General features: G+C 39.6%; 1 protein-coding gene and 1 pseudogene across 1 annotated transcript; one reads left to right on the forward strand and one right to left on the reverse strand.

Moving 5' to 3' along the window:
* Positions 1-3,665: 3,665 nt before the first annotated feature.
* RGD1559536 (similar to vitellogenin-like 1 precursor) lies at positions 3,666-7,038 on the reverse strand. The gene is made up of 5 exons (NM_001195484.1): positions 6,975-7,038; positions 6,457-6,539; positions 5,560-5,597; positions 4,549-4,661; positions 3,666-3,720 (listed from the first exon to the last, which is right to left on the reverse strand). The coding sequence occupies exons 2-5, from the start codon at positions 6,515-6,517 to the stop codon at positions 3,675-3,677; spliced, it is 258 nt and encodes an 85-aa protein (NP_001182413.1). The 5' UTR covers positions 6,518-6,539; positions 6,975-7,038; the 3' UTR covers positions 3,666-3,674.
* A 25,716-nt stretch (positions 7,039-32,754) lies between these two features.
* LOC134483087 (glyceraldehyde-3-phosphate dehydrogenase-like) lies at positions 32,755-34,336 on the forward strand (annotated as a pseudogene).
* The last annotated feature ends 34,629 nt before the right edge of the window (positions 34,337-68,965 follow it).

Consider the following 68,965-nt stretch of genomic DNA (forward strand, 5'->3'; position numbering starts at 1 on the left):
CCTAAGGCCCATACCAAGAAAGGGATCCCATTCCTGACACTGTGTAGATGGCAAGGTTCCAGAAGCTGAATGTCCCAGAGACCTAGGATAGAACCAAGTAGGCTGGCCAAAAGAAAAAAAAAAAGTCAATGAAATGATTCGGTCTTTTTTTCTTCATCTTTATTAATATTTCAACTGTTACTACCTTTCCCAGTTTCCAGGTCAATATCCCCCTAACCCCTCCCCCTCCCCTTCTATATGGGTGTTCTCCTCCCCATTATCCCCCCACTACCGCCGTCCCCCCACCTATAGTCTTAGATTGGCGCCTACCCCAATCATCATCAGGGAGGCTCCATCAGCAGCTGATGGGAGTAGATACAGAGACCCATAACCAAACATTATGTGAAGCTTTGGGAACTCAGCAGAAATTAGAGAGGAAAGATTGTAGAAATCATAGGGTCAAGGACACCATAAGAATGGGGCCCACAGAATCCACTAAGCAGGGCTCATTAGAGGCTCAAAGAGACTGAAGCTGCAATCATGGGTCTGCAGGTATCTGCACCAGGCCCTCTGTATCTGTGATTCTTTAGCTTGGGGTTTTTGTTGGACAATGGGAGTGAAAGGTATCACTCTTTTGCCTGAACGTGGGACCTTTTTCCTCCTACTGGGTTGCCTCATCCAAACTTGATATGAGGGTATGTCTAGTCTTATTGTATCTTGTTATGCTGAGTTTGGTTGATATCCCTGAGAGACCTGCTATTTTCTGAAGGGAAAAAGAGGAGCAGTAGATCTGGCGGAGAAGAAGGGCTGTGAGGAGAGGGTAAGGGCTACAGTTGGGATGAATGTATGATATATAAAATAAAAATTTTAAAAGGGACATGCTTGAATGATGCAAATGGCCTACAAACAGTTGTGCTAACAACTATACTATATACTTATGTTTATTTACTAAGAGCAAATCATTGAATCATATCTTTTAACCAATTCTATAGTATGTAAATATTACAAAGACATTTGCAGTTTTTTAAATGAAATAGCATTCTTTAGAAAATTATTTTATTTATTTACATCAAACACTGCCCCCTCGAGGTGACCTCCTTCTCTTCTGACAGGGTTAGGCCTCCCTGGCTATCCTCCTACCCTGGTGCATCAAGTCTGTTAGGAATATCTTCTCTTACTCAGGCCAGTCAAGGAAGCCCTGTTAGGGAATGGATACCACAGTCAGGCTACAGCTTTAGGGATAGCCTCTGCTCCAGTTGTTGGGAGCCCACATAGAAACTGATCTGCACATCTGCAACATATGTTCTGGGAGCCTTGTTCAAGCCCATGTGTATACTTTGGTTGGTGGTTCAGTCTCTGAGAACTCCCAGAGATCCTGGCTAGTTCACTCTTTTGTTTCTCCTATGGGGTTCCCATACCATCTAGGGTCCTCAATCCTTCCTCCAACTCTTCCATAAGAATCCCAAACTTATGTCCAATGTTTGGCTGTGCGTATCTGTTTCTGTTTCAGTCAGCTGCTGTGTTGAGCCCCTCATAGGATAGTTATGCTAGACTCCTGTCTACGAGCATAACAGAGTATCATTAATAATATCAGGAATGAGTGTTAGACTGCAGGAAGAGATTCAAGTTGGGCAGGTTATTGGTTGGCCAACCTCTTGGTCTCTGCTCCATCTTTGTCCTGCATTTCTTTTAGATAGTGGAAAGTTCTGTGGTGGTTAATGTGTTATCCCTCCACTGGTGGTCCTGCCTGACTGGCTCCAAGAGGTGTCCTCTTCAGGTTCCATGTCCCCATTGTTATCCATCTTGGCTAAGATCACTCACATTGACTCCAGGGAGTCTCCACTATCTCAACTCTCTGGAGCTTCCTAAAGATTCCCCCTCAACCCTTGCACCCATGGCAACTGCAGACTTCCATTCATTCTCCTGGCACCCTGGATCTCTCTCCTGTCTCTCTGCACACTTGATCCCCCCTTTCCATTTCTTTTCTCCATTCTCCCACCCACTTTTCTCCCTCCTGCTCCAATCACTATTTTGTTCTCCCTCCTAGGAGATTCAAGCATCCTCACTTGGGCCTTGCTTCCTATTTAACTTCATTGGTATTTTGTGCTTTATTGCTAATATCACTTTAGTAGAGCATGCTATACTGCTCTTGTACATATACCCAAAAGATGCTTCACCGTTCACAAAGACACATGCTCCACTATGTTCATAGCAGCTTTATTCATAATAGCCAGAAACTGGAAACAACCTAGATGTCCCTCAACTGAAGAATGAATACAGAAAATGTGGTTCACTTATACTATGGAATTGTATATTCAGCTACTAAAAGCAAGGACATCATGAACTTTGTAGGCAAATGCATGAAACTAGAAAATGTCATCCAGGTGACCCCAGACCCAAAAGGACATAAAATTCTTTATTAAAATTGTGTTTTCCTTGGTATGTGGTAGATGCTTATAGGCAGGATTTTAAATGTTTTATTTATTCCTTATGATTCACTTTCATGATATCTAAACTATAGTTTAATTTCTTAAAAAAAAACGTAGACTCTCAGTTAAAGCTTACTGATTTGCATATCCAAATTCCTCCTTGCCAGAGACTTTTCTAGGCTGAATCTCTAAGTTCAGGAGAAAGGGGCCCTTCCTCCCGTGGAGCACCAAGCTTGGTTGTGCTACATTAAAACATGGGCTCATCCTCTTTGTGTAATCTCTATAAAGAGCAAACCAAATTTGACTTTTCTACTTCTGTATCTGCCATCTGTCCTCAGCAAAGGCCAATAGTCCCTATTTATTGAACAATACATAAAACATGGTGTAAGAAAGGAGTGGGGACTCTTGCCTTTCATTTTTGTTTACTTGAGTTTTTGACTTTGCCTTTTTTCAGTGCCTACTGTATTGAATAAACAAACACTCACAAGGCCTTTTAATTTCATTGGAAGCAATTTTCTGGATATTCTGCCTCTTCTTGGTGATCTCAGCTGAGGAAAACATGAGTTGATTTATTTCAATCTCTATTACTAGTATTAGCACTCTTTCTGGGTCTGGGACATGGAAGGGTCCCAAGTTGGAGAGATGAAATAGGGCTTAAGATTAAATTGTCTCAATGAATATGGTTAACTTGGTTGCAAAGTCAAGCCAAAAATGTTCTTAAATGAATTTTTGTATTTAGGTGTGTGTACACGCGAGTGCGTGCGCACACACACAATGCTCACATGCACATATCTGTACAAGTATACACAGAGACCAGAAAATGATATGGGATTCCCCTGGTGCTGGAGCTCATAAACCACCTGACATGGATTCTGGTAACTAAATTAGCTCTCTCCAAGATCAACAAGCTTCACTAGCTATTTGACCATCTTTCCATTCCCCCAAAAGATTACCTTGATAAGAGTGTAATTTAAGACTTTATTAAAGCAGTGATTGCTTTAAGTTGTCAATTTAATGAATGTAAATTTAGTGCTGGATTTTAAGGTGCCATTAAGTAATTAATCATAGAAATTAAAACCTAGAAATTCCAGGGTCTTAGAAGTGAAAAGAGCAGCAACAGTCCATTCTTTTATTGTGTTTACAGAGGTTCACTCAATCTTCTTGGGTTATGAAGATCTGATGATAAAATCTCCAATTCACTGTAGACTTTGGTGCAAAACCATGATTGTGGTAAGGCAGACAGAAATATGTAGCTCCATCCAAATCTTAGCATCTGCCATAATGTGACATAGTAAATGAACCACCGCTTTCTCTGTAGAGAAAAAATTACAGAACATAAAAACAATTTAAAGAGTTTATTGGAAAAATACATCAAACTCTTTGGCAAGTATTTTCACTGGGGAAAGTCTGAATTGAGGACATTAATTTTTTCTTCTGCACCTGCACCTACACCTTCACCTGAACCTGCACCTACACTTGTACCTGCACCTGGGCACCTGCACCTGGGCACCTGCACCTGCACCTGCACCTGCACACTTCCAGCTGAGGCTGTAGAAACCCATTCTATTGCCTTGGCTTTGCCTTCCTCAGACTTGAAGATTTTTCCAGATTCCAGGAGAAAATAATCAGGGATTGTTAGTAGGTCTTGAGAAACACAGCTATCCAATCAAGAGTCCTTTGGAGAAGAAAGGATAGGGTATTTAATGGAGGTATCTTAGAACGTCTTGTGTTCTACAATCTTTCATGGAATCCAGAGACAATCCTACCACAGGGCCTCTTTCTAGCATGATAGATTGCAGGCTGTAGCAGAGATTCTACTGAGCATCAAGGCTTTGTGATTATGTCATGTTGTGTACGTCTACAAGTCATAGTTTCTAATAGGTAAAATTAAGGTAGTTGATCTGTATGTTTGTACACATTCAGCACAATTATAGTTTTAGGTTCCAAATGCAAAAGTCACTTTCAGAAATCACAATATTAAAGGGAAGTACACATTTATTTGTTTTTTACATTACATTGATTTGGTAGGGACACCTTTTCTGTCTATTATAAGCATGAATTATCAATAACGCAAATCTAAGATTTTGTTACTAAATCTTCATTACTTAGGAAGAATGTGCATTTAGTATTGTATTCTTACCTATATGCAAGACAGAAAGTGCATTTGTTGAAATAAGTACGGCCATTGGTTGCACAGACTGGAAAATACTCTCTGGTACAAAATCCTTTTGAGTAATACACTATACACTCTACCTGAAAAAATAAACAAAGATAACATAGATGAATGAGACAATGGGTTATTGAATGAAATTTTCTTCATTCTTATTATATACTGCCATACAATGGTTACATATAATCTACAAATAAATGTAAAGTACATAGAACACAATAAACCATGTGAAAACAATTGTCATGTTTTTAGTTTGTATGGTCTCTACTAATAAAAATATCATGCAGCTGGCATAACATGATCTTAAAAAGCAGCTAGGTCACATTATAACATCATTGAACTTCCCCACCAGACAACATTCCCTTCATTTCCCCATCACTAATTTGAAATTTTTATTTATTTTTCTAAAATTCTTCTTTAATCATTCAGCAATTCAATGTACATATTCATTGTGTGTGCATGGCAATATATCTCATTTATGTGCATGTTCATAAGCACACTTTCAACTTTAGATGCTTTTGTAATTTACACAAAACCAGTGATACCATATATGTTATACACATGTGGCTCACTTTTTACATATCTTTGTAACATGTATATTTTGCAGATATATACATATATTGATATTTAGAGGAACAATTCATTTGTTTTCACATTCATGTAGTGTCTACTGTGTGAGTATATGAAAGCCATCATTTTTAATGGTAAATTAACCATTGAGTTGTCCCTACTGGGCAGTACATATATTGAATTACACATCTGATTGCCAATGGCTGGAATTTGGAAGTAAAATATTGTCATCTTCTATCAATAAAAAGCTGTCCTGTATTTAGGATTGATGTTTTGGACTTGTTGCAATAAAATATACTATTTATAACATTTGAGGAGTTTGGTTTTTGGTAAAGTTTACATTAAATTGCTCATTTTATAAAAAAGAAAACTTTACTTTTTCAATTTCCGTATAAAATAATAGTAACTTACTGGACGCCTGAACATTATTGCTCTTAGAAAGTGACTTTCTGAAAACAAAGCAAAGATTAACAGATAAAATATATAAAAACAATTTTTACCACATTGTTTTGGTGAGAAGTACCTACATCTAAATGTAGCAGCTATTGATGTAAAATACCTGCTTCTGTAAGTAATAAATGATAATTGTGTGGCAGTAGTAAAGAAATGAAATAAAAATACATACAAATCTAGACAATTCTAATTTCCAAAACTACATAACTCTGTAAAAATAGTATAATATATTACTCTCCTATAAGTATTATCATACTGCATTTGTTAATAGATCTTGGATATATTAACTTTATATAAAAATTTTAACTCTGGCCTCAGAGTTCAAAATATCTTTCGTGTATTCACTTAAGTTGGAAAAACTCATCAGCTACAATTTCAAGGTTCCAGGTAATGTTTCATAAAGGCCTCATTTTGAAATGCACAACGAATCTTGAACATGAAGGAAGATAAATTATTTCTTAAAGTAGCCCTTGACTTACAGGGCATGTTTAAAGACATTATTTCTTCCTCAGCTTTGCACTAACAAGAATAGAATTTAATTAGCAATCTAGAGTTAGAGATGAGCAAAGACTGAAAGTCTACACAACCCATTCTAATTCACCGCTCTCTTTAAATTTCTCCAATGTGTACTAGTTAGAAAAAGCAAAAAGGGAGAAATAAACTTATTACTCAGTTGCTCAAAAAAAGCAAAAGTCAAAATAATTCACTGTTGAAATTTTTTAAAGGCATTTGTAACATTTAAGGATCACAGTCCCAATAGGACAAACTCATTCACTCGTTTTTGATTTTCCAGACCTTTTTCCTCCCTGAATATTGTAGAATATGTTATCATTTGGAATAAAAAAGTATACTCACCAGAATAATGAATAAATAATAAGGTAAAGTATATAACTTGAACTCTTGAGAAGATGAACATTTTATGAAAGATAAAACAGCACCTGGGACAGCAAATAGAAACAGCCAGGGCTCAGTCAGACAGTCTTTTGATTCTGAGAAACATTTCTATTCACCCAGGATCCTACATATGGTTCAATAAGGTCATAAAATGTAATCACAGGAGACTACCCAGAGATAGATAGATAGATAGATAGACAGACAGACAGACAGACAGACAGATGTAACAAATAAATAAAATTGGAAAATACTAGCAAAGAGAAAATGTTGATGTGTGGGAAACAAAAAGAGAGTGTGAGGAAGGGACAGATGGAGGAGAGAGAGAGAGAGAGAGAGAGAGAGAGAGACAGAGAGAGAGAGACAGAGAGACAGAGGGAGAGAGAGAGAGAGAGCACTGTTATTATTTTAAGAAGGATCCTCTTATCCTGGAGAAGTCCTCACACAAGCATACCTCCTCACTGGGTGCTCTCTTGACCTACCTCACACAAAGAGATAGTTGGTTTAAGGACAGCAGTTCAGAGACTGTGGCTACTTGGTTCACTTTTCTTTCCTCAACCACAGCCTTCCAGCTAAGTCTCCAATTTATCTGTTAGTGATGAGCTATGTAGGCTAAAAATATTACACAAGGAAGATAAGACAGGATGGCATCATGAGTTCTTTCCAAAGGTTGTAAATTGGTCATGAAGGAAGTGAAGCCTACCAAATACTTCTTGGTAGATTGTTTCTTGGCAGGTGTACTTCTTGGTAGATTGTTTCTTGGCAGGTGACATGGGGACATTTTGGTCTCATGAACTTGTAAGTACTAGAGGAATGAAAGTCCTCATTTCTTGTAACAAAGGGAAGATATATAAAAAGTTCTCCACATGAACGACTTGTAAGAGGACAAGAGAACCAATGAGAAAAAATGAGTTTGACAATGATGTTTGGAAATGGGCATAGGTTATTAGAATTTTAAAATGAATATATGCAAGAATCATGGAAAATTTCTAACAATGGTAAAGATGTTGTTCTGCTGTTAAGTGAATTGATAGTTAAGAGCAAAGGTCTGAATGTTGCATGGACAAAAGCTCCAAGGTGACTCATCAATAGCCTGATTTATGGAAGCTCTGGCAAAAGAGAATTCAAAGGTGCAGAGCTGAAGTGGAAAGTTGCCCCTTTAAGGATTATCAATTATTTCTCTCCAATTTTTCTGCTTTTATAGACGGTAGGGATGGATTCTCACTGGGCCTCTCCTACTGCTGTGCTTTGGGTCAATTTCTTTCTTTTTTCTTTAGGATATCAGAACATATGTCAAAATAATAAACATTTACCAATAGTCTATATTTCACTAAATCTAGAACATTAAAATGTATTCATTGCTTTAAACGAATATAAAAGTATAAGACATTTTTAAATGGAAAGTAAAATTTTAACACAACATATTCTGGTTATGATTTTTGCTCTTCTGAGACCCTCCCCAACTTCTCCACCTACTTGAGTCCACATCCTCTCTCTCTCTCTCTCTCTCTCTCTCTCTCTCTCTCTCTCTCTCTCTCTCTCTCTCATTAAATCATTAAATTACAAACAGGCATCTAAAATGTTAATAAAATAAAATCAGAAAAAAAAACAAACCAACCAGTATAAGACAAAAGCAAAGAAAAGAAACAGAAGAAGAGACAAAGAAAAACCTCAAGAAACATACATAGACACAGATACACACAGAGAGAAATCTCATGCAAAAATGCAAAACCAGAAACCATATATATATGGTTAAAAAGCAAAAAAACAACAACAACAACAACAACAAAAACAATAACAACAAAATCCCAAAGTCCTGACAAAGCATTTTGAAACAATCCTGATTTTTGAAGAAGGTATATTTAAAATATAGAAGGTGGGCATGTGTCCATAATCTATTTCATGTGTGTTTGGTGATGACGTATGGAAAATTACTGAGTGTTATAAGTTGATATGTTGCTGAAACGGTTGTTTCTAGAAAATTTCTGGTGGAATTCTAGGGATTTCTTACATATAATATTACATTATCTGCAAGCATGGATAACTTGACTTCTGTTATACTGACTACAATCCAGGACAGGACCCACACTGAAGAAGTTGATCCAACTCAGTTTATGAGTTAAGGAAGGAAAGAAGGACAGAAGGAAGGAAGGAAGGAAGGAAGGAAGGAAGGAAGGAAGGAAGGAAGGGAGGAAAGAAGGGAGGGAGGGAGGGAGGAAGGAAGGGAGGGAGGAAGGAAGGAAGGACAGAAGGTAGGAAAGAAGGAAGGACAGAAGGTAGGAAAGAAGGAAGGACAGAAGGAAGGAAGGAAAGAAGGAAGAAAGGAAAGAAGGAAGGAAGGAAGGAAAGAAGGAAGGAAGGATGAACAGAAGGACAGGAGCATAACAAAAACTGAGTAGATAGAGACGTAGGGGAGTCTGGGAAAAGTAGTGGTGAAATATATTCTCAAAACATTGCATGAAATTCGTAAAAAATTAAAAACATTTTACATTTTAAAAAGAATATCTCATCACTCCTGCAGCTGCTTTTTTCAGTGTCCAAATTAACTTGCTTAAATTAAGGAGCCAGTCAGAGTTCTCTTCTGCCCTGAGAGCTATGAACTTCCTCTATCATCCAATTAGACATCCTGCTGCAAGAGCTACCAAAGCAATCAGTGCATAGCTGTCGACTGTAGGCAGCTCCTAGCAGAAAATCTTTAATAACTGTTCCATAAGGAATTTTATAGCGGGACTTCCTAGAGACTTCATCCAGGACAGCATCAACACCCCAAAGGCGAAAGACAACACTGCCTGAGCTAAGCACAAACTCTAAACTGTGGTTTGGGCACCACACAAACCCATTCTTGACAACCCTGTGGGAATGTAGAAATTGCATCAGGAGAGTTTCTTTGGCTGTCCACAGCTTACAGAGCAGAGTCAAGAAAACTCTATATACAGGAGAAGCTGGGCATCTTTAAGAGAAAAATAGGGCTAGTAAAACAGAGTAGGATCAAGGAGACTAAGCAATAGACCAAGAGACAAAATAACATTCAAATGATCACATTTTCTTATACTTACACTTCTCTTTATTCACTGCAGATATTAGTTACCTGGAAGTGATTTCATTATGTTACACCTTAACCCTGCTCTTTTCCTCATGAAAACAGGTATATATTGTCTATATACTGCAGGAAGTCAATGTAGCAGATCAAGACTGCCCCCTATTGCTCATACCTTAACTATTTTGCTCTTGCTTCTTTTTCCCTGCTGTTTTCCTTTCTGTCTTTTTCTATATCAACTCTTCTTACTGTTAACACCTCGCAAAGACCAGAGGCTAACCTTGCTTATAATATCTGGGAATCTTTACCTTCTCTTTTAAGTTTACCACTAACCAAACTCCCACAAATTCCATCCCTCATTTTTCCTTTCCTCAGTAATTCTCACATCTCTACTTCCCACCCAGCAACTAGTAGTAATTAATAGTCTCAATGAGATTGCTCCTTTTCTTTTTCTGCCCACTCATGCACCCAATAACTAATTGTGTACAATACTATCAGGGTCCTCTTACTTACTCCCTAAGCTTGTTGTTCCAGAAAGTGTTCATGGACCCCAAAAGACCACCAAGGAGCCATTTCCAATGTAATTATATTAGGATCTCTTTATTGTAATTTTGGGCTTGGACTCTCCTCCAACCCATCTTAGACAAAGGAAAATGGGAAGTGGAGCAGTCTTGAACCATCAGCAGGACAAGGTTTTATAGGAAACAGGAGCAAGTAAAGGAGTATCCAGCCTGGCAAACCTCTAATAGAATAACTATTGTAAGCTGACAGCTGGGTGTTCTGGAGCAAGACTGTGAAAAACCACAAAGTGCATCTGAAACCATCAGACTAATCTTTGATTAACTGTTGCTAGGAGGTAGCTAGGAAAAAATTCTGGGTTATGGCCAAGGACAAGTCATGGGGTCCTTCCTGGAACTTGGGTGCAGCTTGGGTTCAGCTACAGGTGAAGTTTTCAGGCTTTTTTCTTTTAGGATGGAGGCTGGTCCCAAGATAGGGTAGGTTTGGCCTCTCAAGCTAATAAGTACTTAACAAGTTTATAGTTTATAGCCATGTGTTATTCAGTTATTAGAGTGGGTTGACTGCTGAATAGGGGCTATTGCAACAAACATTAGTCAGTCACAAGGTCACAAGAATAGACTGGACTTAGAGACTGGAGCCTTGCATACCAGTTTAAAAGATGAAAGCATGACCACAAATGTACTACAGTCTAGTCTTTCTCCTGAACACTGCAAACACGCTGCTGCAGAGAAGAGAAGAGAAGAGAAGAGGATAGAAGAGGAGAGGAGAGGAGAGGAGACAGAGAGAGAGAGAGAGAGAGAGAGAGAGAGAGAGAGAGAGAGAGAGAGAGAGAGAATGAATCAGAACTTAAAAAACAAGAAAAGCAACAGAAATTTAATCAACAATTGAAACCCTGATGGACATATCCCAATGCAGTAACACAATACAATGGAAAAAACAAGGTTGTTTTCCTCTCAAAATTGCAGATACCATAGCAAGACCTCTAGAGGAAATGCCTTACATGAAATTCGTGGTGCAAAATTCAAAAGGTTTATGATTTGGTAAAATGACTGACTCAAAGCAGGTGCAACCTTTTTCTAAGAGAACACAGTTTAATGAAATGGGGGTGTTAATATGTGACCTAAAAATAGAATTCAATATAACTTTTCTCAGAAAGTTCTCACAGAACTTTCTCCAAAATTGACCATATACTTAGTCACAGAGCAAGCCTCAACAGATACAAGAAATTTGAAATAAGGCCATGCACCCTAAAATACAATCACGAATTAAGGCTAGATTTCAATAACAGAAACAACAGAAAGTCTACAAACTTAAGAAAACAGAATAACTTTCTACTGAATAAAAATTGGGTCAAGACAGAAATAAAGAAATGAAAGACTTTTTAGAATTCAATAAAAATTAATAGACAACATACCCAAATTCATAGGATACAGTGAAACTGGTATTAAGAGGAAAGTTCATAGCACTAAGTATCTTCAATAGTAAATTGGACACATAAACTAGCAACTTACACATCTGACATATTAGAACAAAAAGAAGCAGAGACAGGGGCATAGCAGTCCCGAGACTATGACCCTCCCTTCCTTCCCAGGTATCAATGGCCTCTATCAGTCCTTGAGAGCAAAGGCAGCTGATACTACACTGGACTGGGGTATGGGGTTTGGAAGCCTTGTAAGTAGGTACAGTCAATGAGGACACTAGGACCAGTTTTGGGGAGGCAGATCAACTTTACTTGGGGTAAATCAAGGCTTATATAATTTAGGAGATGGGGGTCAGAATATTCAGGATGAGCAAAGGTCATTGACTTAGGCTTATGATATGAAATGCCTCATTAGCATAGGAAAACATTTCAGGAATCTTAGGTGCTAGTTAAACAGGTTCTTATTGGGAGAAAGGAAGTTGAATCTGTCTTCTAACTAAGGCTAGTTGACCTTCTGCAGATAGAGGTGTGTGAGGGTTTTTGAAGTCCCCAGACAAGGTTAGAAAAGGGGGGGCCTGCTAATGAAGGCAATCCTCTATTATGTGCCTAGCTCAGAGTGCTTTGGGAACAATGGTAGACTTCCACCTTAATTAGCAGAGTAAAAAAAAGATGACTCCAGAAACCAGAGACCCTGGGTGTCACTAAGATGAGCAAGTAGGCAGTAGAGAGATTGAAGAGAATGAGAAGCAGAACAATTTGCGCACAATGAAGAGGGTCAGACTTAGAGACTGGATGGTAGTGACAGACAACCTGACACAAGGAGGAGCTGGCAATGCCACCTGAGGCCATGATGAGTCTTGGCCCTGCAGCAGTGTGTGTGTGTGTGTGTGTGTGTGTGTGTGTGTGTGTGTGTGTGTGTGTTTTAGGGAAAGTTCTGTTACCACCAAAAGCCATGCAGATAGCTCTGTCTGAGCTGCTGCCTGGTGCCATGTGGATGGCTAAGAACTGTTCAGAGCTGGTCTCATCCCTCTGGGATTTCAGCCCTCCAAGATTTGGCCTCATCCCTAACCTGGGCTTCCTGGGAGAGCTGGCCTGAGAGCATTAGAGTGGGAAAGCTAAACCCACTCCTTACACACTGCAGGACTCCACAGCAGCAAGAGCAGCTCACCTTTCATAGGAAGTACAGTAGGGCTGGCCCTGATTTCAAGGGTTTCAGAATGAGCCCCCAAGAAATGGCTCCACCTTGCCAGGGGTTTTTGGGTGGTTTCCTCATTAGGTGGTTTCCTCATTTCAGAGAGCAGAGTATGAAAGTCTTTACTGATAGGGTACCCCACACTGGCAATAAGGAGGCAGGGATGAAGGGAGGGAGAGAGCCAGGCACAATGGTCAGAGGAATATCACAGTAGACTGGCTAGGAGTATGCACTTCTTTATTTGTACAGATTTCACAGAACAAAGATAGACTAATGATCATCCAAGCGGTACAGAATATGTATTTGACTTTTCATTACATGTCCAAGGTTACAATTTCAGCTGCAATTAGGAAATGCAAATAGAATAGATATAATTATCATTGTCATCATCATCATCACCATCACCACCACCACCATCATTATCATTTTGAGTATTATAACTATTATAATAAATATAAATTTATTATGATTATTATTATGATTATAGCCCTATAACTTCATTTAAAGAATCTAAAGAATGCCTCCTCCAAAAAAAAATAGCTTTTAATGTATGGCAGCCTGCTTTTAGGCTGGCAATGTTTGCTGTTTGGAAACACTCCAGACAAACAGAAAATAGCTGAACTTGTCTTTTTATGAGTAGCAAATAATAATACCTAACTTCTTTTGATATATATTTCATCATCTGTGGTACGAAGTAGAAAAAGTAAATCTGTCTTATTGAATGGAGTTTTAATTCTCCAAGTGTGTATACCGTATGACCTCCTATCTCTAAACTATATTTTTAGAGAACTCTAAGCCTAAAATCAAAGAAACCTTGAATCTGTAACCTGTTCTTCTGACCAATCAGGGTTTATCAATTGTCTCTCTTTACCCTGTACTAACTATACTGTTAGAATTAACTCTAAAGCAGGTATCACAAAATTTCTGGAGCAATGGCCACATCTAGCTATGTGCTAAAGAAGCTCCAGAGCATAAGGAAAACTTCCAAATAATGACCAGACAAAGTCAGTTTTAGGAATTTCAAAAAAAAAAAAAAAAAAAACCTCAGACATAAATTGAATCATAATGCAGAAGGCCCCCAATAATAAAACACGCAGAGATCAAAACCCAAAAGTTAGGAGTAGAAAAGCAGCAATTGTAGTAATCTGCTCAACTTTGCTGTAACTGGTTCAGGCAGCTGTGCTGGCTTCATAGCTCTCCCCATCTCTGCCTTTTTAACTAAAAGGTTTGTAGAGCTCATTGTGTATCATGTAGGACTTTTGTTGTTTCTGTTTGTTTTGATTTGTTTTTTGGAAGATGACTGAAAAAATGGAACAATTCCCAAATTATTCCTGAATTAATAATGAAAGGACAAAAGTATTGTCCTAAGACAAAGGATATCAGAGGCTATAAAAATTTATTTGGAACATCTGAAGCTAAAATAGGTCTCAATTGATCTGAGCTTATATCTGCAATTTATTGATGCAAATGATATATATTTATTGAAAAATCAGGATTATTCCATAGGACATGGAGAACAGCTCTAACTTGTTCTTTTTTTTTTATTGTTTTTTTTCATTCTTTTTTTTTTATTAACTTGAATATTTCTTATATACATTTCGAGTGTTATTCCCTTTCCCGGTTTCCGGGCAAACATCCCCCTCCCCCCTCCCTTTCCTTATGGGTGTTCCCCTCCCAACCCTCCCCCCATTGCCGCCCTCCCCCCATAGTCTAGTTCACTGGGGGTTCAGTCTTAGCAGGACCCAGGGCTTCCCCTTCCACTGGTGCTCTTACTAGGATATTCATTGCTACCTATGGGGTCAGAGTCTAGGGTCAGTCCATGTATAGTCTTTAGTCTAACTTGTTCTTGACTTAATTAGATGGGATGAATTATATGGAAGTGGGGTGACAGATAGGGTGACATTTAAACTGTGCATGACAACAAACAGTTGATCAATCCTTAATAGTTTGAATATGATTGCCTATAACCAAAACTCCTTCTTCAAATGCATTTATCCTGCTTCTAAAATTTATCAACATTCTCCTGTGAAATAAATGCCAAGAAAACATTCTTAGAAAGCTGATCAATATGTTCTACAGTATGCATTTGTTGAGACAATGTAGTAGCAGAGGTCGTTACCGATGCTAGAAACCAAATTAATGCAGTAATTCCTAATATGAAAGAAACAACAAATCTCTTAGGTCTTGAAAGCACATTAGTAATAATATCTAAGGCATGGATCCCTGAGTCATCATACCAAGACTGGTTCAGAATTACAGGTAATAGAAGATAAGAAGGTTGATTTATTATAGCAAAAGTTCTGTCGTGATTTAAGAAAATAATACAATTAGAAATAGTACAAAATGAGCGGTCTGTAGTGAAATAGAATTAGACCTAGAAATAGAACCGTTTTTGTATTTTCAATTAATATAGCAAAAGGAACAGCAACATGGGCTTGTATTCCTATTATTCCAGGATCTTTGACATTAGATCCTTTTAACTTGATCCTTAGGTCCTTCAAACCTGAAGCAGTCAATAAATTAAAAAATTCATTCTGGAGCTGTAGTTTTATCTGTATAAGGGCCCAGAAATAGAAGTGATGGCAATCCAGGAGAGTACCATTTATTAATAGCAATTACCATTGGAATAAATGAATCATCCCATGTGAAAGCTATATTAGATCTACAGAAAACTCTACAATAATTTTCAGGGAAAGATACAGACCATTCTAAACTTGTAAATGTGTATCAGGAACAAGAGTAGTAAATACTTTAGTAGGAAAGGTACAAGCAAACCAAGGAGGATATCCTCTAATTCTACTAACATTTCCCAAAGTCCATTCATGTTCTTATGGTCCTTATAAGGAAGAAAATTAGAGGGTGGTAACTTTTTGACTTTGAATAGGTTTAGAATAAGAGGAGCCAGTAGAATTAAATTTAAGGTAGCATTGGTCTAGCCCAGAAGTCATTTTAGGAGAATCAGTAATTAAATATTTAAATGTAATATGCATACAACCCTGAGGTTAGCTTTCAGAAAAACACATTGAAAAACAATCACTGTCTCCAGAGAAAGAAGCAGTAACACTAGTTTTGTGTAAAATATCAGAATTTTTCTTCTCCCCTTCCCCAATTAGGGCAGTATTATCAGTTATTACTTTGATATTTGGTGCATCCCAGCAAGTACATAAAAAAATGGAGGATCTTTGACATATGTTCAAAAGTTACCACCATTTTCAGGAAAGACATAAGGAAGCAGTAGTACAAATGATAGTGACCATAACAACAAATAGATTTCCAGGAGAAAAAAAATGCCCTTTTTCCGGAACCAAGATTTATGCCTGTTGTGAAAGGCTTTTGACCTGATCCCAGGTTGGAACTGTGCTATTGTGGGGAAGACAGTGCAAATCTGTGATCTCCAGGCTTTCTCTTAGAGGAAGCCCTTCATACTGTGGCGGTGGAGTCAGTATTAGAGGTTGGCTTAACTGCTGAGGCAGCTGAGGGGGAAAGGGCTGCCATAAGGTCATATCAGGAAGTTAAGTATCCAAATCTGATAATCAGCATCCCACTTAAAGACAGAAACATATCATCAGACTGCTGTTAAGAGTAAATTGGGGTCTTTCCAATAACATGTTAAAACATCTTTCCATTTTACTAAAGGTTTTTTGTTTGTCTGTTTTTCCATTGATGCATTTATTCACTTTACACCCTGATCACTGCTCCCCCTTCTTCCATTTTTCCTCATACATTACTCCCCCCTACCCATCTCCTTCTTTTCAGAAATGGTGGAAACTCCCCCCAAGTATCCTCCAACCTGGGTACATCAAGTCTCTACAGAGTTAGGCACATCCTCTCCCACTGAGGCCAGACAAGGCAACCCAGTTAGGGAAATGGAATCCAATCAGGCAACAGATTTAGGGACAGCCCTGCCCCAGTTGTTGGAAGTCCCTCATGAAGATTGAGCTGCATATCTGTTACATATGTGCATGGTGGTGGGGCTAGGTCCAGACCATGTATGCTCTTTCATTAATGGTTCAGTCTGTGGGAGTCCCCAAATGTCCACATTAGTTGACTCTGTTGATCTTCCTATAGAATTTCTATCCCCTCTGGGTCTTTCAATCCTTTCCCCTTTACTAAACGTTTTTTACTTTCCTTTTCTTCTCACCAATGTCAAAGCATAAATGTGAGAGAGAAAAAAAACATGTTGGTGACCATGATGTGGAAAGCTATATTTAAATTCTCCTTGTAATTTAATAATATATCCCTGCAAAGTTTGATGAGCTTTTCCACAGTAGGATGTTTTTTGGGCTATATGGAATATCTGTAGAGTGACTTATTTCCAATTTAGCATAAAATGTTTTGAAACATTGTGGTGGTTTGACTATGCTTGGCCCTGAGAATGGCACTATTTGGAGGTGTGGCCTTGTTGGAGTAGGTGTGGCCTTGTTGGAGGAAGTATGTCACTGTGGGTGTGAGCTTTGAGACCCTCATCCTAGCTGAAAAGACAGTCTTATCCTTTTTACCTTCAGAACAAGATGTTGTGTTCTCCCCTTCTCTAGCACCGTGCCTGTCAGGCTGCTGCCATGATTCCCACTATGATGACAACTGACTGAACCTCAGAACCTGTAAGCCCGCCCTAATTAAATGTTGTCCTTTATAAGAGTTGCCATGTTCATGGTGTCTCTTCACAGCAATAAAACCCTGACTACGCCAAACACTTAGAGGTATTTACAGGATCATTATCTGTCTTTAAGAACTTAAGTTGTCCTAGCATGGCAAAGAGGGAGAAATTATGTTGAACAACATCCTTAGAGGACTACCCAGATGGGGCAGAGGCCATACTGACATGTGATTATTTATGCAAACATGGACATAAGAAAGCTTCCCAAAAGAAGGCATGTGAGTGACTCATCTGCCATATGTCACCAGGTCTGAGTCCTTGAGGATTTACCCCCATAGACAGACTATGAGTGAGTGTAGGAAAAATGGACAATCCCTCATGATGCTTATAGCTGCTTCTTAGGAGAGAAGAAATTGATACCTGAGAGAAGCATTTTAATGATGTAACGAGTGGCCATGAGTTGCCAGTCAATAGCAGAAAGCGTAATTGTTCCCATAGAAAGGTCTGACAGTCTATTTCCCTCATGAGCAGGGCTAGAAAAGGAGATACAAACCTAATCAAACCCAATAAAAAGTGTAAAGTTCTTTTGTGGATAAAATTTTGTAATTTTTATAATAGCAAAAATATTGTTTTTTCCAGAAGGCAAAGTAACTACTTCAATTTGAGAATACAATCTAATAATAAATTGTAAAACAGAATATAGATTGAAAGATTTATCAGCTAAATCAGAAAAGACTGAGTTTATAATAATTAATTCAACTCTATGAGTTGCAATTTCTTGAGTTTCCATGAATGAACCTCTTTATTACTTTGACAGCTAACTGTTCCATTACAAGAGCCATTCATAAACTCTAAAGCAGTTACTGTGGCAAGGGTTCCTAAGACACCCTTGAGGGGAAAACATTTGGATGCAATACTGGCAACTGTAAAATAGGACTTGATGGGTGATGATATAGTATTTATCCTGTAAAATTAATTAAGCATACATGTCATGACTTGTCATGCATAGAAAGGTGATTTACCTGTTCTGTGTTATGAGTGATAACAACATTAGAAACAGTTCAACTAAACACTTGTTTACTTCTAGTTCTCCCTTTAAGGATCAAAGAGGAATCTAAGGAGGGATATGAAGCAATAGAAGTGTCACAGGTAGATGAATCAATTCAAGTAACCTATTTTGCCAATAGTTTCCAGTGGGAGTATGAGGAGTGGGTATAATAACCAAATTACAAGTTATGTGTAATCATTTTACTCTAACTGTTGGTTTGAAATTTCCTTTCAAATACTTGTAAAGCTTACATCATTTCCTCAGCTAGTGACCTAAGAGAATGAGGATCAGAGTTCCCCTCCAGTATGTCAGAGGTTTAAGCTCAGCAGTTGTTATACTTTTGAAAGGATGAATCCAACTTATATCCCCTAAGCTACTTGAAAATCATTTAACATTATAAGCTTACCTAGCATTAATTTCAAAGGTTAGTGAGTCTTTGTTTATGTCCTTAAAACATGACCCAAATAATTAAATGGAGGTTACACCTGTACCTTTTCTGGAGCCACATTAAGCCTATAGGTGGACAACTGAGAAATCAGTAGTTGTAACATTTATTGTAGATAGCCTGCCTCATAGGATATAAAGACATTATCCATATAGTAAACTCAATAAAGTTGTGAGTTTTGTTACGAATTTGTTGAAGCCATGTCTGTAAATTTTTTACGAAGAGTAGGAATGTTTTTTAAACCCTGAAAGAGGACTTCCCATTGATATCCATGTTATGGCTGTTTTAAATTTGTAGAGAGAAGACTACGGTAAATCTTTTACAGTCTTGAAGACTTAAGAAGAATGGTAAGAACCAACCTTATTAATCTATAAGTATTGTATTTTTATCCCTATAAATAGCAAAAGGAGAGGGTAGCCCAGGTTGAAAAGTTCCCATGTCTTCCACAGTCCATTAATTTTTCTCGAGTTCTGTTGGCACCTCCATTTCACTGATTTCTTTTTTATAACAAATGGAAGAGTAAGAACTATCTTAAGGTACCATATACTCCAGATGTAACTGTTCATTAACCAGATCTGTGGCTGCTTTTATCTTTCCTGCAGTTAGGTGTCATTATTCCACCCACACAGTACTCAGATTTCCAAATAATGGCATCAGCAGCTATTATAATGGTGGCTTCTAGGAAATGATTTTTATCAAGCTATTTTTATTTTGTCTAGGTTATATGAATATTTTCATTCCCCCATTATTATTTTCCTAGTCTCTTTTTGGGATCCATTTTTTGTATTATTTAATCAACAACTTTATCATTTGGATTTGTTAGAGCTCCCATGTGTTCCAAACTGTCTCTTCCAGATAATATTAAAGGTTAAATGGGATCACACAGGGACAAAAAAACAGAAGATGCTTTTTCTGCCCACGTTAAACTCTGAGCACCTTTGGCAACATTGGAAACTTGTCCTAAGCCAGTGAAAGTTGGTAGAGTATTTTGAGTTTGCCAAGAAAAGGGCCAATTTTTCCAGCAATACAGGAAACATCAGCCCTTGTATCTATATCATGTACTATAGGCTTAGATTTTTCAAAAGTTACTTTAACTATCCTCTTTAACACTTCATAGATCTCTCCTGAAAGACACATCCAGAGCACATCCAATATAGAGGTCAATGCTAGCAGCAAACCACTGAACTGAGAATAGGACTCCCTTAGGGGAAATTAGAAGGAGTATTGAAAGAGTTGAAGGAGTTATCAACCCCATAATAACAACAATGCCAACCAACCAGAGCTTCCAAGGACTAAACTACTACCGAGAGACTATACATGGACTGACCCAAGGCTCCAATTGCATATGTAGCAGAGAATAGACTTGTTGGGGCACCAATGGAAGGTAAAGCCCTTGGTCTTCCCAAGGTTGGACCCCCAGTGCAGGAGAATATGGGAGAGGGCAATCAGGGGGATGTATAGGGGGAATACCCATATGGGGGAGGGGGAGGGGAGAGAATGGGAGCTTATGGACAGAAAACCGTGAAGGGGAATAACTTTGAAATGTAAGTAAAGAAATATATAATAAAAATTTAAAAAAAGAAAGAAAAAAATCACTTCAACCTCTCTTTTTGCTCACAACCCTCCAGAGGTGGAGGACAAGAAAGGTTAATAGGAAATAGAGATACTGGACCTGTTTAAAAGTAGTTCTTTGAGGAGTTTCTAATATTTTTTGTCAGGATATCAGCATTCCAGTTTAATGGCATCAGAATACTAGCAGTCTAGTTTAGTAATGTCATCAAACATGAATCAGTAGTGTTGGCTCAATCCAGAATAAGCCATGAGGGTCTCTACAATCATCACAAGTCCATGAAAGTGGGAAGAAGTCACCAATATATCACAAGAAATTCTTTAGTGCATTTGCTATATATAAAGTTATGAAAGCAAAGATCAGCAGTGCAGTGCAAGGTGAACCAATGCCAGAGAATCATCAATAAAGACAAGCAAGGCAAAGAAAAGCAAGGAGAACCAATGCAGTAGCTCCATCAGTGAAGACCAGTATTGAAGCCCAATGATAACCAGAGCATCATCAAAGCACAATGATGACCACCAAAGAACTGCAAGAAGAACCAGTGCAATAGCATCATTCACTGTCTGTTTGGATTTACTTAAATGTTTTCTAAACATCCTATGTCCTCTCAAGCTCCAGCAAAAAAAAAAAAATCACATACCCTTTAACCAGAAAGCTTCCAGGAAAGCACCATGTGTCTGGTATCAACAAAACATGCTCTCTTGTGTCTGCTTCAGCAAAATATCCTCTCATAAGACAGTTTCCATAAAAAGGTCACATGACACAGAGTCTTGAACAAAACCAGAAATTTCCACTTCACTGTACGCTTAAGATGTTCATAAGGAAATACATTTTTAACTTCCCATATCCAGAATGCCATAGAACTAGAGACAAATGCTTGACTTCCTCTTTATTCAGTGGAGGTTGTTTTCCTAATGCAAGATAAGTAAGCAAGAACAATTGTGCAACTCTCTGTCATTGAAGTACTTGTATGGTTTTAGTGTAGGGGCTGAAGCATAACTTTAATCTCTCCTGTATAATATATATCAAGGAATATATATATTCCTCAGGAATGATCTCAATTTATTGTATGGAGGTAAAGCTTCTTCCTACAATAAGTCTGATATACCCCAGAGACAGAGGGCCAAGCACTACAGTGGCTATACTAATTATGGAAAAATCTAAGGTTGATATTGGTGAGGTGGTGGAACTTAGGCCCAACCTGTACTGCCTGGTTAGTCAGGAGGGGTTGTTGGATCCTTCTTGACTGAGAAAGGGTTTTTGTGTCACCCTTATTATTTGAGGAGTTTCTAATATTGGGTATGAATTTGGCCCCATATCCAATTTCTCAATTGACAGACTGGGATCATATTACTCTCATTAGCAGGGTTAGGCATTTCTCCTTGAGCCCTTATAATAGGGAGCAATGATTCATTGCTATATTTGGAACAGTATTCTCTTCCCCAGCCAAAGACGATTTGACAGGGGACAATTGTTTTGGATTTATTAATGAAAGTTGTATTTATCTATAGCATTCTGGTAGAGTTTGGTACTGTCCCCGTTGTGGGAATTTTTTCTCCTTTCTTTAAACAGTCCCTACTAAAATATTCTAGTTGGACACAAACACACACACACACACACACACACACACACACACACACACACCCTTCGTTCTTTCCTCCTTGGGTGTAGTTTTCTTAGCTTTTAAAAATTGAGAGGTGGTCTTTCCTTGCAAGGCTGCTACAATAGCTATTTTTTGTCAATAGGGAGGAGTGACATACTCTAACAAATTCATTAAGATCTGGTTTTCTAATTAGTCTTAAAAGAATCTGGCAAGGAGGGTTTGTCTTTTTCAAAAGCCACTGATTAATAATTGTGCAGCTTCATCTTCAGAAACCATTTTATTTTCTCTTTCTATCAGTCAGGATGAGAGAGCTTCAAAAGTTTCATTAGCCTTTTGTCTAATATTAAATGACCCTGTTGTTTTCATGTCAGAGGAACGAAATTTTTTTCATCCTGTTATAGCAATAAGTGAGCATTTGGTAAAAAGCTTGCTTAAGCTCTTTTAAAAGTCAATAAGTTGAAGGCTCAGATGACAATTCTTCATCCCCTTCATCATCAAAAATAATTGGACACAGATAAACTGTCCTCCTAACTGATGGTCTTTTATAAGAGCTCTTCTTAATCTCAGTGGAAAAAACACATGGATTTTATCCTTTTTAGACTCATTAGGATGTGACTCGGTTTTAGATATCAAAGGAAGCCAATCTAGATTATGATATTTTATATTCTCTTCCTCAAAAACTGTCACTTCCTCAGGAGAGAGTAGATCATTCTCATTCTCATCTTTATCATTTTCTATATTAAAGTCTTAAGAGAAACAGGGATTATTCAGAGGGATTTATTTTTAGGCTTATGATCTTACCGTCGAGTGTGCCTTTCTGCAGAAAGACATGCCAAAGTATTCTTTCTAGTGAGATTTGGTGGCATGTAAAGCCTGAATAAAATTCCTCACATAATAGAGAGCTCCAACTGGCTTATTATTAGGTTCAATAATGCAACACCAACATGCAGAACCAAAACCCAAAAGATAGAGCAGTGATTTAGCAATAGACTCAGCTTTTCTGGAACTGTTTCAAGCATCTATGCTGATGTTAGGAATCTTGCTGTTCCTAGTGGATATGGCTATGCCATTTAGAACAAAATCTAAAAGCTAGAGATCAAACAACAGCAATTGTAGCTAGAACTATGACAAGCAGCTGTGCTGGTTTCATCACTCTCATACCTTATAGTAAATACTGCTATACCACCAACCCTTGTTGGCCTTGAAATGGCATGGTTACAGAAGGGATATTTTCTCCTCTCCAGCCCATCACCCCTTGCCACAAGGTGACTCTACCTGGGCAGCATGGGAGATCTGTCAAAGAGGGTGTGAGAGCAGGAAAGATGGCCTGGGCCCATACATCTGCAGCAATCTGAAAAGTTGCCATGCATCTTGCCTTGGCAGCACAGTAGAGTTGGACCCAGTAACAGAGGGACAAGTAAGCCCAACTGGAAAGCATGAGAACAGGAGAGCTTTCCCTGCCCCACTCCTGGGCATCATGGGAGAGTTGGTCCTGATGACATGAACATGAAAGAACTGACAGGCTGACCAACTCAGTTACCACCCAAGCCCATATTCAGGGCTTTGAGTTGGCGCACTCCGACATTTACTCTATCCATGAACTGCTACAGAACAAGAATGGACTGGTCTTGCATATTCAAATCTGAAAGATCTCCAAGACAAAGGTAACAATGGGATATTTAATAATAGACTGAGTTTAAGATCCATTACTGATAGTGTAGTAAAAGCCAGAGTTCTCAAACCAGGACAATGACACACTGCAATGAATATTTGCAAGAGAAGCTGTTTGCACAAAAGGGTATACTATGTGACACACCCTGATACACCTTAGCTTTCATGGCAAGAAGGTTTGTAAGTTTGTTCTCTTTGGGAGAACATTGGAAGAAAAAACAGATATTGACATACAGGGCTATAAGTGGGATTGTAATGAATGATAATAAATTCACAAAGAAACAATTAAAATGTTAGAAGCAGGAAGAGGAGGAGAAGGAGGAGGAGGAAGCAGAGAAAGAAGACACAACAAAAAAAGTAGATGTCAGGAAATCATCAAACTGAGATCTGAAATCAATAGCATGGAAACAAAGAGAACAATACAAAGACTAAATAAAATGAAAAGTTTCTTCTTTGAGAAAAGTCGATGTGGTATACAAACTCTATCAAAACTAAATAAAAGATCCCAAAACCCCTGTTTGTTCTAATGGAGCAGCCTTGCCCTTGATGTAAGGAAACAACAGTTGAGCAATTTTATCTCCTGAATCAAGTTACATCTCGCTTTTCACATAGGTCAAGATTTTTATCCCCATCTACTATACCTGGATGTACAATCAGTCCTTGAGAAGTTAATCCATTTCTTCCCAAGATAATTAATACTGTCCCTGAGGATATAGGACCATAAACATCAGTAGTTAACTTGTAACATTCACCTTTTGGAGATAGTATAAGAGAGGTATGTGTGGCCAGATCCAAAGCTGTACGTTCTTCTGTAGATGTATAAGAAATACTCAGTCTTGATTTTCTTGCCAGCTTTGTACCAACTGACTGACCAAAGGAAAATGGCTCTTATTGTTTACTGAGGAGCCTTGGAGCTGACAGGCCCCCTTGTATGTTTCCTGATGGCAGGAGGTTACCTTGTATGTCTCTTGTAGACTGACAATCCTTAGACCAATGTTTGTCCCTTCCACAGAGGTTAAAATACCCCAGAAGCCTTTGTGGTTCATTGCAAGCAAAACCTGCCTGTTCCCTTCTATGAATTCCATATTCTCCAGAGTCAATGTATCAGCTATTTTGAGCTTTGAGTTTTCTAATCTTACAATTTTTTGGAGATGACCAAATTCAACACATTTGAAACACTGGTCATTCTGATTCCTAAGTTACAAAATATCCTATGGTGTTGGCATTATCCTCCTTAGAACCAATACCAGGTGACTCTCTCATACATTTATCTACTGGGGCATCTTTTGCTTTTAATGATCTGGTTGCTCTCCTACACTCATCATTTGCATTTGCATTTCAAATGCCAATATTTCCATCAGTAGCTTTCTGATTTAAGGGTCTGATATGGCTTTATTTGCAGCTGAATCAATCTGTAGTCTGTAAAGTCTTCTGCAGAACCCTGTATTACCTTAGCAAATAAGGTGGACACACATTCCCAAACAGCTGGTCTTTAGTAACGTTTGTCCCCCTTGCTAAATTACATTGTTCTATTTTTTGTACCTTCATGCCTCCACTATTCTAATTGCTGACCAGCTTCTACCATGGCCAACACCAATTTCTTTGAATTTGGGGAATAACTCTATGCCGCATAGCCCAATAACTTAACAATTCTTTAACAAATGGAGAATGCAAATTGTTCAATACAATACCCTCTTTAAAATGCTTTAGATTTAGCATTTCTGTGGAACACCATGTTATCTCATTATAAGCATGACCACCATCATTAGCAGGCATATGCTACATAAAGATTAGGGAGGCTTAAGGTATGTATGTAGCCACAAAGAAAATCTTCTGGTGGAGTACTTGGCTGGATACTAGCCTATTGGCCCTGTATTGCCACTTGCTCATCAGGACCCCTTTTGTCACAGAAGTGCTCCTTCACCTGGCATTGAAAATGCATGGATCAGTGTGGGGCAGCAATTTACCTTCCAGCATAATTTTCTTTCCTCTTTCATCGACTATAAATTCCCCATTTCAGACACCAAGCCTGAACCCTATTGTTCCCCACCTGATCCTTTTGCTTTCCAAGCAAGTCAATCTCTATTCACAAGGTTTTTAAAAACATAGCCAAGTCTGCAATTTTCTCTAAAACAAGAAAATTGTCAGTGTTCCCCTCAATATTTTTCAAAATATTATACGTAAAGACTATGAAGCAAAGCCAGAAAACCCATCTGGGAGAAGGTAGGAAACCACCCAGCAGCAATAGTTGCTGTTTTGCCAACTTCCTTAAACAACAATGCTATTCCACCAAAATCTTCCTATTCGTCTAATCCATTAGAAATAGAATTGTCCATTATGCCTAAGTCACATTGGGCACCACCTATAGCTTTAGTGTTTTTTTAAATCTACTTTTAATAAGAGATTCTAAATGTTTCAACCTTCCTTATAGCCTATCACCCAGAAGAAACAGGGGGAAAGAAAGGTTATTAGAAAGTGGCGGTTGTCATTCAGAGCCTGCCCCACATGTGGCCCATACATATACAGCCACCCAATTAGACATGATGGATGAAGCAAAGAAGTGCAGGCCAACAGGAACCAGATGTAGATCTTTCCTGAGAGACACAGCCAGATTACAGCAAATACATAGGCGAATACCAGCAGCAAACCACTGAGCTGAGAACGGGACTCCCGTTGAAGGAATCAGAGAAGGACTGGAAGAGCTTGAAGGGGCTCGAGACCCCATATGAACAACAATGCCAACCAACAGAGCTTCCAGGGACTAAGCCACTACCCAAAGACTACACATGGACTGACCCTGGGCTCCAACCTCATAGGTAGCAATGAACAGCCTAGTAAGAGCACCAGTGGATGGGGAAGCCCTTGGTCCTGCTAAGACTGAACCACCAGTGAACGTGATTGTTGGGAGGAGGGCGGTAATGGGGGGAGGATGGGAGGGGAACACCTATATAGAAGGGGAGGGGCAGGGGTTAGGGAGATGTTGGCCCGGAAACCAGGAAAGGGAATAACATTCGAAATGTAAATAAGAAATACTCAAGTTAATTAAAAAAAAAGAAAGGAAGAAAGAAAGAAAGAAAGAAAGAAAGAAAGAAAGAAAGAAAGAAAGAAAGAAAGAAAATGGTGGTTGTGAAACTGTTTAGAAATAGTTCTTTAGAGTAATTCCAATCTTCATCCTGAGCAGTTCAGTCCAATAGCAAACACCACAGATGAATCAACAACTGATCCTGGATCCAAAAGAGACTATGAAGTGCTGCCAAGTCAGCATGAACCTGAGGAAACAGCAAGAAGCAGCTGGAATATTTTTTAATTAATTTATTAGATATATTTCTTTATTTACATTTCATTTTTTTCATCTTTATTAACTTGGGTGTTTCTTATTTACATTTCAATTGTTATTCCCTTTCCTGGTTTCCGGGCCAACATCCCCCTAACCCCTACCCCTCCTCTTCTATATAGGTGTTCCCCTCCCATCCTCCCCCCATTACCGCCCTCCCCCCAACAATCACGTTCAGTGAGGCTTCAGTCTTGGCAGGACCTAGGGCTTCCCCTTCCACTGGTGCTCTTACTAGGCTATTCATTGCTATGTATGAGGTTGGAGCCAGGGTTAATCCATGTAGAGTCTTTGGGTAGTGGTTTTGAGAGATAGAGTTTTAAACTAGCTCAAAACTCAACAACAGGATCTGACTCAGGAAAAGAGATGGTTAAAAATGCAGGAAGACTGGTGCAGACTCACTGACCCTCCAGATGTCACCGGACATGAGTAAATGAGTAACAGGTTCTGTTCTGCCCCTGTGATGTTTGTTCAAGCCCCCATTGTGCCCTACAGATAATGTTCCAGACATTGTGTCCTGCAGATAGTATTCCAGGAAACCGGGGCCAAAGCCTAACCAGATGTGTATCAGATGCAGGTGCTTTGTCAACTCTGACAAACATTTACCCTAAAGGATAGGAACAAGATCTGTTCCCAGGAGAATGAGGGCTTGACCTTTCACCTGATTTAAACCCTAGAGTCTTAAGAACAATCCTGTGACTTTGAGAGTTTCCCCTTGTGACATTTTTGGTATTTCCTTTTGACATCCCCTCATCTCCTGGGGCTTGTGACTTCTTCCTTTAAATAGCCCTTCTCCCAGCTGCTCATGGTCAACTCCTCTGTCTCCTGCATGGGATATGTGTCGACCCAGAGCTCTGAAATATACCTTGCCTCTGCATATTGCATCAAGACTGGTCTCTCGTGTGTCTGGGTTCTGCAACTTCCCAAGACTTGAGTAAGGGTCTCCCTTCGGGGATCTTAAATTTGGGGGCTCATCCGGGATCTTTGTGACCACCCCAGACCCCGAAGACTCCTTGAAGGTGAGTTGGATGTTTGTCTGAGCGAGCGGCGCCACATCTGTCAGTCTGTCTGTTTCTTACTTTCGGTTTCAGTCATCTCCAGGTAGGAGCAACATGGATCTGCTTTTTGGGCAGCTGTCTCGGAGGGCCGTGAGGACCCCGAGGCTGCAGGGGACAGAACTGTCTGGCACTGCAGGCTACAACCCTGGGGGATGCCTCGAGGGTGGAGGGGGGCCCAGAAGGAACTGGTTCCCTCCTTTCAGGTTCACAGTGAGGAGATTAGACCCCTGAAGGTAGAGACACGAAGGACTTTGCCAAGTGATCTGGCTTTTGGTTTCTTGTGAAAGAGTCACAGAGGGTGACTGGTTTTAGACATCCTTGTCTCTCTTGTCATTTTGTTAGTCTTCTGTGTTGGGTCTTTGTCATACTTTGTAGACAGAATGGGACAGAATGTGATGACGCCCCTTTCCCTGACTCTCGACCCCTGGACTGAAGTTAGAACTAGGGCTCATAATCTCTCTGTTGAAGTGAAAAAAAAAAAAAAGAAATGGCAGACTTTCTGTTCCTCTGAGTGGCCAACGTTTGGAACTGGATGGCCGCCAATAGGGACTTTTAATTTAGATGTAATTTGTGCCGTTAAAGACATTATTTTTCAGAGAGAACCAAGGTCCCATCCAGACCAGCAGCCATGCATCACTGTCTGGCAAGACTTGGCTCAGGAACCCCCTCCTTGGGTCCAACCCTGGATTCCACCTAAGTCAGGTCCCCGAGCCCTGACTCTGCAAAAATCTAATACAGAGCAAAAGCTGGGGAAGGCACAGCCTGAAACACCTTCCTTGAAACTGCCCTCTGCTCCTCAGATCTATCCCGAGATTGAGGAACCCCCTGAGTGGCAAGCTCCCCTCAGCAGCCAGTTCCTGCCCCTGTGATCAAAATGCCCCAGGTTTTGGGGGGGGGCAGAGAAGTCCCTAAAATAGTTTCAAAAAGAATCTACAACAAACTGTGAAGAACTTTTTTTTTTTTGCCAGTCAAAATTTAGGATTCAGGCTTTGGCTGTGGCCAATGTCAGGATTAATGTTTTCTTTTCCATGGACCTTTAACCCAGTGAGACAGCTTGTTGAAGGGCTGCTACTGAGGTCCTGAAAGTCTCAGGTGAACCGGTTACAATTCTTATGTCAGCCACTTGGCTTCTAGGACCCAGGTCCTAACCATCTCTTCATCCTTTTGTTATTAATTCTTACTAGAAGCCTAGCGTCATTTAGAGGTTGGTTCTCTTGACAGGTAAAGCCACCAAGCTGACACTAAAGAGAGATACTCCTTGAGAAAAAAAATCTAAGTCCAGAGAGACAGTCGGTAACAGATCAGCTGCCTCTCTGCTCACCTTTCTGTTTCACAGGCACAAAGTTTGTGCTTATTTTTACAATGGCCTTTTTGTCCCAAAAATGCCTCCTGGTTTAGCTATGTGACTAAATGCTATTTGTCCTCTTTGGTGGACCTCTATTTTCTGGACTCTTTTCTTGTTTTCTCACCATCTCACTTGAGATGCTTGTTAGTAGCTGTTACGGGTCCTCTTTACTACTAGAGGCCAGAAAAAGATGTTCCAGACACGGATGGAAGGCCCTCACTTCTGCCTGTTGATTTGAATATGCCTGAAGGTAGGGAGTGCCAGGTCTACCATCAGACTCCAATGGTGGGTCTCTGAGGGGCTGAAAAATGCCCCACCAATTTGGCTAAGGTAAGAAAAAGTTAAGATACTTGAGGGGTTAAGATAAGTTGCTGAGAGAGTTAGTGTAAGTTGCAGAAAAAGTAAGGTTATATAACAGAGAAACTAAGGAAGAGAAAGAAAAAGAAGGTAAAAAGAGCAGGAAGCTAGGGAAGAAAAGAGACAAAAAGAAAAGGAAGGTAGAGAGCTAAAGAGAGATAAAAGACAAGAGAGGAACATATACTGGCCACAGTTGTTAGGGAACCTAGGAAGACAGTACCTGGCAACAGAAGAGACTTCCTGGCTAAAGATCAGTGTGCCTAATGCAAAGAAAAAGGACACTGGGTCAGGGACTGCCCCAGAAAGAACAAGAGGGGCCTCTCCAGTGGCCCTGAAGGCAAGCCTCTCAGTCCTAGAATGCTGGCTATGCACAAAGATAGAAGAGAAGCCTGTCCAGTTGTTTCGTGAATATGGGGGCCCAACACTCTGTACTCCTACACTCAAATGGGCTAGTGTCCAGCAAAAGACCTTGAGTACAGGGGGCTACTGGCAGCAAACAACACTTACGGACTGCCCGAAGAACAGTGGACCTTGGCGTGGGCCAAGTAACCCACTAGTTCATGGTCATCCCTGACTGCCCCTATCCCTTGCTCTTGAGAAATTTGCTCTCCAAAATGGCTTCCGTGGGCTGAAATGGCTGGGTGAGGCCATGTGTATGCATATCTGTAGACTGGGTATGTGGAGCTTAAGAACTGTCTCAGTGCACCAGTACCTGATGCTGAAAGATGTGTGGCTTAGTGCCGTTCTGCCTGGAACATACCGTTATAGTCAGCCAGGCACTAACAATTATCACTCAACCAAGGACTTAAACTGTGGTAGAGTGGCTGATGTTTTACCTTTGAATAGAATATCCCTTGCCTCTGCTTATTGCATCAAGTCTGGTCTCTCGTGTGTCTGGTGTCTGCGATTTCCCAAGACTTGAGTGAGGGTCTCCCTTCGGAGATCTTACAGCTTAGTCTCTGGAAGCTCTGGTTGGTTGGCATTGTTGTTCATATGGGAGCTCAAACCCCTTCAAGCTCTTTCAGTCCTTTCTCTGATTCCTTCAACGGGTGTCCCGTTCTCAGTTCAGTGGTTTGCTGCTGGCATTTGCCTATGTATTTGCAATATTCTGGCTGTGTCTCTCAGGAGAGATCTATATCTGATTCCTGTCAGCCTGCACTTCTTTGCTTCATCCATCTTATCTAGTTTGGTGGCTGTATATGAATGGGTCAAATGTGGGGCAGGCTCTGAATGGGTGTTCCTTCTGCCTCTGTTCTAAACTTTGCTTCCCTATTTCCTCCCAAGGATATTCTTGTTCCCCTTTTAAAGAAGGAGTGAGGCATTCACATTTTGGTCATCCTTCTTGAGTTTCATGTGTTCTGTGCATCTAGGGTAATTCGAGGATTTTGGGCTAATATCCTCATATCAATGAGTGCATACCATGTATGTTTTTCTGTGATTGGGTTACCTGACTCAGGATGATATTTTCCAGTTCCATCCATTTGCCTATGAATTTCATAAAGTCATTGTTTTTGATAGCTGGGTAATATTCCATTGTGTAGATGTACCACATTTTCTGTATCCATTCCTCTGTTGAAGGGCATCTCGGTTCTTTCCAGCTTCTGGCTATTATAAATAAGGCTGCTATGAACATAGTAGAGCACGTGTCTTTGTTATATATTGGGGCATCTTTTGGGTATATGTCCAAGAGAGGTATAGCTGGGTCCTGAGGTAGTTCAATGTCCAATATTCTGAGGAACCTCCAGACTGATTTCCAGAATGGTTGTACCAGTCTGCAATCCCACCAACAATAGAGGAGTATTACTCTTTCTCCACATCCTCACCAGCATCTGCTGTCACCTGAGTTTTTGATCTTTGCCATTCTCACTGATGCAAGATGAAATCTCAGGGTTGTTTTGATTTGCATTTCACTTATGACTAAAGATGTTGAACATTTCTTTAGGTGTTTCTCAGCCATTCGGCATTCCTCAGTTGTGAATTCTGTATTTAGCTCTGAACCCCATTTTTAATAGGGTTATTTGTCTCCCTGCAGTCTAACTTCTTGAGTTCTTTGTATATTTTGGATATAACCCTCTATCGGTTGTAGGATTGGTAAAGATCTTTTCCCAATCGGTTGGTTGCCATTTTGTCCTAACAACAGTGTTTTATTTACATTTAAAATGTTATTCCCTTCCTGCTTTCCTGTCTATAAGCCCCCATTCCCTCCCCCTCCCCCATATGGGTGTTCTCCCCCTCATTGACCCCTCTCCAAAAGCAGCTGGAATATTATCAGAAGGTCTTTGGTTTGTTTCTATGAAGCCACAGCAAGTGAAGATCAGCATAGACTAGCAACGAGTTGTAAGGTGAAACAATGCAAGAGCAGCATCCATTTCCTTTGTTGTTATATTCTTTCCAAACATCACACATCCTTTCTAGCATCCACTACAGCAAAACATCACATATCCTTTCACCAGACAGCTTCCAGCAAAGCACCACATGTGTGTCTCTTCTCAGCAAAACAGCCTCTCACATGTCTGCTTCAGCAAAATATCCTCTCATAATACAGCTTCCAGAAAAACATCATGTGACACAACTGAGTCTCCAACAAAACCAGAAATTTCCACTTCAATATGACTTCGAGAATATTGGCAGAGGAGACAACTTCTAAAACAGAAGTCAAATAGTAGAGGCACTGAGATCAACAATTAATAAATGAGACCCTGTGAAACTGAAAACTTCTGGCAGTCAAAGGACACTATCAATGGGACAAAATGGCAGCCTACATAATTGAAAAAGATTGTTACCAACTCCAAATGTGACAGAGGGCTAATATCTAGAATATATAAAGAAACTAGACATGAACAACCAAAAAAAATCCCAATTAAAAAATACTATACAGATCTAAACAGAAACTTATCAATAGCAATTCCAAGTGGCTGATGACTCCATATAGAAATATTAGTCGCCCTTAGCCATCAGGAGAATGCAAATCAAAACAACATTAAGAGTCCATATTACACCTGTCAGAATGGCTAAGTTCAAAAACACAAATGTAAAATCATGGAAGTAGGATGTTGAACCAGGGGAAAACTCCTCCATTTCTGGTATGAGGACAAATGTACACAGCCTCTATGAATATAAAATGGTGGTTTCGGCTCTCTGCTCCTCCCTGTTCCAGAGACAGCTGTATCTTCTTGTGCAGTGCCAGCCTTGTTTTATAGAAAAGATGGTGAAGGTCGGTGTGAACAGATTTAGCCATATTGAGCACCTAGTTACCAGGGCTGCCTTCTGTTCTGCATCTGGCAAAGTGGACATTGTTGTTATCAATGACCCTTTCATTGACCACAACTACATGGTCTACATGTTCCAGTATGACTTTACCCATGGCAAGTTCAACGGCACAGTCATGGCTGAGAATGGGAAGCTTGTCATCAATGGGAAGCCCATCACCATCTTCCAGGAGCGAGATCCCGCTAACATCAAGTGGGGTGACGCTGGTGCTGAGTATGTCATAGAGTCTACTGGCGTCTTCACCACCATGGAGAAGGCTGGGGCTCACTTGAAGGGTGGGGCCAAAAGGGTCATCATCTCCGCCCCTTCAGCTGATGCCCCCATGTTTGTGATGGGTGTAAACCATGAGAAATATGACAACTCCTTCAAGATTGTCAGCATTGCATCCTGCACCATCAACTGCGAACCCCACCCCCACCCCGGCCAAGGTCATCCATAACAACTTTGGCACTGTGGAAGGGCTCATGACCACAGTCCATGCCATCACTGCCACTCAGAATACTGGATGGCCCCTCTGGAAAGCTGTGGCATGATGACCGTGGGGCAGCCCAGAACATTATCCCTGCATCCACTGGTGTTGTCAAGGCTGTGAGCAAGGTCATCCCAGAGCTGAATGGGAAACTAACTGGCATGGCCTTCTGTGTTCCTACCCCCAATGTATCTATTGTGGATCTGACATGCTGCCTGGAGAAACCTGCCAAGTATGATGACATCAAGAAGGCGAAGCAGGCATCTGAGGGCCCAATAAATGGCATCCTGGCTACACTGAGGACCAGGTTGTCTCCTGTGACTTCAACAGCAACTCCCACTCTTCCACCTTTGATGCTGGCCTGGCATTGCTCTCAATGACAACTTTGTAAAGCTCATTTCCTGGTATGACAATGAATATGGCTACAGCAACAGGGTGGTGGACCTCATGGCCCACATGGCCTCCAAGGAATAAGAAACCCTGGATCACCCACCCCAGCCCAGCAAGGATATGGAGAGAAAGCGAGAGGCTCTCAGTTGCTGAGGAGTCCCCATCCCAACTCAGTCCCCAACACTGAGCATCTCCCTCACAATTCCATCCCAGACCCCATAATAACAGGAGGGGCCTAGGGAGGCCTCCCTTCCCTCTTGAATATCATCAATAAAGTTTGCTGCACCAAAAAAATGGTGGTTCCTGGAAGAGCTTGAAGGGGCTCGTGACCCCATATGTACAACAATGCCAAGCAACCAGAGCTTCCAGGGACTAAGCAACTACCTAAAGACTATACATGGACTGACCCTGGACTCTGACCTCATAGGTAGCAATGAATATCCTAGTAAGAGCACCAGTGGAAGGGGTAGCCCTGGGTCCTGCTAAGACTGAACCCCCAATGAACTAGATTGTTGGGGGGAGGGTGGCAATGAGGGGAGGATGGGGAGGGGAACACCCATAAAGAAGGGGAGGGGGAGGGATTAGGGAGATGTTTGCCTGGAAACTGGGAAAGGGAATAACACTAGAAATGTATATAAGAAATACTCAAGTTAATAAAAAAAATGGTGGTTCCTCAGGAAATTAGGAGTCAATCTATCTCAACACCTATAACAACACCTATTTCAATACCAACACCAACACCAACAGCTTTAACATTCCCAGCAATATACCCAAAAGATGCTCCATCCTAACACAAGAGCCATTGCTTAGCTATGCTCATAGAACCTTTATTTGTAATAGTCAGGAACTGGGAACAACCTATATATCCCTCAACTGAAAAATGGATAAAAAAACATGATCCATCTACACAATTAAGTATTACTCAGCTATTAAAAAGATTGACATTATAAATTTTGCACTGAAATGAATGGATCTAGAAAAGAATTATCCTGAGTAAGGTAACTCAGTCCCTGAAAGTCAGATATGGTGTGTACTCAATTATAAGAAAACATCAGCTTTTAAGTAAATGACTGAAAGACTACAATGCACAGACATAAAAAGGCTAAGTAACAAGAATGGCACTAAGTGTGATGCATGGATTTCCCTGAGTAAGGAAAATAGAATATATTTTGTATGTGGACTGGGACTTGGTGGGAATGAAGACATGGGGGGGAAGATGGTGGTTTGAAGAAGAGAATACAGAGAAACAGCCAGAACAGACAGCATTTGGGAGGCAATGTAGAAACCAATTGCAGTAGAAATTCCCAGGATTCCATAATGATGAACCTAGGGAGGATTCCTAGTAATGGAGAATATGAAACCTGAACCAGCCATCTTCTGTTACCAGACAAATTCAGGGGTGGCAGTGGGATACCAACCCAGACACAAAGCCTTTGACCTACAACTTCTCTTGCTGTAAGATGTGCTGGGGCAGTGTAGGTTGAGAATTTGTGGGAGTCACCAACCAATGACTGATATAATTTGAGGCTTGAAAGAAAACCGATGCTGAAATATGTACAACCCAGAGACCTAGGATAGTAACAAAAACAACAATTGTACCGGTTAGTTTAGTGTGTCAACAAGACACAAGCTGGAGTTATCACAGAAAAGGAGCCTCAGTTGTGGAAATGCCTTCTAGAGACCCAGCTCTAAGGCATTTTCTCAACTAGTGGTCAAGTTGTGAGGACCCAGGCCATTGTGGGTGGTGCCATCCCTGGGCTGCTGGTCTTGGGTTCTAAAAGAAAGCAAGCTGAGCAAGCCAGAAGAAGAAAACCAGTAAGAAACATCCCTTCATGGCCTCTGAATCAGCTCCTGCTTCCTCACCTGCTTGAAATCCAGACCTGAGTTCCTTCCACAGCAATATGGAAGTAAGCTGAATAAACACTTTCCTCCACAATTTGCTACTTGTTCATGATGTTTGTGTAGGAAGAGAAACCCTGACTAAGACGAACAACAACAACAAAATCAAAGATATTACTCCTAATGATATTTTGCTATACTCAATACATAGGCACCTAGCACAATCATGATCAGAGACACATCCTCCAGCAGCTGATGGGAGGAGATGCAGAGACCCTCAGACAAACATTAGTGGGAGATAACCAAAATTGAAAACCTTTATTGGTTTCTTTTTTTCCCATTGTACAGTGTCTTGAAATTGGGTAGGCTTATCCCTACTGTTCAGTTATTCTTTATTTTATGTTTTTTTTTCTGGGTGGTTGTATATATTTCTCAAATGAATACATTTTTTTAAATCTTTATTAATTTGAGTACTTCTCATTTACATTCCGATTATTATTTCCCTTCCCAGTTTCTGGGCCAACATCCCCCTAACCCCTCACCATCCCCTTCTATATGGGCTTCACCTCCATATCCTTCCTCATTACCACCCTCCCCCCAACAATCACATTCACTGGGGGGTCAGTCTTGGCAGGACCAAGTACTTCCCCTTCCACTGGTGCTCTTACGAGGCTATTCATTGCAACCTATGAGGTTGGAGCCCAGGGTCAGTCCATGAACAGTCTTTTGGTAGTGGCTTAGTCCCTGGAAGCTCTGGTTGCTTGGCATTGTTGTTCATATGGGGTCTTGAGGCCCTTCAAGCTCTTCCAGTCCCTTCTCTGATTCCTTCAACAGGGGTCCCATTCTCAGTTCAGTGGTTTGCTGCTGGCATTCGCCTATGTATTTGCCATATTCTAGCTGTGTCTCTCAGGAGAGATCTACATCAGGTTCCTGTCAGCCTGCACTTCTTTGCTTCATCCATCTTATCCAAGTTTGGAGGCTGTATATGTATGGGCCACATGTGGGGCAGGCTCTGAATGGGTGTTCCTCCTGCCTCTGTTCTAAACTTTGCCTCCCTATTCCCTGCTAAGGGTATTCTTGTCCCCCTTTTAAAGAAGGAGTGAGGCATTTGCATTTTGATCATCCTTCTTGAGTTTCTTGTGTTCTTTGCATCCAGGGTAATTCAAGCATTTGGGCTAATATCCTCATATGAATGAGTGCATACCATGTGTGTTTTTCTGTGATTGGGTTACCTCACTCAGGATGATATTTTCCAGTTCCATCCATTTGCCTATGAATTTCATAAAGTCATTGTTTGGTAGCTGAGTAATATTCCATTTTATAGATGTACCCAATTTTCTGTATCCATTACTCTGTTGAAGGGCATCTGGGTTCTTTCCAGCTTCTGGCTATTATAAATAAGGCTGCTATGAACATAGTAGAATACATGCCTTTGTTATAGGTTAGGGCATCTTTTGGGTATATGGACAAGAAAGGTATACTTGGGTACTCAGGTAGTTCAATGTCCAATTTTCTGAGGAACCTCCAGACTGATTTCCAGAATGGTTTTACCAGTCCGCAATCCCACCAAAAATGGAGGAGTGTTCCTCTTTCTCCGCATCCTCGCCAGCATTTGCTGTCACCTGAGTTTTTAACCTTAGTCATTCTCACTGGTGTGAGATGAAATCTCAGGGTTGATTTGATTTGCATTTTACTTATGACTAAAGATGTTGAACATTTCATTAGGTGTTTCTCAAATATTCAGCATTCCTCAGATGTAAATTCTTTGCTTAGCTCTGAACCCCATTTTTAATAGGGTTATTTGTCTCCCTGTGGTCTAACTTCTTGAGTTCTTTGTATATTTTGGATATAAGCCCTCTATCTGTTTTAGGAATGGTAAAGATCTTTTCCCAATCTGTTGGTTGCCGTTTTGTCCTAACAAGAGTGTCCTTTGCCTTACAGAAGCTTTGCAGTTTTATGAAATCCCATTTGTCTATTCTTGATCATAGAGCATAAGCATATGGTGTTTTGTTCAGGAAATTTTCTCCAGTGCCCATGTGTTCGAGATGCTTCCCCACTTTTCCTTCTGTTAGTTTGAATGTATCTGGTTTGATGTGGAGGTCCTTGATGCACTTGGACTTAAGCTTTGTACAGGGTGATAAGCATGGATCGACCTGCATTCTTCTACATGTTGAACCAGCACCACTTGCTGAAAATGCTATCTTTTTTCCATTGGATGGTTTTGGCTCCTTTGTCAAAAATCAAGTGACCATATGTATGTGGGTTCCTTTCTGGGTCTTCAGTTCTATTCCACTGGTCTATCTGTCTCTGTACCAATACCATGCAGTTTTTACCACTATTGCTCTGTAATACTGCTTGAGTTCAGGGATAGTGATTCCCCCAGAAGTTCTTTTTATTGTTGAGGATAGTGTTAGCTATCCTGGATTTTTTGTTATTGCAGATGAATTTGCAAATTGTTCTCTCTAACTCTGAAGAATTGGATTGGTATTTTGATGGGGATTGCATTGAATCTGTAGATCCCTTTTGGTAAAATGCGTTTTACTATGTTAATCCTGCCAATCCATGAGCATGGGAGATCTTTCCATCTTCTGAGGTCTTCTTTACTTTCTTTCCTCAGAGGCTTGAAGTTTTTATCATACAGATCTTTTACTTGCTTGGTTGAAGTCACACCGAGGTATTTTATATTATTTGGGACTATTATGAAGGGTGTTGTTTCCCTAATTTCTTTCTCGGCTTCTTTCTCTTTTGTGTAGAGGAAGGCTCCTGATTTATTTGAGTTTAATTTTATACCCAGACACTTTGCTGAAGGTGTTTATCAGGTTTAGTGGTTCTCTGCTGGAACTTTTGGGATCACTTAAATATCGTATCATATCATCTGCAAATAGTGATAATTTGACTTCTTCTTTTCCAATCTGTATCCCTGTGATCTCCTTTTGTTGTCTGATTGCTCTGGCTAGAACTTCAAGACCTATATTAAATAAGTAGGGAGAGAGTGGGCAGCCTTGTCTAGTCCCTGATTTTAGTGGGATTGCTTCAAGTTTCTCTCCATTTAGTTTAATGTTAGCAACTGGTTTGCTGTATATGGCTTTTACTATGTTTATGTATGGGCCTTGAATTCCTATTCTTTCCAGGACTTTTATCATGAAGGGGTGTTGAATTTCGCCAGTGCTTTCTCAGCATCTAATGAAATGATCTTCTGGTTTTGTTTTTTCAGTTTGTTTATATAATGGTTTACATTGATGGTTTTCCATATATTGAACCATCTCTGCATGCGAGGGATGAAGCCTACTTGATCATGGTGGATGATTGTTTTGATGTGCTCTTGGATTCGGTTTGCCAGAATTTTATTGAGTATTTTTGCATTAACATTCATGAGGATAATTGGTCTGAAGTTCTCTTTCTTTCTTGGGCCTTTGTGTGGTTTAGGTATAAGAGTAATTGTGGCTTCATAGAAGGAATTCAGTAGCACTCCACTTGTTTCAATTTTGTGGAATAGTTTGGATAATATTGGTATGAGGTCTTCTATGAAGGTCTGATAGAATTCTGCACTGAACCCATCTGGACCTGGGCCCTTTTTGGTTGGGAGACTTTTAATGACTGCTTCTGTTTCCTTAGGAGTTATGGGGTTGTTTAACTGGTTTATCTGTTCCTGATTTAACTTGGGTACCTGGTATCTGTCTAGGAAATTGTCCATTTCCTGCAGATTTTCTACTTTTGTTGAATATAGACTTTTGTAGTAGGATCTGATGATTTTTTGAATTTCCTCTGATTCTGTAGTTATGTCTCCCTTTTCATTTCTGATTTTGTTAATTTGTATACACTCTCTGTGTCCTCTCATTAGTCTGGCTAAGGGTTTATCTATCTTGTTGATTTTCTCAAAGAACCAACTTTTGGTTCAGTTGATTCTTTCTATGGTCCTTTTTTTCTATTTGGTTGATTTCAGCTTTGAGTTTGTTTATTTCCTGCCTTCTACTCCTCCTGGGTGCATTTGCTTCTTTTTGTTCTAGAGTTTTTAGGTGTGTTGTCAAGCTGCTGACATATGCTCTCTCCTGCTTCTTTCTGTAGACATTCAGAGCTATGAGTTTTTCTCTTAGCACAGCTTTCATTGTGTTCCATAAGTTTGGGTATGTTGTGCCTTTATTTTCATTAACGTCTAAGAAGTCTTTAATTTCTTTCTATATTTCCTCCTTGACCAGGATATCATTGAATAGAGCATTGTTCAAGTTCCATGTATATGTGGACGTTCTTTCCTTATTGTTATTGAAGACCAGCTTTAGCCCATGGGTGGTCTGATAGGACGTATGGGATTATATCTAACTTTCTGTATCTGTTGAGGCCTGTTTTATGAACAATTATGTGGTTAATTTTGGGGAAAGTACCATGAGGTGGTGAGAAGACGGTATATCCTTTTGTTTGAGGATAGAATGTTCTATAAATATCTGTTCTATACATATCATTTGGTTCATGACTTCTCTTAGTCTGTCTACGTCTCTGTTTAATTTCTGTTTCCATGATCTGTCCATTGATGAAAGTGGGGTGTTGAAATCTACTATTATTGTGTGAGCTGCAATGTGTCCTTTGATCTTTAGTAAGGTTTCTTTTATGTATGTAGGTGCCCTTGTATTTGGAGCATAGATATTTAGGATTGAGAGTTCATCTTGGTGGATTTTTCTTTTGAGGAATATGAAGTGTCCTTCCTTATCTTTTTTGATGACTTTTAGTAGAAAATCGATTTTATTCGATATTAGAATGGCTACTCCAGCTTGCTTCTTTGGACCATTTGCTTGGAAAGTTGTTTTCCAGCCTTTTATTCTGAGGTAGTGTCTGTCTTTGTCTCTGATGTGTGTTTCCTGTTGGCAGCAGAATGCAGGGTCCTCATTGCGTATCCAGTTTGTTAATCTATCCCTTTTTATTGGGGAGTTGAGGCCATTGATGTTGAGAGATATTAAGGAATAGCGATTATTGCTTCCTGTTATATTCATATTTGGATGTGAGGTTATGTTTGTGTGCTTTTCTTCTCTTTGTTTTGTTGTCAAGACGATTAGTTTCTTGCTTTTTCTAGCGTGTAGCTTGCCTCCTTATGTTGGGCTTTACCATTTATTATCCTAGGTAGTGCTGGATTTGTAGAAAGATATTGTGTAAATTTGGATTTGTCATGGAATATCTTGGTTTCTCCATCTATGTTAATTGAGAGTTTTACAGGATACAGTAACCTGGGCTGGCATTTGTGCTCTGTTAGGGTCTGTATGACATATGTCCAGGATCTTCTGGCTTTCATAGTCTCTGGTGAAAAGTCTGGTAATTCTGTTAGGTCTGCCTTTATATTTTATTTGACCTTTTTCCCTTACTGCTTTTAATATTCTTTCTTTATTTTGTCCATTTGGTTATTTGACTATTATGGGACAGGAGGAGTTTCTTTTTTGGTCCAATATATTTGGAGTTCTGTAGGCTTCTCGTATGTTTATGGGCATCTCTTTTTTTAGGTTAGGGAAGTTTTCTTCCATGATTTTGTTGAAGATATTCACTGGTCCTTTGAGATGGGAGTCTTCACTCTCTTCTATACCTATTATCCTTAGGTTTTATCTTCTTATTGAGTCCTGGATTTCCTGTATGTTTTGCATCAGTAGCTTTTTCCGCTTTACATTTTCTTTGACTGTTGTGTGGATGCTTTCTTTGGAATCTTCTGCTCCTGAGATTCTCTCTTCTATCTCTTGTATTCTGTTAGTAATGGTTGTATCTATGCCTCCTTGTCTCTTCCTTTGGTTTTCTGTATCCAGGGTTGTTTCCCTGTGTCCTTTCTTTATTGCTTCTATTTCCATTTTTAATTCCTTTACATATTTGATTGTGTTTTCCTGGAATTCTTTCAGGGATTTTTGTGATTCCTCTCTATAGGCTTCTACTTTTTTATTCATGTTGTCCTGCGTTTCTCTAAGGGAGTTCTTCATGTCTTTCTTGAAATTCTCCAGCATCATGGTCAAATGTTGTTTTAAATCTAGATCTTGCTTTTCTGGTGTGTTTGGATATTCAGTGTTTGCTTTTGTGTGAGAATTGGGCTCGGATGATGCCATGCAGTTTTGATTTCTGTTGCTTGGGTTTCCGTGCTTGCCTCTCACCATCAGGTTTTCTCTGGTGTTACCTTGTTCTGCTATTTCTGACAGTGGCTTGACTTTCCTATAGGCCTCTGTGTCAGGAGTGCTGTCGACCTGTTTTCCTGTTTTCTTTCAGCCTGTTATGGGAACAGAGTGTTCTGCTTTCAGGTGTGTAGTCTTTCCTGTCTACTGGTTCAGCTGTTCTTGTGGGCCTGTGTCCTGAGTCCACCAGTCAGGTTGCTTGGAGCAGAAAAGTTTGTCTTACCTGTGGTCCTGTGGCTCAAGTTGCTCGTGGGGGGCTGCTTTTGAGCTCTCCGTGAAGGAGGCAACCTGGAGGGCCTACACTGCCTTTTCCCGGAGCCCCTGTGCACTGGGGTCCCAGATGGCATTAGGTGTTTTCCCCTAGAGTCAGAAATGTGGGCAAAGCGTAGTCTCTACTGGCTTCCCAGACCTGTCTGCCCCTCTTAAGGTTTAGCTCTCCCTCCCCCAGGATTTGTGTGCAGATAACTGTTGACCTGTCAGGTCTGGGTGGTGTCTGGACTTCAGGGGTTCTGCCCTTCGAGTGCCCCTATCTTCCAGTTCCCAGAGGCCATATACAGTTTCCTCTTGTGCCAGGGATGTGGGCAGGTGTGGGCAGTATTGCTGGCCCGCTCTGCAGTCTCAGGCATACCCACCTGTCCGGGCAGTGAGCTCTCTCTCCCAAGGTATTGGGAGCAGTGAGCTGTGGGTCTGGATCAGCGAGGATATGCATACCTTTTCATGTAATTTTGTTTCTACAAAATATCTTGTTAGGGTTTTAAGTGATAGTATGTCACACATATAAAACATTCTGGAAAAGACAGAAATACTAAAACCTTGAATTCATGAACTGGATGTATCTCTTTTCTCCCTTAGATGTCTTGATTTCTTCCCTTGATGCTGTGTATAGTTTTGTTTTGTTTTGATTTGTTTTAGATTCAAATGTAAATTCTTGTGCGTTGTATTCTGTGAACTTGGTCAACTCAGTTCTTAGTTCTTGGAACTTTATTGTGAATACCTAGGGAGTACCTACCTATATAGCACCCACGTTATCTCTGTCTGATGATGCTGTGTTCTTGCTCAGGGCACTGCCCATAACTCCCGGCACTCTGCTGAGTGAGTATGGACATTCTTACTTGACTTTGATCCTAGAGAAGCATGGGCCTTTATCATGCCACTAAATAAATTGTTATCTCAAGAGTTTTTGTGCCATTTCATATTTGTTTTGTTTCTGTTATATGAGAGTTCATTATGAACAGTGTTGAATTCTGTGATTTTTTCTGTAGCCTATGTGGTGAATTCAGCAATTGATTTAAGATATTTCTAGAGTAAAACCCACTTGGTGATAGTATATAATTGTTGTATACGTTGTAGAAACCTATTTGCTAATAGTTTGCTGTGTGCTATTGAGGGACATTAGTCCATTTTTCTCTTCTTTCTTCTCCATTTTTCATTTCTAAATTAAATGGTTTACCTTCTTAGGTTTAAACAAAGAAAGAAAGAAAGAAAGAAAGAAAGGAAGGAAGGAAGGAAGGAAGAAAAAAAGAAAGAAAGAAAGAAAGAAAGAAAGAAAGAAAGAAAGAAAGAAAGAATATTTATTGTATTCCTCCCTTGGAGCTTGGGAAAACCTATGAGAGAAGAGGAGGAAGAATTGCAGGAGCTAGTGGACTTTAGGACATCAGAAGGATATGGCTCACAGAATCAACTAATTAGGGTTCACAGAGACTCACAGAGATGAGTCCACAATCAAAGAGCCTGTGTGAGTCTGAGCTAGGTCCTCTGTATACATGCTACAGTTTCAGCTTGGTATTTCTTGGGAATCCTAACCATGGAAATGGGGATGCCTATGACTATTACCTGTCCTTTGGATCCTTATTCTCCTACTGGGTTGCCTCACTCAGTCCTATTGTAGTTTGTATCTTTTTATTATTTCTTCTTATATTGTATTTGGTTGATGTCTCTGGGAAGCCTATTTCTCTGAAGAGAATTGAAGCAGCAGTAATCTTGGCAGAGTGGGGTTGGGTGTAATTGAGGTTTAGAACTGAGAGGATTAGGGAGAAGGGAAGTAATACATTTTTAAAAGATGTATAAAGGGGGAAATATAGAGGGAATAGGGGAAGGGGGAGAATGGGGGCTTACGAACAGGAAACCAAGAAGGGGAATAACCTTTGAAATGTAAGTAAAGAAACATATCTAATAAAAAAATTTAAGAAGATGTATATAATCAAAAATAAGAAAGAAAAATGGAATTCAATATAGATGGAAATACCAAAGAAAAACAAACCCAATAAGATGAGAGAAATGAAAAAAAAATGTGTGAGATCAAGTATAAAATAATCCAAAATGAAGTTTCAATAGACTGGACTAAATTGATTTTAAAAATAACATGAAGACAAAATAGAAAGCTGGATCAGCACATCAAGGTCAATGATAAAGTTTTTAATGTATGAGGAAAATATTCAACAAATTTTGTATACCATAAAAGAGAAAGCTTATAGGTTTACAAGAAAGAGAATTTAATCCAAACTGATGAGTACACTTCATGTTGCTCATAAGTGTCTTTTTTTAGGACCTCATAGTCAGGGATTTCTGAAAGTTCTTCATTTGGTGGTAGAGCATTGTGAGACCTCCCCTATCCAAGCTGTTGTGTCAAGTGGCATTATGACTGAGAATTGCTTCTTTAGGTGACCATGTTGTGGTTGTTGTTGTTTTTGTTGTTGTTTACACTGACTCCGTCATGTACAGAGGAGACTCTGTATTATGGTCCTCTGTGCTTGTACTATTTTTTCTTATTCTGCAATGTTTGTTAAACCTTAGGTGTAGGATTTATGTTGTAGATGTCTCAACTGTAATTTCACATGTCCAATAATATCTAAGAAATTTGGATAAAGTTTAATAGTCCCAAATTTAATCATAGATACAGGTTTTTTTCATAATTTATTTTTTGTTCACATTGCATCCCAGTCACAGCCCAGTCTTGCCCTTGCAAATCCCTCCCCCTAATATCCTCCTTTATCCCTCTCCGAGATGGAGAAGCCCCCGCCAGGTACCACCCATGCTGGAACATCTAGCAGATCTAAGCACCTCCTCTCCCACTGTGGCCCAACTAGGCAGTCCAGGTAGGGGATCCAATGACAGGCAACAGAGACAGTCCCTTCCTCAAAGGCTAGGGGATCCATGTGAATAAAAAGCTACACATCTGCTACAAATATGTAGGGTATTAGGTCCAGCCCCTGCATACTCTTTAGTTGGTGATTCAGTCTCTTTGAAACTTCTTGGGTTCAGGTTACTTGACACTATAGGGTTTTTTTGTAATCTCTGTGACCCCCTCTGGCTAAAATAATCTATCTTCCACTCTTCTACAAAACTCCCCAAGCTTAGTCTGATGTTTGTCTATGGGTCTCTGAATATGATTACGACTGCTGATGGATAAAGCTTCTTAGAAGATAGTTAGGCGGGTTGGGGATTTAGCTCAGCGTTAGAGCGCTTGCCTAGCGAGCGCAAGCCCCTGGGTTCGGTCCCCAGCTCCGAAAAAAAAAAAAAAAAACGAAGATAGTTAGGCTAGGATCCTGTCTGCAAGCATAGCAGAGTATTATTAATAGTGCCAGGGGTTGGCTCTCTCACATGGGATGGATCTAAAGTTGAACTAGTCTTTGACTGGATATATCCTTAGTCTCTGCTCCATATTTATCCCTGTGTATCCTGTAGGCAAGACAAATTTGGGGTTGAAGGTTTTGTGGATTGATTGATGTTTCTTTCTTCTTTTTTTCCCAGCTTCCAGAATATAAATTTTATTCTATTCTTAGCAGTAAGCCACGTTGAAGGAAAAGGACAAATGCCATTGGTGTGTATACAGCCCCTTGAAGTATTAAACTCTTTTGGGGGAAAACCCTCTTTTCTCAATCAAGATTATATTCTCACATAGATGGGACACCTGAAAACTCTCTGCTACCTGGTCATAGTTCCCGTTCAGCTAACATGCCAGGTCCCTGCCCTTTGTATGTATTAGAGTCCACCCCAAATCTCCCAGCTTTAAAAATAAAAGTAGGGTATACAGACTGTATAGCCCATGATTCCATCTGGGAGGTGGAGCTCATATTATTTCTGAAGACCATTCCCTGCTGGGAAAGTTTACCTAAAAGTTGTGCCAATGAGCCATATGGTTCTTTGAAATTGTCAGCACAGAGAGAAGATGAAAAGAATTTCAGAAATAATACTTTTGATGTCTAGCCACTATTCAGAAGCATGACAAAAACCTCTCCAACAGCCCCACTCGATCACTATTGGCCAGAGGCGTAACTTTTAAAAATTGCCCTTCATACTTTTATTTTTAAAAGAGAGGTGCGTGCTAACTTTAACAGCATCCCTTCCCTCAGAGAGGTTTTAAGAGGCTGATTATTGGGTGCAGTTAATACATAATGGGCATGCTGCTCCCACAGTTGATCTGGTCAACTGTCACGTTGGCAGCAGGGCACAGCTTCATTACAAGTGCAGGAAATAAAAGGGCAGATGCCATATGATGAGATTGACTATTAGAAAAAAATCGCCCATACCTTGGAACAACGTGTGCCTTTACTTTTCGGTTTGGGTGCTGGAGGGTGTGGAAAATGAGCTTATTGTAAATAAACGGTAAGACAGAATCCTTAGAAACTGCTTAACAACTCGTCATATTGAGAACTCACAGTCAAGTTCTTTCAGAATTACTTTTGTCAACTTGATGTAGCCTAGGATCACTTGAAAAGAGAGTCTTAACTGAGGGAATTTGTGAGGTCAGACTAGTTAGCGGCCATGGCTATGGAGATTGCCTGGATTGTTAATTGATGGCTCCTCCCTATCCCTAGGTAGGAGATCCTAGATTGTCTAAGAAAGTTAGCAGAACAGGAGCCTATGGGCAAGCTAACAAGAGCATCTTTCATGGTTTCTGCTCACATTCCTGCCGACTTTCCTCTTTTATCTCTGTGAAGTCGTGTAAATCAAAATAGGCTCTCATGCTCCATGTACAATCCGTAATGCATAAATACTGGAGAACCAGCATTCCAGTGTGTCAGAAGTGCCAGCTCACATACAACAGTGTTCTCCTCTCCTCCACACACAGAACGCCTTCCTCTGCAGCCACATCAGTTCAGTTCCAGCTCCACCCCTGTGTTATTTTACTCCTCTCTGTCATTTAGGAATTCCACTATTCTGATAAGTTATTATAATCCACCCATTAATTTAGATGTTTGGAGTTTAGGTTTTAACCGAATCCATAGATCTGTGTCTATGATTCAGTTTCCCATTATATTTTTTAAGTTAATTATTTCCCTATGTGGGGAACTGGTCGGATGAAGGCAAAATCAAGTTTGGAAGTGGAATAGTCTCCTTTTTGTTGCTGTGATAAAATATCATGGAAAACAACAAAAGATGTTTCTTTCTTCTGCTGGAAGTCCTGCCTGGCTCCAGGAGGTGAAAACATCAGTCTCTGTATCTTCCCCTAGTAGGAATCTCTACCATGATCACCCCCTTAGAGTTCCCATAGCCTCCAGAACTCATGTATCCCACTGGTCTCAGATTTTCTTTTTTTTCTTCTTCTTCTTTTTTTCGGAGCTGGGGACCAAACCCAGGGCCTTGCGCTTGCTAGGCAAGCGCTCTACCACTGAGCTAAATCCCCAACCCCAATCACCACTGATTTTCATTCTCATCCCCAGCCCTCACTACCTCCTATACCTGATCCCCATTCCCATGCCCCTTCTCATTCTCTCTCCTAACCAATTCCTCTGTGCATCTACCAGTATTGAATTTTTGTTTCTCCTCCTAAATGAGATTCACACATACTCCCTTGGGCCTTCTGTTTTAATTAGTTTCTTTGGGTCTGTATATTGTAGCATGGCTATCCTGCACTTAATGGATAATGTCCAATTATAACTGAGTACATACATTTCCTTCTGATTCTGTATTACCTCACTCGAGATGGTATCAAGTTGCATCCATTTGTCTGCAAATTTCATGATGTCTTTGTGTTTAATAGCTAAATCATATTTCATTGCTGGTATGAGAACTCTCTAACTTTTATGAATGACCTTACTGCTTTCTTCTTAGCACTGCTTACACTGTATCCCATAAGTTTGGGTTGTTATTCATTGAATTCTAGAAAGTCTGTAATTTTTTTACTTCTTTACTGACCCAGTGACCACTGAGTAGAATGTTGTTCAGTTTCTATGAGTTTGTAGAATTTCTGTTGTTTCTGATATTGTTTAAGTCCAGCTTTGATCCATGGTGGTTTGATAAGATACAAGAAGTTATTTGAATTTTCTTATATCTGTTGAGTCTTATGTTGTGATCAACTATATGATCAACGTTGGAGAAAGTTCTGTGAGGTGCTGAGAAAAAGATAAATCCTTTTTTGCTTGGGTGAAAGGTTCTGTGGATATCTGTTGTATTCCATTTGATTCATAACCTTACTTAGTTTCACTGTTTCACTTTTTAGTTTCTGGCTTGATGACCTGTCTATTGGTGAGAGTGGGGTGTTGAAGTGTCCCATGATTAATGTGTGTGATTCAATGTGTAATTTAAGCTTTAGTAACATTTCTTTTACATATTTGGGTGCACTTGTGTTTGGGGCATGTTCAGAATTGAAATGTCATCTTGGTGGATTTTTCCTTTGATAAGTACGAAGTGTCGGGGGTTGGGGATTTAGCTCAGTGGTACAGCGCTTGCCTAGGAAGCGCAAGGCCCTGGGTTCAGTCCCCAGCTCCGAAAAAAAAAAAGAACAAAAAAAAAAAAAAAACCAAACAAAAAAAAGTACAAAGTGTCATTACCCATCTCTTTTGATTAATTTTGGTTGAAAAGTCTATTTTATGAGCTATTAGAATGGCTACTCCAGTTTGCTTCCTGGTTCTATTTGCTTCAAAAATTTTTCTCCAGCCCTTTACTCTAAGATAATATCTTCAATGCTGAGGTATGATTCCTGCATGCAGCAGAATGGTGGATCTTGTTTTCACATCCACTCTATTAGCCTCTGTTATTTTATTGTGAAATTGATTCCAAGTTGAAAAATATTAGTGACGAATGATTGTCAATTTCTGTTATTTTGGTGTTCATGGTATTAGTGTGTGTGTGTGTGTGTGTGTGTGTGTGTGTGTGTGTGTGTGTGTTTCCTTTATTTTGTTTTCACTGGTGTGGATTTATTCATTTCCTGTTTTCTTGTGTGTAGTCATCCTGCTTGGCTTTGCATTTTCCTTTAATTATTTTCTGTAGAACTGTACTTGTGGATAGATAATGTTTAAATTTTTTTCTTGAAGTATCTGTTTTCTCTATATATGGTATTTGAAAGTTTTGTTGGGTATAGTAGCCTAGGATGCCATCTGTGATTTCTAAAAGGGTTTAAGACATCTGTCTAGGTCCTTCTAGCTTTCAGAGTCTTTGTTGATACGTCAAGTATAATTCTGATATGTCAGCCTTATATGTTATTTGACATTTTTCCTTACATTTTTTAATATTCTTTCCTTTTTTCTGTAGATTTTGTATTTTGAATATTGTGTGGTGGGAAGATTTTCTTTTCTGAACAAAACCTATTGGTCTTCTGTAAGCTACTTGTATGTTTATATGTATCTTTTTCATCTGGCTAGAGAAATTATCTTCTATCATTTTATTGAAAATAACGTCTGGGCTTTGGAACTAGGAATCTTCACCTTCTTTTATTTCTATTATTCTTAGGATAGGTCTTTTCATAGTATCCCAGATTTTCGGGATGTTTTATGTCAAGAATTTTTTTAAATTTAACTTTTTTTTGACAGGTGTATCAATTTCTTCTTCTACACCTGATCTCTTATGTTCTGCTGGTGTTGCTTGTAACTATTGTTTCTGTTCTCTCTCTTAAGTTTTCCATTTTCTAGATTTCCTGAGATTGTGTTTTCTTTATTGCTTCTATTTCCATTCTCAGGTCTTGAGTAGTTTTATTTGTTTTCATTTGTTTAAATATTTTTATTTATTTAGGTGTTTTTGTAAAATTATAAAAGAGCTGTCTTTTCCCCTCACTAGATCCAGCACCGCAGTGCCCCAAAATATCTGATAGATATCTTGCCAGAAGCATGCATCCCAATTCTGTGGCAGCCCAGTGTCTCTAGCCACCACACACTCTTACACTTAAATTGCTGCAAGAAAGAACACACAGCAAAATAACCTCTGATCCAATTGGTAAGATATAACTGCCCACCTAAACATACAAAGCCCTGTACACATCCATCCCTTAAGGATATTCATAACAACCTGTAAATACACAGAGAGGAATCTTAACGTAAACTTCCATGTTCTCTCTCTGCAGCTTCTCTCCAGTCTCCTTCGGTTCGGTTCCAGGTTCCAGTCTCCTCCTCTTCCCTCAAATTTTTCTCCTGCCCATCCTTCCTTCTCATCCAATGATAGGCCTCATTCTATCTTGTACTTGCCTATACATTTAAGGGTCTTTCTTTCTTCCTTCCTTCCTTCCTTTCTTTCTTTCTTTCTTTCTTTCTTCCTTTCTTTCTTTCTTTCTTCCTTTCTTTTTTAGATTCCATATTAAAGCCTCTACCTGTTTGATTTACTTTCCTGAATTTCTTTTTTTTAAAGATTTTATTTATTATATATATATTATATATCATATACACACACACACACACATATATATATATATATATATATGTGTGTGTGTGTGTGTGTGTGTGTGTGTGTGTGTGTGTGTGTACACTGTTGCTGTCTTCAGACACACCCATCATGTGGTTGCTGGGAATTGAACTCACGACCTCTGGAAGAGCAGTCAGTGCTCTTAACTGCTGAGCCATCTCGCTAGCCCCCCTGGATTTCTTTAAGGAATTTATTCATTTCCTCTTTAAAGGAATCTATTTGTAAGGCTGGATTTAAGATCACTTTTTTGTTCTTTGGTTGTGTTAGAATATTCAGGGCTTGATGTACTGAGACAGCCTTGCTCTGAAGGTGCCATGTCACCCTAGTTTTTATAAGTTTGGTCTGATTCTTCCTCCCAGGCCCATGTTCCCAGAAATGAAACTCAGACTCAAATATATTTATAAATACTTTGGCCATATAACTAGGCTCTTCTCTGACTAGTCCATAACTTAAAATAACCCATTTATTTTAATCTCCATTCTCCCACATGGTTAATTACCTGTATTCAGGAAACATGTGGCTGTCTCATCACATATTCTTGGGTGAATCTTCCACACCTGACAGTATCCCCAGAATTATTTCTGCCTCCTGGATACCCCACCTCATATTTCCTACCTAAGCCACAGGCTGTCAAATGTATTAATGGCAGGTGCCACATCCATAAAGACACAGATGTTTTCTCTACACTGGCTCTTGTTGATTGTGTTCTTATGTGGGCCTTTAGCCATCTGATTTTCCCTGGTTATTCCTGACATGTCAGGTATCAAGGGGGCAGGCCTAATCGGAATGTTACCAATGTAGCAGGTCTCATGTGGATAGCTGTGCCCTGGATGTTTTGGTGAAAGGAACTAGATGTTCCTTGTGTGGCATTATTGAATGGTTCTTGTTTAGCAGGCCTAATAGAGATCTGCAGAACGGTTGCCAGACAGTGGAGTTGGGGGAGGGAATGACAACCTACACCTAGCTTATGGCAGATGGGCTTGTCCCAGGGGCTGACAGTGGACATAAACACATTTTTTTAAGTTTTAGCTTTTAACAAACTTCTTTCAGATATACCTTAGTTTCTTAGGCTTTGACCTCATCTTTTGCACTGATTTTATAAGAACTTTTACATTTTAAAACTAATTTAAATATAATTATCCCACTTGAATGATTTACTTTCTTTAATTATTTTTATTAAAAGCACATTTCATGACTGTGAAATTTCACATTATTTTTATACTTTATGGCCTCTTATTTAAGAAAAAAACATCTTTATATTTTTAAAATGAGAGAAGATGTTCGTGAGTGAAAAAATGAGTTGAGTTGCAGAGTTTGGTAATTAACTATTCAATCATTTGCCACACAAACAAAAAAGTTAGCACCACTGTTCTTTCCAGAGGGTAAGGTACTCAAGCACAGAATGAAAAGAACTGCCATCAGTATCACAGTCATTACATGGAGTGGGGAAATGTTGTATTTTGTCCATTTATAACTGTCTAGGTAACTACTGCCAATATACATGAGATGATTGTAGTTCTGCCAGGGACAAGCCCTGGCACTTCTTTCTTGGTTCTCTCTTTAAGGTGATCCAAAGGGGAACAGCATTGTCAGGAGCAAGACTTAGTCTTGAAAGACATTTAAGGTTGCTGTTTTATAAAACATTTATCTATCTAAATTTTGTAAGTAACTTTGCTGCTATAGCTGACTGCGCTCTGAAGCCAGAAACTGCAGTCTCTGACATTTAGCAATTTATCTTAAAACAGAAGGGGAGAGAAATCCCATGGGAGAGAAAGCTGAACACCCAGAAGTGCAGGCAATCCTGAGACTGCGGGGCAGGAGAGACTGCCACTTCTGCCCACCTTTGCCCACATCCCTGCCTAAGAGGAAACTCCATAGAGCCTCTGGACACAGGAATATAGGAGCAGTCAGCTGCAGGAGCCCTGAAGTCCAGATCTGAACAGAGCTGGTCAAACAGCTCCCTGCACCCAAATCCCATGGTGGGGGGGAGCTAGACACTCAGAACTTCAGACACTCCTGTGAAACCAGAGGAGACTACTCTCTGCCCACATTCCTAACTCAAGAGGAAAACATCTAGTGCCATCTGTGTCCCCTGTGCACAGGGACCTAGGAGCAATATGGGACACAACCGTTCTGGTTGCTGCTCTTGCTGAGAGCTGAAAGCCAGCTGCCAGGAGGGACTACATGCCTGAGAGCAGAACACTCTGTTCCCATAACTGGCAGAAAGAAAACAGTTCTACAGGAGTGCTGACACACAGGCCCACAGGAGGGTCAAGCCGACATCAGAAACAGCAAGACAAGCTAACACCAGAGATAACCTGATGGTGAGAGGCAAGTGCAGGAACCCAAGTAACAGGAACCAATACTACTTGGCATCATCAGAGTCCAATTTTCCCACCAAAGCAAACACTGGATATGCAAACACACCGGAAAAGCAAAATTTAGATTTAAAAATCACATTTATCATGATGATGGAGGACTTTAAGAAGGTCATAAATAGACTTAAGTGGCAGGTCCCCTGTGCTCCAGACACTGCCGGGACCTAAAAGGACTGGATCAACAGTTCTCTGCACCCAAATCCCGTGGGAGGGAGAGCTAAACCTTCAGAGGGGCAGACACGCCTGGGAAGCCAAGAAGAGACTACACTTGGCCCACATTTCTCACTCCAGAGGAAAACACCTAATGCCATCTGGGACCCTGGTGCACGGGGACTCCCGGAAAAGGCGGCACAGGCCCTTCTGGTTGCCGCCCTGACGGAGAACTCAAAAGCAGCCCCCCACGAGCAAACTTGAGCCATGGGAACAAAGGTAAGACCAACATTTCTGCTCCAAGCGACCTGCCGGGTGGTCTCAGGACATAAAGGGGCAAAATTCCTCTGGTAATGTACACTTCCGGTTTTTAGCTAGAGCCCCAACCTCCCTGATACCTGCCCGCAGCTCACTGCTCCCAAACCCCTTGGGAGAGAGAGCTCACCACCCTGACAGGTGGGCACTCCTAAGACTGCAGAGTGGGAGAGACCAACCAATACTGCCCACCCCTGCCCACATCCATGGCCCAAGAGGAAACTGTATAGGGCCTCTGAGAACCAGAAGATAGGGGCACTTAAGTGGCAGGTCCCCATAGTCAAGACACCTCTGGGACCTAAAGGGACTGGATCAACAGTTCTGTGCAGCCACATCCCGTGGGAGGGAGAGCTAAACATTCAGAGGGGCAGACACGCCTGGGAAGCCAGAAAAGACTATGCTCTGCCCACATTTCTGACTCCAGAGGAAAATACATAACACCATCTGGGACCCTGGTGCATGGGGGTTCCCAGAAAAGGCAGCACAAGCCCTCCTGGTTGCCGACCTCACCGAGAATTCAAAAGCAGCCCCCAACAAGCAACTTGAGAAACAGGACCACAGGTAAGACCAACTTTCCTGCTCCAAGCAACCTGACTGGTAGACTCAGGACACAAACCCACAGGACCAGCTTAAGACCAGAAGAAAGTAAAGACTACATGCCCGAAAGCAAAACACTCTGTTCCCATAACTGGCTGAAAGAAAACAGGAAAACAGGTCCGCAGCACTCCTAGACCTATAGGATGGTCTAACCACTCTCAGAAATAGCAGAACAAGGTAACACCAGAGAAAACCTGATGGCAATAGGCAAGCCCAGGAACCCAAGCAACAAAAACCAAGACTACATGGCATCATCGGAGCCCAATTCTGCCACAAAAGCAAACACTGAATATCCAAACACACCAAAAAAGCAAGATCTAGATTTAAAATCATATTTGATCATGATTCTAGAGAACTTCAAGAAAGACATGAAGAACACCCTTAGAGAATAGCAGGACAACATAAATAAACAAGTAGAAGCCTATTGAGAGGAATCAAAAAATCCCTGAAAGAATTCCAAGAAAACACAATAAAACAGTGGAAGGAATCAAAAATGGAAATAGAAGGAATAAAGAAAGGACACAGGGAAACAACCCTGGATATAGAAAACCAAAGGAAGAGACAAGGAGCCATAGAGATAAGCATCACCAATAGAATACAAGAGATAGAAGAGAGAATCTCAGGAGCAGAAGATTCCATAGAAATCATCGACACAACTGTCAAAGAAAATGTAAAACAGAAAAAGCTACTGGTCCAAAGCATACAAGAAATCCAAGACTCGATGAGAAGATCAAACCTAAGGATAATAGGTATAGAAGAAAGTGAAGAAGACTCCCAGCTCAAAGGACCAGTAAATATCTTCAACAAAATCATAGAAGAAAACTTCCCTAACCTAAAGAAAGAGATGCCCATAAACGTACAAGAAGCCTACAGAACTCCAAATATATTGGAACAGAAAAGAAACTCCTCCCATCACATAATAGTCAAAACACCAAATGCACAAATTAAAGAAAGAATATTAAAAGCAGTAAGGGAAAAATGTCAGGTAACATATAAAGGCAGACCTATCAGAATCACACCAGACTTCTCGGCAGAAACTATGAAGGCTAGATCCTAGACAGATGACATACAGAACCTAAGAGAACACAAATGCCAGCCCAGGTTACTGCATCCAGCAAAACTCTCAATTAACATAGATGGAGAAACCAAGATATTCCATGACAAAACCAAATTTACACAATATCTTTCTATAAATCCAGCGCTACACAGGATAATAAATGGTAAAGCCCAACATAAGGAGGCAAGCTACACCCTAGAAAAGCAGGCAACAAAACAAAGAGAAGAAAAGCACACAAACATAGTATCACATACAAATCTGAATATTAAATAAAGTAATAATCATTATTCCTTAATATCTCTCAACATCAATAGTCTCAACTCACCAAGAAAAAGACACAGATTAACAAACTGGATATACAATGAGGACCCTGCATTCTGCTGCCTACAGGAAACACACCTCAGAGACAAAGACATACATTACCTTGGAGTGAAAGGCTGGAAAACAACTTTCCAAGCAAATGGTCTGAAGAAGCAAGCTGGAGTAGCTGTTCTAATATTGAATAAAATCAATTTTCAACTAAAAGTCATCAAAAAAGATAAGGAAGGACACTTCATATTCATCAAGGGAAAAACACAACAAAATGAACTCTCAATCCTAAATAACTATGCTCCAAATACAAGGGCACCTACATACATAAAAGAAACCTTACTAAAGCTCAAAGCACACACTGCACCTCACACAATAATAGTAGGAAATTTCAACACCCCACTCTCATAAATGGAAAAATCATGGAAACAGAAATTAAACAGAGACATAGACAGACTAAGAGAAGTCATGAACCAAATGGACTTAACAGATATTTATAGAACATTCTATCCTAAAGCAAAAGGATATACATTCTTCTCAGCTCCTCATGGTACTTTCTTCAAAATTGACCATATAATTGGTCGAAAAACGGGCCTCAACAGGTACAGAAAGATAGAAATAATCCCATTCGTGCTATCAGACCACCAGGGCCTAAAGCTGGTCTTCAATAACAATAAGGGAAGAACACCCACATATACGTGGAAGTTGAACAATGCTCTACTCAATGATAACCTGGTCAAGGAAGAAATAAAGAAAGAAATTAAAGACTTCTTAGAATTTCATGAGAATGAAGGTACAACATACCCAAACTTATGGGACACAATGAAAGCTGTGCTAAGAGGAAAACTCATAGGTCTGAGTGCCTGCAGAAAGAAACAGGAAAGAGCTTATGTCAGCAGCTTGACAGCACACCTAAAAGCTCTAGTACAAAAAGAAGCAAATACACCCAGGAGGAGTAGAAGGCAGGAAATAATCAAACTCAGAGCTGAAATCAACCAAATAGAAACAAAAAGGACCGTAGAAAGAATCAACTGAACCAAAATTTGGATCTTTGAGAAAATCAACTGGATAGATAAACCCTTAGCCAGACTAATGAGAGGACACAGAGAGTGTGTACAAATTAACAAAATCAGAAATGAAAAGGTAAACATAACTACAGAATCAGAGAAAATTTAAAAAAATCATCAGATCCTACTACCAAAGCCTATATTCAAGAAAACTTGAAAATCTGCAGGAAATGGACAATTTCCTAGACAGATACCAGGTACCAAAGTTAAATCAGGAACAGATAAACAATTTTAACAACCCCATAACGCCTAACGAAATAGAAACAGTCATTATAGGTCTCTCAACCAGAAAGAGCCCAGGTCGAGACGGGTTTAGTGCAGAATTCTATCAGACCTTCATAGAAGACCTCATACCAATACTATCAAAACAATTCCACAAAATTGAAATGGATGGAGCACTACCAAATTCGTTCTATGAAGAAACAATTACACTTATACCTAAACCACACAAAGACCCAACAAAGAAAGAGAACTTCAGACCAATTTCCCTTATGAATATCGACACAAATATACTCAATAAAATTCTGGCAAACCAAATCCAAGAGCACATCAAAACAATCATCCATCATGATCAAGTAGGCTTCATCCCACACATGCAGGGATGGTTTAATATACAGAAAACCTTAAACACAATCCATTATATAAACAAACTGAAAGAACAAAACCACAAGATCATTTCATTAGATGCCGAGAAAGCATTTGACAAAATTGAACACCCCTTCATGATAAAAGTCCTGGAAAGAATAGGAATTCAAGGCCATACCTAAACATAGTAAAAGCCATATACAGCAAACCACTAGGTAACATTAAACTAAATGGAGAGAAATTTGAAGCAATCCCACTAAAATCAGGGACTAGACAAGGCTGCCCACTCTCTGCCTACTTATTCAATATAGTTCTTGAAATTCTAGTCAGAGCATCAGATAAAAAAAGAGATCAAGGGGCTACATATTGGAAAGGAAGAAGTCAAAATATCACTATTTGCAGATGATATGATAGTATATTTAAGTGATCCCAAAAGTTCCAGCAGAGAACCACTTAACCTGATAAACACCTTCAGCGAAGTGGCTGGGTATAAAATTAGCTCAAATAAATCAGTAGCCTTCCTCTACACAAAAGAGAAAGAAATTAGGGAAACAACACCCTTCAAAATAGTCCCATATAATATAAAATACCTCAGTGTGACTTTAACCAAGCAAGTAAAAGATCTTATGATAAAAACTTCAAGCCTCTGAGGAAAGAAAGCAAAGAAGACCTCAGAAGATGGAAAGATCTCCCATGCTCATGGATTGGCAGGATTAACATAGTAAAAATGGCCATTTTACCAAAAGCTATCCACAGATTCAATGCAATCCCCATCAAAATACCAATCCAATTATTCAAAGAGTTAGACAAAACAATTTACAAATTCATCTGGAATAACAAAAAATCCAGGATAGCTAAAACTATCCTCAACAACAAAAGGACTTCTGGGGGAATCAGTATCCCTGAACTCAAGCAGTATTACAGAGCAATAGTGATAAAAACTGAATGATATTGGTACAGAGACAGACAGATAGACCAGTGGAATAGAATTGAAGACCCAGAAAGAAACCCACATACTTGATTTTTGCCAAAGGAGCCAAAAGATAGCATTTTCAGGAAATGGTGCCAGTTCAACTAGAGGTCAGCATGTAGAAGAATGCAGATCGATCCATGCTTATCACCCTGTACAAAGCTTAAGTCCAAGTGGATCAAGGACCTCCACATCAAACCAGATACACTCAAACTAATAGAAGAAAAAGTGGAGAAGCATCTTGAACACATGGGCATTGGAGAAAATTTCCTGATCAAAACACCAATGGCTTATGTTCTAAGATCAAGAATCGACAAATGGGATCTCATAAAACTGCAAAGCTTCTGTAAGGCAAAGGACACTGTGGTTAGGACAAAACAGCAACCAACAGATTGGGAAAAGATCTTTACCAATCCTACAACTGATAGAGGCCTTATATCCGAAATATACAAAGAACTCAAGAAGTTAGACCGCAGGGAGACAAATAACCCTATTAAAAATGGGGTTCAGAGCTAAACAAAGAATTCACAGCTGAGGAATGCTGAATGGCTGAGAAACACCTAAAGAAATGTTCAACATCTTTAGTCATAAGGGAAATGCAAATCAAAACAACCCTGAGATTTCACCTCACACCAGTGAAAATGGCTAAGATCAAAAACTCAGGTTACAGCAGATGCTGGCGAGGATGCGGAGAAAGAGGAACACTCCTTCATTGTTGGTGGGATGGCAAACTGGTACAACCTCTCTGGAAATCAGTCTGGAGGTTCCTCAGAAAATTGGACATTGAACTACCTGAGGACCCAGCTATTGGGCATATACCCAAAAGATGCCCCAACATATAACAAGGACACAAGCTCCACTATGTTCATAGCAGCCTTATTTCTAATAGCCAGAAGCTGGAAAGAGCCCAGATGCCCTTCAACAGAGGAAAGGATACAGAAAATGGGGCACATCTACACAATGGAATTTTACTCAGCTATCAAAAACAATGACTTTATGAAATTCATAGGCAAATGGATGGAACTGGAAAATATCATCCTGAGTCAGGTAACCCAATTACAGAAAAACACAAATGGTATGCACTCATTGATAAGTGGGTATTAGCCCAAATGCTTAAATTACCCTAGATGCACAGAACACATGAAACTCAAGAAGGATGACCAAAAATGTGAATGCTTCAGTCCTTCTTTAAAAGGGGAACAAAAATACCCTTGGCAGGGAGTAGAGAGGCAAAGTTTAGAACAGAGGCAGAAGGAACACCCATTCAGAGCCTGCCCCACTGTGGCCCATTCATATACAGCCACCCAATTAGATAAGATGGATGAAGCAAAAAAGTGCAGGCCGACAGAAACCAGATATAGATCTCTCCTGAGAGACACAGCCAGAATACAGCAAATACATAGGTGAATGTCAGCAGCAAACCACTGAACTGAGAATGGGACCCCCGTTGAAGGAATCAGAGAAAGGACTGGAAGAGCTTAAAGGGGCTCGAGACCCCATATGAACAACAATGCCAAGCAACCAGAGCCTCTAGGGACTAAGCCACTACCCAAAGACTATACATGGACTGACCCTGGGCTCCAACCTCATAGGTAGCACTGAATAGCCTAGTAAGAGCACCAGTGGAAGGGGAAGCCCTGGGTCCTGCTAAAACTGAACCCCCAGTGAACGGGATTGTTTGGGGGAGGGTGGTAATGGGGGAGGATGGGGAGGGGAACACCCATATAGAAGGGGAGGTGGAGGGGTTAGGGAGATGTTTTCCTGGAAACCGAGAAGGGGAATAACAATCGAAGTGTAAATAAGAAATACTCAAGTTAATAAAGATTAAAAAGAAGAAGGAAAAAAATAAAAAAATAAACTCCAGCTTAGCTGGAATTTGTATTTCTCAAGTGATGCCTTTTTCCAGATACACATAATACTAAATATTTTAATCGAGTATGTGATCAAAAATATTTTCCATTTAACTTATTTTATTTTTTTAATGGATTATTGTTGCTTGTTATTTTATAGGCAAGAATTAATTTGGAATAAAGACTCAACTCTTATATTCTAAAAAAAAAATGTACTAGCATTCACCAGTTTGTTAGCATATGGTGCTGAGCTTAGCAGGTAAGGTACTTGGGAATGCACTTTTTCCTCATTTCATCTGATGTATTATACGGATGTCATATAGTAAATGAAAGTGATTTGAAAAAAAAAGAATGTCATAAATAACTCCCTTAAAGAAATACAGGACAACACAAGTAAACATGTAGAAACCCTTAAAGAGGAAACACAAAAATCCCTTAAAGAACTAAAGGAAAACACAACCTAACAGGTGAAGGAAATGAACAAAACAATCCAGGAGTTAAAAATGGAAATAGAAACAATAAAGAAAGGGATCAGGAGTCATAGATGGGAACATCACTAACAGAATACAAGAGATAGAAGAGAGAATGTCAGGCGCAAAAGATACCATACAAAATATTGACACAACTGTCAAAGAAAATGGAAAATGGAAAAAGCTCCTAGCCCAAAACTCCAGGAAATCCAGGACACAATGAGAAGATCAAACCTAAGGATAATAGGTATAGAGTGAAGACTCCCAACTTAAAGGGCCAGTAAATATCTTCAAAGAAATCATAAAGAAAGAAATCATAAAGAAATATCTTCAAAAAAATCATAGAAGAAAAGTTCCGTAACCTAAAGAAAGAGATGACCATAAACATACAAGAAGCCTACAAAACTCCAAATAGATTGGACCAGAAAAGAAATTCCTTCCCTCAAATAATAGTCAAAACACCAAATGCACAAAGCAAAGAATATTAAAAGCAGTAAGAGAAAAGGGTCAAATAAAATATAAAGACAGACCTATCACAATTACACCAGATTACTCACCAGAGACTATGAAAGCCAGAAGATCCTGGACAGATGTAATACAGACCCTAAGAGAACACAAATGATAGCCCAGGCTACTATATCCAGCAAAACTATCAATTAACATTAAGGGAGAAATCACGATATTCCATGACAAAACTAAATTTATACAATATCTTTCTACACATCCAGCCATACAAAGGATAATAAATGGAAAAGCCCAACACAAGGAGGGAGACTACACCCTAGAAAAAACAATAAAGTAATCTTCTTGGAACAAAACAAAAAGAAGAGAAGCACACAAACATAATCCCACCTCTAAATATGAAAATAATAATCACTATTCCATAATATCTCTCAACATCAATTGACTAAGTTTCCCAGTAAAAAGACACAGATTAACAGACTGGATACGTAAAGAAGATCCAGCATTTTGCTGCATACAGGAAATACACCTCAGAGACAAAGACAAACACTACCTCAGAATAAATAGCTGGAAAACCACTTTCCAAACAAATGGTCTGAAGAAGCAAGCTGGAGTAGCCATTCTAATAACAAATAAATTCATTTTAACCAAAAGTCATCAAAAAAGATAAAGAAGGACTCTTTATATTTATCAAGGAAATATCCACCAAGATGAACTCTCAATCCTAAATATAATGCTCCAAATAAAGGGCACCTACTTTCATAAATGAAACCTTACAAAAGCGCAAAGCACCCATTGCACCTCACACAATAATGGTAGGATATTTCAACAGCCCACTGTCATCAATGGACAGATCATAGAAACAGAAATTAAACAGAAACATAGACAGACTAACGGAAATCATGAACCAAATAGACTTAAGAAATATTTATAGAGCATTCTATCCTAAAACAAAAGGATGTACCTTCTTCTCACCACCTCATGGTACCTCTTCCAAAATTGACCATATAATCAGTCACAGAATAGGCCTCAATAGATACAGAAAGATAGAAATAATCCCATACATCCTATCAGATCACCACGGACTAAGGCTGGTCTTCAATAACAACATTAAGGAAAGAACGTCCACATATACATGGAAGTTGAACAATGCTCTACTCAATGATAACTTGGTCAAGGAAGAAATAAAGACAGGAATTAAAGACTTCTTAGAATTTAATGAAAACGAAGGTACAACATACCCAAACTTATGGGACACAATGAAAGCTGTGCTCAGAGGAAAACTCATAGCTCTGAGTGCCTGCAGAAAGAAACAGGAGAGAGCATATATCAGCAGCTTGACAGCACACCTAAAAGCTGTAGAACAAAAAGAAGCAAATACACCAAAGAGGAGTAGAAGGCAGGAAATAATCAAACTCAGAGCTGAAAGCAACCAAAGAGAAACAAAAAGGATTATACAAAGAATCAACAGAACCAAAAGAAGGTTCATAGGGAAAATCATCAGGATTGATAAACTCTTAGCCTGACTAACCAGAGGACACAGAGAGCATATCCAAATTGACAAAATCAGAAATTAAAAAGAAGACAGAACAACAGAATCTGAGGAAATTAAAAAAAAATCATCAGATCTTACTACAAAAACCTATATTCAACAAAACTTGAAAATCTGGAGGAAATGATCAATTTTCTAGACAAATACCAGGTACCAAAGTTAAATCAGGAACAGATAAACCATCTAAACCAACCCATTACTTTTAACGAAATAGAAGCACAGTTATTGAAAGTATACGAACCAGAAAGAACCCAGGACCAGATGGGTTCAGTGCAGAATTCTATCAGACCTTCATAGAAGACCTCATAACAATACTTTCCAAAGTAATTCACAAAAATAGAAACATATGTAGCACTACCAAATTCCTTCTATGAAGCCACAATTACTCTTATACAAAAACCACACAAAGACCCAACAAAGAAAGAGAACTTAAGACTATTTTCCCTTATGAATATCCACACAAAAATACTCAATAAAATTCTTGCAAGTCGAATCCAAGAACACACCAAATCTACCATCCATCATGATCCAGTAGGTTTCATCCCGGGTATGCAGGGTTGGTTCAATATATGGAAAACCATCAATATAATTCCCTACATAACCAAACTCAAAGATAAAACCACATGATCATTTCACTAGATGCTAAGAAAGCATATGACAAAACCCAACACCCCTTCATGATAAAAGTCCTGGAAAGAACAGGAATTCAAGGCCCATATCTAAACATAGTAAAAGCGATATACAGCAAAACAGTAGCTAACATTAAACTAAATGGAGAAAAACTTGAAGCAATCCCACTAAAATCAGGGACTAGACAAGGCTGCCCACTCTCTCCCTACTTATTCAATATAGTTCTCAAAGTCCTAGCCAGAGCAATCAGGCAATGAAAGGAGGTCAAAGAGATATAAACTGGAAAGGAAGAAGTGGAAATATCACTATTTGCAGACATGATAGTATACTTAAGTGACCCCAAAAGTGCCTCCAGAGAACTACAAAGCCTGATAAACAACTTCAACAAACTGGCTGAGTATAAAATTAACTCAAATAAATCAGTAGCTTTCCTCTACTCAAAGCAAAATTAGGGAAACAACAGCCTTCATAATAGTCCCAAATAGTATAAAATACCTGGGTGTGACTTTAACCAAGCAAGTGAAAGATCTGTATGACAAGAACTTCAATTCCCTGAAGAAAGAAATTAAAGATGAACTCAGAAAATGGAGAGAACTTCCATGCTCATGGATTAGCAGGACTAATATAGTAAAAATGGCCATTTTGCCAAAAGCAATCTATAGATTCAATGCAATCCCCATCAAAATACCAATTCAATTCTTCATAGAGTTAGGAAGAACAATTTGAAAATTCACTTAGAATAACAAAAAACCCCTAAGATGGTTAAAAATATCCTCAACAATAAAAGAACTTCTGGGGCAATCACCATTCCTGACCTCAAGCAGTATTACAGAGCAATAGTGATAAAAACTGCATGGTATTGGTACAGAGAAGATAGATCAGTGGAACAGAATTGAAGACCCAGAAATGAACCCACATAACTATGGTCACTTGATCTTTGACAAAGGAGCTAAAAACATCCAATGGAAGAAAGATAGCATTTTCAGCAAATGGCGCTGTTTCAACTGGAGGTCAGAATGTAGAAGAATCAATCCATTCTTATCAACCTGTACAAAGCTTAAGTCCAAGTGAATCAAGGACTTCACATCAAACCAGATACAGTCAATCTAATAGAAAAAAAAGTGGGAAAGATTGTCGAAGACATGGGCAATGGGGAAAATTTCCTGAACAAAACACCAATGGTTTATGCTCTAAGCTCAAGAGTCGACAAATGGGACCTCATAAACTGCAAAGCTTCTGTAAGGCAAAGGACAATGTCATTAGGACAAAATGGCAGCTAACAGATTGGGAAAAGATCTTTACCAAACCTACAACTGATAGAGGGCTGATAACCAAAATATACAAAGAACTCAAGAAGTTAGACTCCAGAGAGTCAAATAACCCTATTAAAAATGGGGTACAGAGCTAAACAAAGAATTCACAGCTGAGAAATATAGAATGGCTGAGATACACCTTAAGAAATGTTCAACATTCTTAGTCATCAGGGAAATGCAAATCAAAACAACGTTGAGATTCCACCTCACACCAGTCAGAATAACTAAGATCAAAAACTTAGGCGATAGAAGATGCTGGCAAGGATGTGGAGAAAGAGGAACACTCCTCCATTGTTGGTGGGATGGCAAACTGGTACAACCTTTCTGGAAATCAGTCTGGTGGTTCCTGAGAAAATTGGACATTGTACTACCAGAGGACCCAGCTATACCACCCTTGGCCATATACCCAAAAGATGCTCCAACATACCACAAAGACACATGCTCCACTATGTTCATAGCAGCCTTATTTATAATAGCCAGAAGCTGGAAAGAACCCAGATGCCCTTCAAAAGAGGAATGGATACAGAAAATGGGGCACATCTACACAATGGAATTTTACTCAGCTATCAAAAACAATGACTTTATGAAATTCATAGGCAAATGGTTGGAACTGGAAAATATCATCCTGAGTGAGCTAACCCAATCACAGATAAACACACATGGTATGCACTCATTAATAAGTGGCTATTAGCCCAAATGCTTGAATTATCCTAGATGCATAGAACAAATGAAACTCAAGACGATGATCAAAATGTGAATGCTTCACTCCTTCTTTAAAAGGGGAACAAAAATATCCATAGGAGGGCGTGGGGGGTAAAGTTTAGAAAAGAACGCCCATTCAGAGCCTGCCCCACATGTGACACCTATATATATTAACAGTCACCAAAACCAGGTAAGATGGATGAAGCTAAGAAGTACATATTGACAGGAACCAGATATAGATCTCTCCTGAGAGACACAGCCAGAACATTTCAAATACAGGGGCAAATACTAGCAGCAAACCACTTAATTGAGAACAGGACCCACTTTGGAGTAATTAGAAAAAGTAATTAGAAAGAGCTGAAGGGGTTTGCAACCCATAAGAACAACAATGCCAACCAACTAGAGCTTCCAGGGACTAAAGCACTACCCAAAGACTATACATGGACTGACCCTGGACTCTAACTGCATATTTAGCAGTGAATAGCCTTGTTGAGGCACCAGTAGAAGGGGAAGCAGGTCCTGCCAAGGTTGAACCCCCTATGTAATGGATTGGGGGGCAGTAATGAGGGGATGGATGGGGAAGAGAACACCAGTATAGAAGGGGAGGGGAGTGGTTAGGGGACTGATGAACAGGAAACCAGGAAAGGGAATAACATTTTAAATGTAAATAAGAAATACCCAGCTTAATAAAAATGGGGGGGGAGTAGTAAGAAAAACAAAACAGAAGGGGATTAAGTAATATAGCCTTGATTAAAACAGAGACTGAAGGAACACCCATTCAGAGCCTGCCCCACATGTGGCCCATACATATACAGCCACCCAATTAGACAAGATGGATGAAGCAAAGAAGTGCAGACCGACAGGAGCCGGATGTAGATCGCTCCTGAGAGACACAGCCAGAATACAGCAAATACAGAGGCGAATGCCAGCAGCAAACCACTGAACTGAGAATAGGTCCCCCGTTGAAGGAATCAGAGAAAGAACTGGAAGAGCTTGAAGGGGCTCGAGACCCCAAAAGTACAACAATGCCAAGCAACCAGAGCTTCCAGGGACTAAGCCACTACCTAAATACTATACATGGACTGACCCTGGACTCTGACCCCATAGGTAGCAATGAATATCCTAGTAAGAGCACCAGTGGAAGGGGAAGCCCTGGGTGCTGCTAAGACTGAACCCCCAGTGAACTAGACTATGGGGGGAGGGCGGCAATGGGGGGAGGGTTGGGAGGGGAACACCCATAAGGAAGGGGAGGGGGAGGGGGATGTTTGCCCGGAAACCGGGAAAGGGAATAAGAAAAGAAAAAAAAATGAAAAAGTAATATAGCCTTTGTTCTATCTCTACTGGAACTTTGTAGCTACAATTCCCAGACTGCTACTTGAAGTATCAGAAAGAGAAAGAGACACTTTGAATAGTGATTTCAGTCTTTATTTCTAAGTTCTTCTAAAAAGTTCTCTAAGAAAATTCTTCTCTAAAAGGTTCTTTCTAAAAGGTTCTATAAAAGGTTCTCCAAGAAAAAAAGGAGAATAAATAAAAGATTAATTGCTTAGGCCTTTTCCCTCTTGTCCAGATGCCTGACTCTTGTCAGGTTGGGAAGGGGAGAGGGGAAGTTTGGAGAAATAATCTTCTATTGATCTAGGAGAGTCACATTCACAGAAGGAAAACTTTTACACAAGCAAATATGAATAAACTTACATAAATTCATATACAAATTCATGTTACATATTCATACATTTCCATTCAAACCTACTCGACCAAACTATACACTTATCTCATAATTACATACAAACACACATCCATACTTACATATGTATATGGAGAAAAAGACCAAGTGCCTGTGCACAATTGCTCGCTCATTCTGGGTGAAAATTGATCTCTGATTTTTATTACCTAGAAAAAGAAAAAGGCTTCTACACTTTTGATAAATGAATTAAACCCAAGTCTATAGGAAGAAACTTTTGTCCTCTTTAGTAAGACTAAGTCTACCTTGCTATTAAGAAAAGACCTGTTCTTTCCCATGGTAAAAAGAAGCCTGCCTGTTCTTTCACTCTCTCTGCAGCTTCTTTTTTTTCTCTTCCCCTCTGCATTTGGCATACTGCTCTCTTAATTTTTTTAAGTTGCCTTATAATTTCTAACTTATTATATTCTGCATTATCCTTCTAATCTTGCTCTCTCCTGCTCTGGTATAACAATGCCCTTGTTCCGAATGCCTTGCTCCACCTTTACTTCTAATGCTTTTACTCCCAGGGCTAATCACTCCCACTTGCCATTCAATGTAATGCGTCCTAGTCCTTTGTAATGTTTCTAGAATAAATCCCACATTTTTTCCAAGCATCCCTTTTTCTTAACAAAAGTTCACTAGAAGTTCAAACATAAATTCAAATCATAAATTGAATGAGAACTATACAGCCAAGAATGACTATATACATACCCATTAAGAGTAATTGTCTGGTTAAATATTCATTATCTATCACTAGCTCTATAAGTACATGGAGAGTTAAAGACCATAACTAAGTGGTCGTTGAAGTTTTGCAGAAATATACCCAGTCAACATTTTATCTTTAATCCTTGCACATATAATAAGCCATTAGTTCCCTTTTTAGGACCTTTGGTTAATTGTTTTACAACCTCTTGGAATGTGTTCTAAATTGGAGATGCCTGCTAGCTATCCCAGACACAATTAACTGATGACAATCTGAAGACTGGCAGAGTTCTCGATGCAGTTTTGACATCAGAAAGAAATTTCTAGCCGCCCTGTTATAAAAGATTTTAATAATTACTAGTATAATTTTATGAATTCTTATAGAATCTTCATTAATAATTAAGAAATCATCTATTTGTCTATATAGCATCACTACAAGATAGTACTTCTTCATTGTTCTGCTGAGATCTACTCAAAAGGGTGGGCTAACCTAGTGATTGTTGTATATATTTAATAATAACAGGAAAAGCAGGTTAATAGCAGGTAGCTTTCCCAAAATGAAATCTTCTCTATCTTCTCTAGAGAAGCAATTTCATCCTTAACTTTAACAGCCCATGGTGGAACCATGTCAGGAAGATCACCTGCTAGGTTTTAGCTGCTTCTTGATGGCTCCTGGCATAGTTCAATTTCTTTTGTCTTTTCCCCCCTTCCCCAATTAACTACAAACTGAATTCTATAATTTATATAGAAATACACAATTTCAGTTTTTAAAACATTCTCCTCCCAGATGAGTGACATTCAAAAAACTTTATGCAATGTTGGTAGAGAACCTAAATAATCCTGTGTACCCAGTGTCTCTACGATGAGTTAGCACTGAAGTTTCAATTCCCTTGGTTGCATTTGGAGACGCTGGGACAAGTTACCCTGTAATTCTGGGAGTTTGACGTTTTATCCATACTTTCTAAGTTTCTTCAGATTATTGTGTAAAGCATCTTGTTCATTCTGCACATCATCTGGCAACTGTACCTCCAAGTCATTTCTCTGAATTCCAGCTTACTGTACTTTCCAAGTCAAAGAGTCACTCAGTGCTTGACGTTTTCTGCTTTTACCCATTTCTTGTTTTAAACTTTCTATTTTCTCTTCTTCCTTTGCTTTCAATCTCTACTATAGCTCCATTTTGTGCCTGTGTGCAGTTTGGTCAGCTACTGATACAGACTATATGACTTGCATAGACTTGTTTTCATTGTTTCCCACTGGTAGTGGACTCTGATAGGACTACAGGTATTTCCTTTTGGGATTTGCATTTCAGCTTCCCAGGGTTTCCCTATTGCTGAACTATGTTAAAAAGAAAAAAGCACTGTGCCTCCAGCCTCCTGCTGCTTACATGAAAATAACTCTGCTCATTGTCCTGAGAGAAGGAATGGAAACATGTTCGGGTATTCCCTAGTTACACAGGAATTATTTTATGAAAAAGCCATGTAATCCTCCCTTTGCATATCAAATTTTTGAAGAAATGAACTTCATAAAACCTCAAATGTTTCCAAGAAGTCTTGTGTAAGAGGAGCCAGTTGGAGAGAATAATTTGCTTCAGTATTAGTTGAAGAAATTTCACACAATTATGAGTGTTTGTGAATTCATCTTGCAGAATAGAATACATAAGAGGCAATGATGGTAGGAATACAAGCTTTGCTATTTTGTTCTGCATTCTTCTTGCCTCTTTTGGAATCTAAGAATTATGTCAG

This window comes from Rattus norvegicus, chromosome 18 (genome assembly GCF_021556685.1).
Source record: "Rattus norvegicus strain SHRSP/BbbUtx chromosome 18, alternate assembly SHRSP_T2T, whole genome shotgun sequence".
NCBI lineage: Eukaryota > Metazoa > Chordata > Mammalia > Rodentia > Muridae > Rattus > Rattus norvegicus.

What these genes read in the sequence shown, in the direction of transcription:
- RGD1559536 (NM_001195484.1), bottom strand. Translation starts at nt 6,517, where the DNA reads ATGTTCATCTTCTCAAGAGTTCAAGTTATATACTTTACCTTATTATTT. An exon ending in ATTATTTATTCATTATTCTG is followed by an intron (nt 5,598 to 6,456) that starts GTGAGTATACTT and finishes CTTTGTTTTCAG; the next exon opens with AAAGTCACTTTCTAAGAGCA. An exon ending in CAATAATGTTCAGGCGTCCA is followed by an intron (nt 4,662 to 5,559) that starts GTAAGTTACTAT and finishes TTATTTTTTCAG; the next exon opens with GTAGAGTGTATAGTGTATTA.